The sequence below is a fragment of the Scleropages formosus genome, chromosome 6 (genome assembly GCF_900964775.1).
Source record: "Scleropages formosus chromosome 6, fSclFor1.1, whole genome shotgun sequence".
Taxonomy (NCBI): domain Eukaryota; kingdom Metazoa; phylum Chordata; class Actinopteri; order Osteoglossiformes; family Osteoglossidae; genus Scleropages; species Scleropages formosus.
The window spans coordinates 19,101,907-19,173,032 of record NC_041811.1 but is presented as its reverse complement, the minus strand read 5'-3'; the positions used below and the strand labels follow the sequence as shown (position 1 = coordinate 19,173,032).

Here is a 71,126-nt window from a genome sequence, read left to right as displayed (position 1 = left end):
CCGTTTGTTTCAGAAAGAAGGCAGGATAAATCCGCTGCAATATGCTATAACCTTATGGGATTGTCAGTAAACAGGGATGTCCCTTGGGGTATAAAATAAACATTGTTTCTTCAAGGACACAGCTCTATTCCACAGGGTTAATCTGAAGGAACCCTTTGCAGAAACCACAAAAAAAAGTGAAGGCCATCAAAAATTCATGCAGTATATCTCTCACACACACACACACACACACACACGCACACACACACACTGGCTGAAGCCGCTTGTCCCAAGCGGGGTCACGGCAAACCAAAGCCCAACCCGGCAACACAGGGCACAAGGCTGGATGGGGAGGGGACACACCCAGGACGGGACACCAGTCTATCACAAGGTATCCCAAGTGGGACTCAAACCCCAGACCCGGCAGAGAGCAGGACCCGGACAAATCCGCTGCGCCACCGCACCCCCCTCATGCTGTATATTTTTTTATATTACTGTAAGATCACACACATGAAATGAACAGATGTGTTTTGCTGCAATATCCAAACACAGACGTAGAGTGCAATGAGCAGAATGTACGTACAAGTGCACGGTGTAAAATCGGAAATAAAGTGCATGGATGGTACGGAGGACATGGATTAAGAGAGACACACGTAGTGTCCTTAGCGCAAGTGAAACTGTGTGGCATGAACGGAGTTAATACAAAGAGACAGAGCAGTGACTGGGGGGTACACAGGACCTGGACGGGATCCCAAAGAACTGGCATGGACAGGACAGGAGATCAGGGCTGGAACAGAAACACACTGGAACAGTAATGTGAGAAACAGGTCAGTGAGCAGGAATCGCTATAGAACCACAGGAAAACCCATTAAGGGTTGAACAAGAATCTGCAAACCAGTGATGTATCTTTACTCCCTTTTACAGGGCTGGGTACTGGTAATGGGGTTAACTGAAAACAGGTGCACTAGGTTAGTTACATCTATCACTGGAGGTGCCGCTAGTGAACACTGGGGATTTCACCCCCCAAGGTTATGACAACTACAACGACACAGAGCATAAGGCTGCAGCCAGTGTTGCCAAAACACTGCACTTAACTCCTCCAAAAGGAGAGATGAAATAAAGCAAGTATTGTCATATTTATATAAATATTTTTAACTTCTAAACTCAGACAAAAGATGGAAGCACACTATGCACTGGTAAAACTTTTAAAGTATAGCCTCCCGAGTGATGCACTAATAAAACTAACATGCCCCCCATGATGGGAACCCAAGTTCGGGTCCCTAACGTGTCACAGAGCTACATCTGGGGTAAGAGACTCCAGGGAACTAAAGTACAAATACAGTGAGAAGAACCTGGCATGGTCCCTGTGACCAAAAAAAGAAAAGAACACAAAAAAACTCTTGCTTGCTTCTAGCAGGTATTCGTAAACTGACAGTGGAAACAGGCACACCAAATGGCTCATGATGTTATCCATTTAAATGGGATGTCCTGTTGTCACGCGGAACCGAGGACGCCGGGATGGCTGAACCCAAGTGCAGGATCGTTCGTCTGGAATCAAGGGGTCAGGCAAATTCTCGTTGTCGGGGACAGGTGAAGGGTCAGTCGATTAGCAGTCAGAGTGAGAGCGAGGATCCATGGATGGGATCACGGGGCAAAGCGAAGGGTCGGTCGATCGGCGGTCAGAGTGAGAGCGAGGATCCAAGGATGGGGTCAGGGGATGAAGCGAAGGGTCGAAAACCGGAGAACGGATACTGGAAACAAGGGATGAGGAAGAGCAGGACATATCACAAGAGGACGGTTGTCTCAAATGAGATTCCGCAAGTGTACGGGAGCTGAGGAGGGTCTTCAGGTGCTTGATTGGTGTCAGGTGCTCTCGACTGAGGTGCGGGCATGGACGTGGCACCTGTATTCTACAGCAAACAAAAACTAAAAAGGTGGCTACCGGCAAGAAACATTAAAACAAAACGCATCTTTCCCCAAGCCATTTTCCACATAATGAACGAAATTCTAAACTTTTCATAGTAGGTAGAGTATAATAGCGTAAAACTGTAAAAACACTGTAATGGACATATTCATGTTCAGCACCAAGTACAGGGACTTGTGTCACTAAACAGGTCATGCAATAATACACAAGGAAAGATGTTCAACCCCTTGTGCCAAAATCTAGGGGGCTGGACACAAACCAACCACGCCACCAGTACTCCATCCCTTCCAAAACCTCACATGCCCCTCACCCCCCACTTTAAAAAAAATCTGCCCACATCATGGGCAAGCACCATCCTCCTCGCCGGGAGCCACCGCGAGCACTTCGTTGGGGTTGTCAAGTGGGCACCTTCCTTCGTTGATGTTTCACTGAATCGAGCCCACGACACCTCCAGAAGGCTCAACGGCGAGATCTGGTGTCCCAGACCCACCCCCCTCCATACCCGCAGTGCCATCCCGGCGACTCCACCCACCAAAGGACCTCCCACCCCGACCATACATTGACCACCAACAAACCAACGAACACACCACATCAACATATGGAGGTGACAACAAGACTCACCATCTGATGTTCACATAAGCGAGTACTCCCCGCTCAAGTGTGCTTCCCCCAAACATTCTGCTGCCTCCTCATCCACAACCACTGACTGGATCTTTCTGCTACCTCTGACAAGTTTTTAAATCGCTGCTCTTAACGACTGACCTCTAAAATCAAAATCCAACAGTAGCGACGTGGTTGATTTTACAACAAACCCTCTTGCACCAATCTCCACCGGTCTAATAACGCACTGTCAGTCTCGCTTCCTCACCTCACCGGCCAACTCGGTGTACTTCAGTTTCTCCCTCTCAAAGGCATCTTCTAATGCGTCTTCGAAGGGTATCGTTAACTCAATGAAGTACACTATCCGTGCGCCCTCGGAGTACAGTAGAATATCGGGTCTCAGTGCCGTGACCGCAATCCACCGCGGCATCTGCAGCTGTTTTCCCACGTCCGCTACCAACTTCCAGTCTCGCGCTTCACCCGACTTGAAACTCATACGAAACTCATCAGTACTCATTGTACTTTGCTCCACTGGGTTTTTAAGTATCAGCTTAATGATAAGCTTATCATTTTATAAACTGTAGTCTACAGTCTTTTCCCATCAAGCCAACAAGTTTTATTTAGTCTCTTAAGTTCTTTTCCCCTCAAAAGACACTGCCAATTTGTCAGGGAAAGTCCTGTAAGGTCACATAACTAACAAGAAAAGGGGTTAAATTTATTTACATGACCATGTCACTGCTTCAATCAAAGGACTGTGAAAACTGCTCTAGCGTCTTTCGCTTGTTGCTTTTCTTAAGCTGTTTATTGCTACACCACGCCACATTTATGACAAAATGTTTCCACAATTGTGGGTGGAGTAATGAAGACGCCTGTTCCAGACTTTCAGAGTCTTCTCTATATGAAAAAGCTTGTTCCAAAGAACACAAATGTGAAGTTTGGTTATTTTTCCTTTGCTGAAGCAATGAACACAGCTGAGTCCTTACACTCACCAGAACCGGTGTACAGTTCACATGGTGAAGAAACACTCCGTCTCGGGAAAATTCCTGGCAGAAGTAGAGCTACTGTCTAAGTGGAACTTATCTCTATCAGCTCTCAGAGAAAGTAAATGCCGCAATCTACTCATCTGATTCAAAATGTGTTGTATTTTGATCAATTTCATGAAATATTTTTTAAACACACATCGTCTGAAACCGCTTGTCCCAAGCGGGGTTGCGGCGAGCCGGAGCCTAACCCGGCAACACAAGGCGCAAGGCCGGAGAGGGAGGGGACACACCCAGGACGGGACGCCAGTCCATTGCAAGGCACCCCAAGCAGGACTCGAAGCCCAGACCCACCAGAGAGCAGCACCCAGTCAAGCCCGCTGCACCACCGTGCCCCCCCACACTGACCAAACACAGAAGCGTAAATTCGCATTTTCCTCTCTGTAGAGTAGTATATCGCGTGGACACATACTGTACATGAATGTGGATGTCACATCACGCCGAAATACCTGGGGAAAAGTCAAACTAATTTGGGCATTAAACCTTTCAGGGAGAGCGCTACAGCTACCAAAGTTTCGAACACAGTTGGCGTGGGTCGCTAACCCTTACACGCAATTCACCCGTCTGGTATGAAAAAATGATGGAAGCATTCCATCAGCCTACTGCTGCCATCTGTTTTTATTACAGCTGTTTTTTTTCACCAACTGTTTAGCTCCTCACTTTTTCCAACACAAATCCCAATATATTTATTTCGTCCTTATTTTTTTCTCTTTGCACAGTTAACCCTTTGAGTTAGCATTTCCTTCACCAGGGCTGGTACTGTGGACTCTCACATTTGAACGCCTTCTCTCACAGCCACCAGAGTGAGGATGTAAACCTAGTATTTATTGCCCAATATCTCTATGGTTCTATATATCCATTTGGACAATATGGGTGTTCATGTGCATAACTCTGATGACTCCTATGACATTACTACTGTACTTTGCTCCACTGGGTTTTTAAGTATCAGATGCTGACTGCTAAATCTTTCAGGAATATCACACAACTTTGTAATCTGCTTGTAACTGCATTTGAAAATACACTACAAAATGTAGTTTTTGGGAAAACAGAGTAAATGAGGCAGTCAGTCTTAAACTGTACAACTCCAGTAACTGCATATTGATAGAAATTACTCCCGAGTTTTTTTTTTTTTTGCATTGTAACAATAGGCAGTGAAGAGGTGGAATACACCCCAGTATTTTCCTTTACATGTATTTCAGAGTACTGTAGAATGTACAGCGCATGCCTCTGTAGCTCATGGTGTAAAGGTTACGCAGATCTGTGTCACCCCAGACCTAAGACGAAGAAAATACTATCTTTATTAAGCTCAAGCTGTTGTCCAAGACAGTATACAATGTTAAGAAACACCTTCACAGTAATGTACTCATTTAAAATCCAAGTCATCATGGACAACGACTCTCACTCTCTGCATTCCACTGTGACTAGACAGGGCACCTTTAACAACAGACTGCTCCTGCCCTTGGGTTCTACAATGAGTCCTCTCGCTGTTCAGGTGGCACTGAGCCATCACTAATACTTTTTAAATTATTACTGGCACACTTCTCATCATTTACATATTTGTTTGGCTTCTTTTATACTTGTCTAAATGAAATAAAAGAATTATCCCACCCACTGTCTTCTGTCAGTATGTATGTATAACTATTTAACAGCTCTTTATCTATACAGCTGGGTATTCTTACTGCATCAATTTGGGGTAAGTGCTTTGATCAACAATACTAGGCCAGCAGTGGGATTCGAACCTGAAACCCGGACCTCAAATTGCAGGGCAGCAGTCCTACCCTCTGTTACCCCTATAAATAAGTCCACCATTTATCAATTAAAATATATTTTCAAGATTAAAGGGTATGACTGTTAAAGGGTATGAAAAATAAATTCCCCAGCTTAGAAATACCAGTGTCCAGTTCTTCTGGTGACTGTGGGAAAAGGAGCAGAAATAAGTTTGATGGAACAACACGTCGGGTGTCCGGGCCCACAGCAACCTGCTCTATGGCAAAGGTCCCATTGACATTATTATTTACATATTTACATGATGCTTAGAGTGCCTGATTCATTCACACAACGGGGCATTTCTACTGGAGCAATTCGAGGTGTCAGGGAGTGGGACTCGAACCTGCAACCTTCACTACACTACCCACTTTAGCCTAATCTTTCACGGTAAGATAATCTTCAGCAGAGTTACTGAATACACGAACAAAAATAGCAATCTGTGTCAAAATCATATGAGCATATTAATAATATTTATCCTGTACTTAATTAGTGCTCTAACTTAAGTAAATGATATTTCCAGCAACACCCCAAAACGTCCCCTGCGTAGGAGATACATCATTTAAATTTTAATGGCTTAAGTCTTAAGTTAACCTCTTGGAGCGGAATTTTCTACTTGTGCTTAAAGCCTTTAATCAGAGAATTAAGTCAAACTGTAATGACGCGCGCGCGGAAGAAACGCGTAATGAATGGAGATTCATTCCGAAAAAGCGCTTCGCGTGAAAGGCGCGTCTCCAAACCCTTTTCGAGCGGACTACAGACCTCCTCCAGCGACGTGTGGGCAACTCGAGCTTAAAAGGCAAAAAAATTGGTGTGTCGAGGCGAAGTCGAGAAGAAAAGGGGACGAAGCGGAGGAGCCGCTACACGAGACGTACCAGCGACTACGGAAGAGTGGCGCGCGAGCGCTCCAGGAGCCAGTAGGAAGCCGCGCATCGTAACGGCAGCACGAGACCGCAGCACATATACTCACAAGCCTTCATAACTGTGACCAACGAATGTGTTACTCTCGACTCGCATTCACATACCAATTTAGGAAGGACAAACTCACCCGCGATTCCGCCCTAAGTGTGAATAAAACCAATCAAGTCGATTAATACCGCAGATGTGAGTACTTTTTTTTTTACAATTTTCAGCTGTAATCGAGCTGTGTGCACCACTGAAAACACACAGCATCACCAGGCAGTCCCAACTCTGGAAGGCGATCTTCTCATAGGTCTGTGCGTTTAAGTAGGCACTCTTCATTCATTGTTTTTTTATTTTTAAAATTAAAATACCTCTTTGTGGCAAGTTGCGGGTCTTCCTTTGTCCTTCGGCGTCATACTGTGAAATACAAAGGGTTATGCAATTTAGAAGTGAAGTGGTAATTCCCGGTCAAAGCTGTCTTCGAAGTCCAGAGGGAAGAAATATTTATAATTTCTGATGCATCTTCAACGACAGAAAGAAACTCCTTCTGAGAAATAATCGGCAGAGTGGTGCCAGTCTGAGTGTGAATTCGGCTCCATTCCTTCTAAATGACATATAATATTGTCTTCCAAAAGCCCAAAACCGTTGCGACTTCTAAAAGCAGTTGTATGAATTCTTCGAGAATGTAATGCAATAGTTTTCCTTCTACTGCTTTCAGACACGCTCTGTGTCACCATAACATAACATAACGTCTGAGTCTTCGGGATGTTTCACCCTGAAGAGGGAACAGCGGGCGATTGTGGTGGGAGGAGCCTCGGCGCCGCACTCCTGACTCTAATTACCAATGCGGTATTAATATCCAAAAGAGGCGTTATTCATTGGCCTCTCACCGTCCAATCGGACTTGAAGTTGTGGGAAGAGGGCGGGAATATAAAGTCTTCTAAGTACAGACGGCCCCCTCTCCGCGACGCTAACGTGGGACTAGAAGAATGTGTAATTCAGCGGTACTAATTCGTAATTGCACCGTAAAATAAATGTTTTTACTGGCATATCCTCACCTTTGCCACATTTTATTCACCGGTGATCAAGAGAGTTAACCTCTGGCATTATTCAATTCATTATTATCATTACATTTACATTCATTCATTTAGCAGACGCTCGCAGTGACGTATCTCAGACTCAGAGAGCAATACATCTTACATTCTTAATTAAATAGTAACAAAGTAAAACTAGTCTGCATTGCCTTGTCTCTGAAGATATAAGCTTAAGTTCATTAACTGTTTGTTGTATTTGAAAGAAACAAAAAATAACTTGAGTAAATCATATTTTACAACTGGAAAACTGAGATGCGTTTGGAAAATAACTTTGCCCCCTATAGGGGGCGCTGTGGCGCAGCGGGTTTGGCCTGGGCCTGCTCTGTGGTGGGTCTGGGGTTCGAGTCCTGCTTGGGGTGCCTTGCGATGGACTGGCGCCCCATCTTGGGTGTTTCCTCAGCCCTGCACCCTGTGTTGCCGGATTAGGCTCCGGTTTGCCACGACCCCGCTTGGGACAAGTGGTTTCTGTGTGTGCGGGTGTGCGTGTGTGTGCCACCTGTGATGGACTGACATCCTTTCCAGGGTATCCCTTCCTAGCCTAGTGCCCTGTGACTGTGGGATAGGCTCCAGTCCTCTGTGACCCTGACAAGAACAAGCAGTTAACATACTTCAGTCCGTCATTGACTTCTGAAGGTCGAATCTCACCTACTGCTGCAGTACCCCTGAGCAAGGTACTCACCCTAAACTGCTCCAGTAAAAAAAATTACCCAGCTGTGTAAATGATAAATCACCATAGGTTGCTTTGGAGGAAGGCATCAGCTAATTGAAAAAATCTGGCTGAACGAATAACAATGCTGCTCCAAATAAACAAATCATAAAATGAGTCCAACTTAGCTCCAGAGAAAAGGCCATAAAGTAAGTCTGTTCTCAGGGTTCAGCGAGTTGACCGTGTAACTTTGAAGTTCGTCAGAATGGTCCTGTAGATTTGGGATGGGGGCAGCTTGAGAAACAGGAACGCAAACCATAAAAAATTGGAACGAAAGCAGTTTTTTTAACCACAGTCGATCTCTTTGTAACCACAGAAACATTGTAATTTATTGTCGTGTTCTGCTGCAAATAGGTTTAAAATCAGTTGCTTGAAAACGGGGAAATATTTATAAAATTAATGACTACACACACACACACACACACACACACACACATTTTCAGAACCGCTTGTCCCATACGGGGTCACGGGGAACCGGAGCCTACCCGGTAACACAGGGCGTAAGGCCGAAAGGGGAGGGGGACACACCCAGGACAGGACGCCAGTCCGCCACAAGGCACCCCAAGCGGGACTCGAACCCCAGACCCACCGGAGAGCATGACTGTGGTCCAACCCACTGCGCCACTGCGCCACCGCGCCCCCTCAAAATTAATGACTAATGTAACAGAATTTCTATATGACAGTTACAAATAATGCATAATACTTTGGTATTTACATAAACTTCCAAGCTGCCCATTCTTTTAACATCTTTTCACAAAACACTAACGTCTTATTTTAAGGAAACATAAGAACAGGCCGAATGTGAACTAAACACAAGCGGTTCCCCTATGATACAAGTCAGCTATGTTCAAATGCTTTTAGAACTCAAAATCATAACAACATTCTAGAAAATCCAGCCATGTTTTGCCTCTGCCTGTCAAAATATCATAAATTATTTGAATGGGTTTATTTGGTCTACTGTGTATCTCACAGAAAAAAGAACCATACCAAGTGAGTTCCTTCGCTATGTGTTTGTTTATATATTCTGAAATATACGTAGAAAGGAACCGTGCTCTCAGGTGTTTTAAGTTATTTCGCTGGTGTGAGTTGGAGTTCTCTTTAATAAAATGTGAAGTAAAATATGATTAACGTAAGGGACTTGTCAAGTTTTCGAACAATCAGCATGTCCATTCTGAAAATCATTTCACAGCACATTATTGCACAAAAACGAATTTGTGTTAACCTGTTACAAAAATGATGAAAATTGTCCTAAACAAAACTAATCAAAAACGTATTTCCGTTCACGCAGGTACTCCTTCAAGCTCCATGTCCGCACAGGCACTGAGGACCGTTCTCCTTAAACGGTGTTCGTCTTACTGTTCACGTCTCAGAGCACACAGGCTGTGCAATTGTCCATAGGTGCGATCCCTGCTCCGTCTCTCCAGATGCTCCAATTTCTTCCCACGGTCCAAAGACGTGTGTTTCAGGCGAACGAATCATTCCAGATTTCCCATAGTGTGTGTATGTGTGTGTTACATCGCTCTGGGTTGTAAATGGGTGACTGAGTGTAGGGAGTTTACTTTCTTATTTCTAGCATTATAAGACACCTTGGATACTGGTGTTATCGAAGTACTACACAGCAATCATTGTAGGTCACTTTGGATAAAAGTATCTTCTAAACTTATAAATTATGTTTTGTGTATCGTATTACCTGCTGTGCCATTGCAAGTCAAAATTGTGGTTTTATCATGCAAATGCATGTTACTCTCATTACAACTGTGTATGAGGTCTGGAGTCTCAAATGCTATGAGACCCTCACTCTAAGAGCTTTTGCTGGATCCATCTTCAGCACTTTCTGCTCAAAGAGATGTTCTCCAGGCCCATCTGTGAAGCAGATGTGCTATATCATAAAACACATCAGAGAAAAATATGACACTCTGAGGAAAGAACGGCTGGACTGAGGAGCTGGACATTATAGCGTCACACTTTGCCTTTGAACTGTGTGGGGGGAACTTGGAGTGAACATCACGTTTCTGATTCAAGGGCTGGATGTTTCTAAGAATCAGTGACACTGATAACAGCAATAATAGCAATAATATGGCCCGTGTCTTTAAAACCACCACCTGAAAAAAAGACATACTGGTTTTACTGTGGTGCTGAACAGAGAATGCAACTTAAAATGTCAAGTTCAATTCCCAAACACAGGAGAAGGCAAAATATAATAATAGGCTGAAAACACACACACACACACACACACACACACACACACACACATTTTCAGAACCGCTTGTCCCATACAGGGTCACGGGGAACCAGAGCCTACCGGGCAACACAGGGCGTAAGGCCGGAGGGGGAAGGGGACACACCCAGGACGGGACACCAGTCCGCCGCAAGGCACCCCAAGCGGGACTCGAACCCCAGACCCACCGAAGAGCAGGACTGTGGTTCAACCCACTGCGCCACCGCACCCCCTAGAGAGAAAATAAAATAATTAAAATTGTTATTCAGGAAAGCTACAATTAAGTTACTTCCTAGTAGGTAGGTGTCAGTTCATTTAAAGCAGGTAGGGTGCTTACAAAGGAGTTGCCATGGTTACTACTACACAATTTTATCTTCATCACAGGATCGACTTCTTTTCTGTTTTCTTTTCTAGAGTTTTCTTATGACTTGATTTCATGAGATGCATGTGTTAGACATCACCCAAGGGCAAGTTATTGTAGTGTCTACAAACAGACGAAAACTGAATATTGCTAGTGCAGGTCTCTTGAGAGTTTCTGCTCTATTATGTATTTACTCTGAATTCCTCCAGCAAAATATCCGGTTGTATGAAAGGGTAAAACCCTAAATCTCTTCAGATAAAAGCATCAGCTAAGCAACAAAGCAATAACAGATGTCAGCTTTCAAACTCTTGCCTAGAGTGCCACTAATGAAACAGTCTGCCTCACTTTACATTTATTTACAATTACTTTTATTCGCTTAGCAGATGCTTTCCTTCAAAGTGACATACATCTCAGAAAAGAATAGATGCATTACACCAAAATATGGAGAGATCTATTTGCAGACACCCAATTCTTGAAGTATGCTCAATTTGTCTCTTACATCACATAAACCAGCATCCATTATGCAAGTAGCTGCATATTTTTTGCATAATGTAGATTAAGTTGATGGAGTACATAGATTTCCAAAGGATGTGTTTTGAGCCCCTTTTGACAGTTTAGAGAAATTCAGTAGTTCTGAATGAGAAAGGGAGGCCAATCCCACCACATTGGAACTAGACCAAAAACCTTTGTGCTTTTGATTTTTGGACTACTTGTGTGTGCAACCACCAAGCAGCAAGAGGTGGAGGAGTGTAGCAGTCTGCCTGGACCGTGGCAAGAAATCAGGTCTTTCAGGTATTGCTGAGCAGAACACCTGATGGTCTTGTAGGTCATTACCACTCTTCAACATTATACAAGCAGCTACAGGAAGTCAGTAGAGACAAGAATGAGAGGACACATGCAAATGTATCATCAACATACAGTTGAGCTGGGGGAGAGTCTTGTGAAAATCTGGTATTACATTCTTGCAGAGCTCCTGTAAACTGGTAGAACCAAGACTTTGGTAAGGATTCATGCTGGTCTTGGTACTGACTCCTGTCTATAATGCATTGTTTCCTGTGTTTTTCCCCATTTCCAGCAAGCCTGCAGAGGTAACTGAATTTTCAGCTAAGACAGTCAAGCCCACCCAAAGCCGTTGAGAATGTATACATTCAAATACACACTGATGTACTATAAATATGAATGTATAAAAGCTGAGTCATCTTTTCAGTTTGTAGCTGCTATGTATGCAAATATTTTCAGCTAGCCATAGCCTAATAAATCTATGAACTACAGATTGTCTAAACACTTTGTAACAGAAAAGTTCCAGGCCAAAAGTTTGACATACTCCATACTCTGGTGTTGTGGATTAATGTCATGCAGAGACAGCAATAAGTCAAGAAATCAACAGTGAAAATAATGAAATGAAAGAGAAACCAGGCCTATTTCAGGCACTTTCAAGATCTTAGTTTATTGTATGGTAAAAAGCAAGTATACAGAATAGGGTTCCCTTTAATTTCAAGTCTAGTTATACATTATTTAGTATTTGTTTTATTCCAAAAGTTTATCAACATAAAAGAAAAATGTCAGACAACTGTAAACCCCTGTCATGAATGAAATATGCCCTAAATCAGTGTCTATATAACCCTGATGTAGCTACAACAAAGCAGGCAGTAAGAGATAATAGGTACATAAACAGAAAAGATGCAACAGAAGTTAAAGAATACAAAATTAAATGAAAAAATGCAGCATAAAATCAAGAGCTGGATATGAAGTTCATAAAAGCAGTTGTTGAAATTGCATCAGTGTTATAAACTTGAAAAAAGAAGAGACAGGAAGATGGTCAAAGGCAAATTTAAAATAACCTCTCTCGTACAAAACACTGGGTAGACACAACAGGGGATAAGAGCCAACTGTAGAGTTATTGTGGAACTGGCAGACAAGGCCAGCCACAGCACCCTGAAGGTCACATGAAACCCAAGTGAAGCCAGATACTTTTCGGGTCAGCGTCACTGGCCACAGGGACAAGTGTTTGAATACAAGGTAAACTATTTACAATATACTTCGGAATGTCTCCCCCTCCATGATTGCGCAATTTAAACAGATGTGTAGGCAACAAGCAGCTGGTTGGCTAAATCTCTTTTCTGAATTTTTTATTACTGATTAATTATGATATTTATGAAAACAATCATAGAATGTGTCAACATTATAGCAAACACTAGCAGAAACCTTCCTTACAGAGGCCATAAATGTAATTCACATATTTTTGTGAATAAGTGATGTTCCTAGGAAGAAATTTAATTTGTCATGACAAATGTGGCAGTTTGAGAATTGAAAGGTTCTCAGTTGCACGTCACACAACGCACAACAGAAAGACTGCTGTCAACAGCCTTCTCATCAGCACAATGTGACAATATCACATGCTCAAAATCTCAATTGATAGGATAATGTCCAAAGAAGAAACACTTGACACCTTTAGATGTTCATCTTAAGAGGTCAAAATCTCCCATATTTTAAAGAGCAAGTATGAAAAGGAGTTAAAAAAACACTAGTGTGTGCTTTCAGTTTCACTGGTGAGACTAGAAATGAGACTGATATATATTTAAAAAAAAAAAAATAAAATGGGGGGGAAAAAAAAAAAAAAAAAAAAAAAAACAGGGCCTCACAGTGCTCATGGAGGGGTGTGAAGTGGGAAGGTGTATCTACAAGCCAAGAGAATGTGACAGAATGATGTCTGCAGAAGGGTAACACTGTGCCACTACCACTATCAGCAGCAGCACTCCCAACATACCGGTCCAAAATGCCATTCACTCATTTGGTAAAGGCTGCCACTACGGCCCAGAGGAGATCGTTTGTGTTGGACTTCATGCTCTCGCCTTCGGGGTCCAAGTCCAGCAGTTGCCGTACTCTTTTCATGGCCAGGTCATATTGGTCGTCCAGAAGAGGGGCAAAGGCATTCTCCAGCACATCAGACGAGTGGGCAAGGAAGATGAGGGCCAGCAGCCGTTTGTCCATGCGGTGGGGGTCATTAACCCACTTGTCTAGCACAGCTTCCTGCACCTTCTTGATGAGTCGCTGCTTGATATTGTTGTTGGTTAGCGGGTGCGTGGTCATGTCAAAGAGTAGGAAGTTCTGTTTCTCTGTGGTGAGAACACCCTTCTCCACAAGGTTTTTGGCCAAGCGCTCACGCACATTGCGCAGCTGGTAGTGTAATTTCAGAGGATTCCATGTCTCACCTGCAGACAAAGTTGACTACAGTTAGCTGAGAATACAGACTACCTCAAAAGGCAGAAAAACATCTGACAAGGTTATAACTTTAGATACACGTGGAATCACCCTGAGGCTGATTAGTTATTGATTCTTCTTCCTGGCAACTGTCTCCTTGGCAATAACAATATTAAATTTATCTGAACACCATTATATGCAATATTCTCTTTTCTTTCAACAAATCACCCATTAACTTCACTCAACAGTTGCAGGATGGCAAATTTTTTCTTTGAGGGGAAGCAAAGAAATTTTAAGAAGTTTCAGTTGTAAATCTTCAGAAGAAGAGATACGAGCTAACAAAACAAAAAATATTAAAAACTGAAGACAAGCAATGACCACAGTACCACAACTGTGGGCTTAAAACTGCTTTAATGCAAGCCAATTCATAGAACATGATTTTAAAAGGCCTAAAAATGGGCAATAGAGATTGAAAAAAGAAAGATTATCATCTTATTTTACATTTATTGAATTCTTTCTATATACATATACCGTAGCAGCGCTTGGTGGTATGAAGTCTAGCTCTACTAACCACTTAGCAACTCAATCCAGCTCTGTACTGTCTCAGGTGGCTGGGTCTCACGGATGTGCTTCAGAGCCTCGTCCAACAAGACATCTCCTGTTGGAGCATCTGACTTGCAGATGACCTGTGGAAACAGTTTAAGCAGGATGAAAAGTTTGGAATGTTTCAGGGTTCAAATCTACTACATGAACATTTATAAACCAGATCAAAAATGAGAAAGTGCTCCTCCATAAGTATGATAGGCAAGTTATTTATATAAATGTATAAATTTACACTCCATACAAAGCAAGATAACTTACTGAATATCAAGAGTGTTGCAGGACATCTCAGAACAAAAAAGTTTAAGTTTTTCCTTGCACAGAGCTCCAAATAAATGAACAGTATCAACATCAACAACTTTGCCAATTCACTTCATGATACACTCACCGGCCACTTTATTAGGTACACATGTTCAACTTCGTTGACGCAAATCTCTAATCAGCCAATCACATGGCAGCATCTCAATGCATTTAGGCATGTAGACATGGTCAAGACGATCTGCTGAAGTTCAAACTGAGCATCAGAATGGGGAAGAAAGGTGATTTAAGTGACTTTGAATGTGGCATGGTTGTTGGTGCCAGACGGGCTGGTCTGAGTATTTCAGAAACTGCTGATCTGCTGGGATTTTCATGCATAACCATTTCTAGGGGTTACAGAGAATGGTCAGAAAGAAAATATCCAGTGAGCGGCAATTCTGTGGACAAAAATGCCTTATTTATGCCAGAGGAAAAAGCTCAAACCAGTCTGGCCAGATACTGTTGCTTTTCTAACTCAACCACTCATTACAACCGAGGTATGCAGAAGAGCATCTCTGAATGCACAACACGTCGAACCTAGAAGTAGATGGGCTACAGCAGCAGAAGACCACACTAGGTGCCATTCCTGTCAGCTAAGAACAGGAAACTGAGGCTACAATTTGCATGGGCTCACCAAAATTGGACAATAGAAGACTCGAAAAACGTTTCCTGGTCTGATGAGTCTCGATTTCTGCTTCAGATGGTAGGGTCAGAATTTGGCATAAACAACATGAAAGCATGGATCCATCCTGCCTTGTATCAAGAGTTCAGGCTGGTGGTGTAATGGTGTGGGGGATATTTTCTTGGCACACTTTGGGCCCTTTAGTACCTATTAAGCATCGTTTAAACACCACAGCCTACCTGACTATTGTTAGTGACCATGTCCATCCCTTTATGACCACAGTGTACTCATCTTCTGATGGCTACTTCCAGCAGGATAATGCACCATGTCACAAAGCTCAAATCATCTCAAACTGGTTTCCTGAACATGACAATGAGTTCACTATACTCAAATGGGCTCCACAGTCACCAGATCTCAATCCAATAGAGCACCTCCAGGATGTGCAGCCGACAAATCTGCAGCAACTGCGTGATGCTATCATATCAGTATGGACCAAAATCTCTGAGGAATGTTTCCAGCACCTTGCTGAATCTATGCCACAAAGAATTAAGGCAGTTCTGAAGGCAAAAGCGAGTCCAACCCAGTACTAGCAAAAAATGTACCTAATAAAGTGGCCAGTGAGTGTATATTGTACTTCAAAACATTACAAAACTCAGTTAAAACAGTTAATAGTAAACATTTAATACTGTTGTTCACAAAACAAATACTCATCCCCAATTATCTGACTCCCTCCAAGATCTGGTTTTTCATGTTTCCAATCAGAGATTAATAATGGCACTTTTCATTGATTAGTCAGAATTTTCATTTCTCCAGGCTGTCATATTCAATGCAGGCCCACGATATTTGGTCCAGCATGACAGATCAAAACCGCACTGGAAAATAGTACCAAGCAGTTGTGCGTGACAGACTCAGACACATTGCACTGTAGGAACCACATACTCTCCATGCTCTCACTTGTCTTCTGGCACTGTAATCTTGCCAAACACATCATTCAAAAATGTATTGCAAACATTACATTTATTCTTACTTTTTTTGCAAAGCAACTTACAATATTAAGCTACTTAAATATTCACCCATATATACAGCTCAGTAATTTTTTCCCCCAGTAATTTCACTGGACCAATTTAGGATACTTTACTCAAGCTATGACAGCTGGAGGTGGGATTTAAATCTGCAACCTTTCAGTCCAAAGGCAGCAGCTCTAACCAGTATGCTACCAGCTGCCACATGCAATCACATAATATGCACGTGATTTAAAAGAACTAACAAAGACAAAAGAATGGGTGTCTTTTGGACAAACTCGAGATAGGGATGGAATAAGCTGAAAGTGTCCTCATTAAAAAAAAGTTCATTATCTGGTTTGCCAATATTTGGTCCTGGCAAATCAGTATCAGAAAACAAAGTACAAGTATATCCAAGCGAATAGGCCTGACCCTGACAAACTACTGAGATGAAAGTGCACCACCTTGTGACGAAAAGGTAGCTCAACTGCATTCTGAAAAAACTAAATAAAAGCCTATGTATCCTTTTTCCATCCAAACCACTAAAATTTCTTTATATCATCACTTGAGCAAGTTTAGCTCTGCCTCATAATTAACACTCGTTCATGTCAAAGGTACTCCCGTTCAAAAAGCGTGAACTTGTTGCACATCGTCCATTTAGAATTCAATGAAAACTAAAATACCTTTTGAACAAAGATAACACTAATGAATTTTGTTTCAATATGAAAGGCAACTGCTTAACATTTTAAAAAGCTTAACTATCTGAAAAATAATCTAAAATTTTAACCATATCTTTCTTGAGAAAGACTGGCTCTACAGATGCCAGTCACCAGAGCAGTACCTACCTTCCTGGCCAGTAGACTTTTCCGCCTCATTCCGCAGGCCTCCAGCTGCAGTCGACCCCGCAAAGCCAGCTCGATGAGCATGCAGCCTCGGAGCCCTGATGAGATGCAGTCATTCCAGAATGACGTATAACCCTGCCCAAACACATTAACAAAGCAGTCAGGGGCAGGCTGGATTACACCAATGGGAATGTCCCTGTATTACCTGCAGCAGCCAAAACTTCAATACATATAATTTTCTACCCTTAATTTACTAATCATTTTATCTAAGTGACCTACAAGGCAAAACTCACCTAAATGAGATACAGCAGAAATCTGCAAAAATCTATTCTCTTAAAAGAGGAATGCTAAAAGTATTTAATAGAAAAAAAAAAAAAAAAAAAAGTCATGATGACATGTACAAGGTATACGACATATGTGGATCAAGTATACATAGGAAGCGTATAGCTTTGTAGTGTTAAAGCAAATCCAAAATATTGTCTACAGGACATACAGAACATTTAGGCCTATTCCTTCTAACAAAAAACTTGAGACCCTGTTTTTGCTATTTTATCAGAATGAGCTTTATTGCCAAGTATGTTCACACATACAAGGAATTTATCTTGGTGACAAACTTCCACAGCACAGACAGAATGACAGTGACAAGATACAGATGAGAAGATAGAATATGTGAATAAAGGATAAAACATAAGTACACAATATACAAAAATAGTCAGTAGACATATGTATATACAGGTATGTTCTATACAAATGCAAGGGAATTATAGATAGAGATAGATAGAGTTGTGTATTGCACTAGTTTACTCTCTAGGGAGGATTTAGCTGTTCATGAGATAGATGGCCTGAGGAAAGAAACTTTTCTTGTGTCTGGCTGTTCTGGTTATTAACCTCAAGCTACATTAGAACTACCTCTGCACTAGTTTTGACTTGGGTAAATGTAAATTCGGTGTTGTACTGTCCTCTACACAGCGTTAGTGGTTTGACAGTCAGCTAAACTCCTAGCCTTCACACAACTCTGAAGACAAGCATTTCTTTTGCCCACAGGTTTAATGGTTTTAGACAAGGGTGAAACCAGAGACAAAAGAAATGAACACACAATATATCAATAACCTATATCCGAGTGAATATACAACCATAAAACATTGCAATTATTCTGCTGTACAAAAGTAAATATGCATTACTCAGATTAACCCTCACCGATTCGCTCTGATTTATGAAACATTCTCAGAGAATTTCTATACAGCATTGCCAGACAAAACCCCATCAGTTATTAACATAACTACCCGAATAACATCTTGCAACAAAATAAAGACTAACATTAATGAAGTGAAACTGAATTGAAACATATAGGCAATGCTGTTGCAGGCTGAGGATGGAAAAGATTCAGAGAGAAGAGTTCACCATGTACACTGACGATAAGAGAACTACTTCCTGCTTCCTTTCAGAGAGAAAGGATAAAAGTCTCAGTATTACGTAAAATATAAGAACCCGCCAGCAGATGACACCAACTCACATTTCGACTATTAAGAACTAAAAACAACTTACGGTCAACACTTGCTCAAACTTCAAGCCCAAAAAGAACAAATCGATTAACTAATAACTCACTGTAACAGCACAGGTGTATAATCAATCTTTCAGCCAATGGTATGACTACAAATGTTCCTGTGCAAGCTGGGATAATCTTCAGTGTTTTCATCTTCCATTTTGATGGAATGAATTTAGCCTACATGGAACAACTGGCGCACATGAAGACATGCAAAGTGTTAAAATAATGGTGACAAATCATTACCCTGGTGATAACATTTTTTTCCCCAGCCTTTGTCAAGGAACCAATAGCACTCAAAAGCAAGTAATAGTAACAATTTTGCGTAAAATGTGAAAAATGAAATTAAAGCCTTCAAAATAGCCTTACTGCATAAACCCAAAAATGGACAGAAGGGCAGATTTTTCAAATTCAGCATAGGTCTACTGCAAATTTAAGTGCTTCATTAAACATGATTTCACTTTCCAAAACCATTCAAGAAACTTTTATATAAAATCTAGTTACTTGAATTTTCTTCCAAAAAAACCCTAATGCACCATCTCCCTTTTTACACTCCATACTTCTCTCATCTGGTGTTTTGCAACTGTCTCTGCTAGACCACTGAAAAGTAAGGAAAACACAAAATTGAGGTAAAAACAGTCAAAATTAACTTTGTATATTGGAGGCATTGATATGTTTCACTAAGCAGTGAGTTAACAGCAAAAGGGAAGAGAAAAACTGAAGAAGAATGAGCCTGGATCAAATTAAAATTCTGAGCCTTCAAAATAAATTAGATTTGGTTGACCAAAAACACCCAGACAAACAAACATTTAAATATTATTCTGTAACCAATCTGTCAATAACTAATGTATACATGGATGAAAGCAATACCTTTTGTGGAAGAATCTAATTAAATCACTTTGATAGTTATAACATGTATATAAAAAAGATCACCAACTGCTCCAGCATGTACAGTGAATTATTTTGCTTGAGTCACTGTTACTGCTTATCAGAAAATTTAGAACCATAACTAAGCAAGCCAATTACAACTTTACCATTTATAGATTTTTTTTTGGTTCAGTTCCAGTTTGGAATTTATGTCCTTCGCCAATATGCTATCTGCTGCCAACAATTTCTGAATAAGTAACACCGAAGAGTAAAAATATTAACGATTTGTGTTGACTGAATGTGCAGCATCATAATGAAAACGGTGCGATAAGTCAGAATATGCATTTAAAATGAAAGGTTTTACTTTAAGCCAAGTCTTAATGGGATGAGTTAAGCTAGCTCCATGTACTGCTGGAGAGCTATGGCCTGGACTCCTCAACAAGGCAGACTCTGTGAGAAAGGGAGGGACTGACACAAACTTCTTTCAAGTGAAGCTGTCCAGTAAACATTCAACATAACCTCCCTCTCTGGCAATTAATTGTGCTCTGCCCATCAAGTCATAGGAGTTCACTTCAAGCCATGACACCATTAACACCCTGAACTACAGAAGTAAAGTGATGACAGCCACCAATTTTAAAGTGGTAAGCTTGCATTGCTAAGTCACTAAGTGGAAAAGTGCAGCCTAAATAATACATTGGAAGTCACTTTGGAGAAAAGCATAGGTTACATGAACAAATGGGGCCAGCTGATAGCATAGTGATTACACTTGGTGCCTTTGGATTTGAAAGTTGCTGGTTCAAATTTCACCTCCTGCTGTAATACCCTTGAGCAAGGTATTCATCCTAACTTGCTCCGGCAAAAGTTACCCAGCTGTCCAAATGGATAAATAGCTTAACACTGTAAGTCACTTTGGAGAAAAGCAGCAGCTAAATAAATAAAAAGTAATGTTCACCAAGCTGTTATAAAAGCCGAGCTTAAGCAACATAAGACGTACTAAAAACACTCAAAACAAACCATGCAGTCTTAATACCACTACACTGATCTGCATATACCGCAACCCTGAACTATTATTATTTACAGGTTTCCAAAACTTGATGTGTACCCCTAGTGGGTTTTTCCATCCATTTTGAAATTTCACTGTTTTACTGCTGAAACATCTGGTTCACTTCATACCAGTTTAAAGTTCAACACACTGTACCATTAGGCTTGTTATGGCTTGGCTTAAAGACGTTTCACAAAGTGCCCCATTAAAAGTATACACCAAATCAGACAAAACATTAAAACCACTGACAAGTGAACAACACTGATCATCTCATTACAATGGCACCAAGCGAACAGTCAGTTCTTGAATTTGATGTGTTAGCAGGAGGAAAAATGGATAAGTGTAAGGATGTGATTGACTTTGACAAGGGCCAAATTGTGATGAATAGATGACTGGGCCAGAGCATCTCCAAAACAGCAGGTCTTGTGGGGTGTTCCCAATATGCAGTGGTTAGTACCTACCAAAAGCGGTCCAAGGAAGGACAACTGGTGAACCGGCAACAGGGTCATGGGTGCCCAAGGCACACTGATGCATGTGAGGAATGAAGGCTGGCCTGTCTGACCTGATCCCACAGAAGAGCTACTGTAGCACAGATTGCTGAAAACCTTAATGCTGACCATGATAGAAAGGTGTCAGAACACACAGTGCATCACGGCTTGCTGCGTATGAGGCTGCATATCCGCAGACCAGTCGGAGCTGGCCCCTATCCACTGCCGAAAGTGCCTGGAATGGGCATGTGAGTGTCAGAACTGAAGCATGGATCAATGGAAGAAGGTGGCCTGATTTGATGAATCAGGTTTTCTTTTAGATCACGTGGACTGCCGGGTGTGCGTGCGTCATTTACCTGGGGAAGAGATGGCAGCAGCATGCACTATGGGAAGAAGGCAAGCTGGCAGAGGAAATGTGATGCTCTGGCTAATGTTCTACTGGGAAACCCTGGGTCCTGGCATTCATGTAAATGTTACTTTGACACCCCTACCTAAAGATTGTTGCAGACCACATACACCCCTTCATGGCAACTGTATTCCCTGATGGCAGTGGTCCTACCACACTGCAAAAGTTGTTCAGGAATGGTTTGAGGAACATAAAGAGTTCAAGGTGTTCACTTGGCCTAAAATTCCCTAGATCTCAATGCGATCGAGCATCTCTGGGATGTGTCGGGAAAACAAGTCCGATCCACGGAGGCCCCGCCTCGCAACTTACAGAATTTAAAGGATCTGCTGCTAACGTCTTGGTGCCTGATACCACAGGACACTTTCAGAGGTCTTGTGGAGTCCATGCCTTGATGGGTCAGAGCTGTTTTGGTGGCACGAGGGGGACCTATACAATATTAGGCAAGTGGTTTTAATGTTTTGGCTGATCTGTATGTTCTAATAAGAGAGCTATATAAAAATGTGCACTTCAGAAGTCTATACCAAAACTGATGTGCCATAGTTATGGGCAGGTTATGGAGAGCTATATGAACTTCATACTACTTCAAAACAAATGCCGTTTAGCCATTTAAAAAGTGTCAAACGGGAAGCCCATTTTTAATCTATAGCCAAAAACAGAAGTTAAGACATTTCATAATAAATGACTGCAGAATTACTAAAGCTAAACAACTGCTTACACTTTGTATGACGAATTCACTGTCCAATAGACAAATATTCACTGGTGTAATCTGCCTCTGTCCTCCAGGGACGTTGGCTTGCATTTCCATATTATATAACAGACAGGCTATATAGGGGCCAACTCAAATTGGGCCAACAAATGTAAAAGTGCTCAAGACCAAAAAGGCCCTGGGTTTCAGGTCTACTTGTTACAGGTTAGAGGGAACACACAATAAACAGTCTCCGTTGTGAAATTTTTCTGTACTTGTCCAAGAAATTTTATGGATGCTTCAAAGGTATCCCCAAACAAACTCATGCTTTTCAACAAGTAATTGAAATCCAACTGACTGCATACACATTCTTGCAACTATAATATGTAGAATTAGTCATCTAAAATGTTCTTCATAATTTTTCTGCAGTTTTTCACTGAATCTTTACCAAAACCCTTTTGGTCCCTGTCACTTGAGACTCTGGAGCATTATGTATTGCTTTGACTGTATCTGAGCATCAGAGATGCAAATACATCATACGCCTATACAGAAAAGTTGAAAATGTATACATTGGCTGTCCTTGGGGTTATTTTACAGATTTTATTTCTTCAGCATTTTGAACTTCCTCAGGAATTTCTTTGCAACGGGCCACGGTGATCCTATCGCTATGTTTATGGTTAAAAACTACATAGCATAATGTGTTATTTTGGCCTTTGTGATGCAAATCTAGTGTTCAGATCACTGGCAATTGCAGTTACTTTACTGAAACTGTCATGGTAAGAAACACACAAATTTTACATTAACATTTTCTTTTGTTTAGGAGACACTTTTCTGCAGAGCAACTTGAACACTATTAGACTATGTATTAGTATTCCAATTGTAAAAACTTTATATTTATTTGTAAAACTAAATTTCAGCAAAAGAATCTGGCCACTACAAGGGTGATGTGAAGTAAAGGGAGGCAAAATGAATCCAGAATCGGCCATCGAGAACATAAGGGATATTAATTCATAAAATAAAAAGAACTGGCCAGCAAAATTCTCACCTTACATCCCACGTCTGAGAGCAAAAAAAAAAAAAAAAAAACTGCTGTAGTTCGGGCAAATTTCTATTTTAATTTGAATGCATTCAGATGCACAGCACTAAATCGCTGAACGTCGCAACAATAAACTGCGTGAACAGAGGCAGTGTTTCCCACGGCTAAGATTAAAGGAAACACAAACGGTATGTATGTACAGCACTAATTGTGTAATTCCGGTCTTAATTCTAAGTCACGCGGATAGTTAGCGAGTCAAAAATCACTGTAACCAAAGTTACTAACTCTGGCTGAAAAACAAAGTTTTTACTTATTCCTTCGCGGGAGCCTCACGTGAACGACGTCGAGTCGAGTCAGGGAGTAGATTTTTTAAAAGCCATATGATAAAGTAATTCATACAAATCAGGTGAAATACGTCAAAAATAAAAATTCACTTTTGCATTTTAAGATTAAGAAGGCTTCTTGAACAAAAACATGGTTGCTGAGAATGGCATGATCTAGTAACTGTTACGTGAGGACAGCGCGGGACGGACGGTGGCACGATTACTTACAATAAATACTAATATGCGATTTTTTTTTTTTTTTCCCCCCCCCGGACGAACCGGTCTGCTTTGTTATCTGGTCTACGAAATAAAACTTGGAGAAAGACAAGCCGTTGTCACCGCCTGCACAGTCAGTTCACACGGTGTTGCGTGCGTCTCAAACACAAGAGAGATAAAAACGGAAGCGATAACATTAACAAACCTCGCGGTCCTTCAGTCCGAGAAGCAGCACCTCTTCCATGAGCGTGAGGCGCGTTTCTTTCGAGTCCCCTTTGTCGTCGTCGTCCTGCTCGTCGCGGCGCCGGGACTCGTAGTCCTCGTCCCCGGAGCCCTTGTCCTTGTCGGCGGAGGCGCTGCGCGAGGCCTCGGTCCGCCTCTGCACCAGGCCCGAGCTCCTCTGGGTCAGCGAAGTCATCGTCAGCGGACGAGCCCCAGCGACGTCGACTACCTCGCTCGCTTCCTTCTTGTTCGGCTGCTGATAAACACTGTTTAAGGCGTCCGGTACATAAATGAATCCCACTCCGCTGTTTCTGGCCTCCTTCTTTCTTCGTTTCCGTTCGTAAGCCGCTCGAGACGACGACGAAGAGGGAGCCAGAACAGCTAGATTCTTCCTTTTCGCCGTTCCTCCGCTCCCTTCCCAGTCAATATGGCGGGATGGCGATGACGACAGCAGCGTATGTGGCAGCTCGAGCTTCGCACAGGTGAACGCGCGGAGCGCGCGCCCTCTAACAAGCGCGGCAAATACCGGAGAGGTCAACAAATGTTTAGTTTGAGGCACCAGGTTTAAAATATATATATGCACATTAATACAAAAATCAGTTAAAAAAAAAAAAAACACAAAAACGGGTTCTGTAGTGCTAGAAAACATTACTTTTCTACAGTATATAGTACAAAACAATATATACCTACTGACAATTTACTAGTAAATGTGATGGTCAATGAAAAAAAAAGACGTTTATGTTGCTTAGCGGTTGTTTTCGTCCTCATACATTTTACAGTTTCACCTCTTTACACAGATGGATAGTTAATTATTGAAATGCAATTATCAGGGTTAAGTAAACCTGCACCTGCAAGGGTAAAGTTTTCAAGGGTACAACAGTCCTGCTTCTGTAACTGAAATCTGCAGCCTAAGTGCAGGTACTGAGTCAGGTACTCCAGTATGGTGTTGTCAGCACATTATTATAATGTTCGTTGGCTCCTCAACTGGAAATGGAAATCTTTTCATAATTCCAAAGTCAGGTTTACCAGCATGTCACAGTCAATGAAAGTCATAGAACAGAGATGGCCTTCCATTTATTAATGGAATAGGAACATAAATAATATATTATTATATTCCTAATCCATGAATATGATAAATAACACAAATACAACTTAATACTTTCATTTAGCTAACAGTTATCAATTACCACTTGCAGTGAAGGATGGCAGTGGTCTCCCTTCACTATAAAGGGTGAAATTCCAGCATATGTTGAAGTGTCATGCCATATTATATATAGACATGATAGTTTTACAGAAAATGTATTTTAAAATATAGCTTTATATTCCCACCTTATCTATACTTAATCTATTCACATATTTATACTGGATGATGCCTCTCTAATGATCCCCTATGCAGAGACAAATGTTGATGCAGATCTAGGACTAAAACTTGAAAACCCATAGACAAGCAAGATATGGTAAATGGTTTCTTAAAATGGCAACATTCCCCATTATTTTTCCTTTATGAGGTTATTATAAAATGTACACTATTTGCAATATTTTGATCATTATTTGTGTATTTCACAATTTTTATAACAAAGCTTTATGAAATGTTAATCTACCTACAATTACTTAACCATTTATACAGGTGGGTAATTTTTTTAGTGCAGCAATTTAGGGTAAGTACCTTGCTCAAGGAAACTACAGGCAGAGGTGAGATTCAATCCTGCGACTTTTGTGTCCAAACGCAGCAGTTATAATCACTACATTACCAACTATTCTGTACATATCCCAACGTATTTTGCTTTTGTCTGCATTATAAGTACTCAGTATAGCTGTCTCTTACAGCATCTGATAAACGTTCTTGAATGTATTGCATAATTTTAATAACATTTAGTACAAGTACTTGCACTTTATAACTTCTTGAGTTGTTAGGAGGCAGAACCATTGTGCTGGATGGAGCTGAACTTGATGGATGGCTCCCTTGTGTCTGCACCTGTGCTAATTCTCCTTGTATGTAGACCACCTGCATCTAGTTAAGTGGACAATTTGGAAGAATCAAGAACAGTATGAGGTAGCTTCTCTGAGTACTGAGAGAGGATTGAAGGGCATGGTAGAGAGAAGCAGCACCCGTTATGGTGATTTGTCTGACCGTCTCTTTCACATTTGCTTGAATGATTCTGAAATGTATTTGTTTAAAGGGGGTCCATACTCACTTTATTTTCTGTTCTGCACTTAAAGCTTAGATTTCTTTAAAATACCTTTGGCTACTTCTACCCCTCAGATGGTTATGTCTGCATTTTCTGCCATTATGTGGCTATGTTACCTAAAAGATTGTACCTTTTTTGTTTTGTGGCACTGGGTTTACCAGTTTGAGTATTTTGGTGTTTTTGGATTTTTCTTGTTTTGGGGGGGAATTGAGAACATGAGATCTTACAAGAGAGAGTATGAAGGTACTGTAGATGATACCAGAATTTTCTGACTTTGATCATGTGCCCTGAAGACCAGATCATCCCAGTTGTATTCAGTTGAGTGTACAGCCCCCCCCCCCCCCCCCCCCCCCCAAAAGCACTGGGGGGGGGGGGGGCAAGATGTGTTGGCTGCAGATCCCAAGGTTCATGTAATAGTTGAAAGCTGCAATGCTACACATACAGGATACTCAAGTTTCAAAAACTATTGGGATCAGGAGTCTGTTCACAACTCCATTTGTTTGAAAAACCAGATAATATTTCACTCACTAAGCTTATGATAGAGATGTCACTCAGTTTATTCACAGGCTAGGTTTTCTAAATCTTTGTTTTTAATAAAAAAAAAAACTAAGATTCATTATCAATTTCTCCTAGGCAGGGTCACTGTGTTTTACAGCCTGTCCCAGAAACATAATGCATAATTGATAAGGTACCTGTATGTTGTAAGACTTTTAATTTGAGCCATTAAACTGAATGGCAACCAAAAACATACTATCTCCACTATAATCCATTATTAAATGCTGATTGTTGATTGACTGCAAAAGAAACTGGCCACTTTCAGTTTGCTTGACTGTATAGATATTTAAAGGTGCTATAGGTTCTGTAATCTTTAGTATAGCTATAGTAAGCTAAGAATAACTGAGTTGCACTCAAATTAAAACATTTAAAATGATGGGAGGGAGGACCCTAACCTCTCAAACTCTCCAGTGCTGATAGCAGCAGAAAACCTTGAGAAATGATGTTCTCAAATGTTCACCCAGCTGATAAGAGGAATAGCAGTGTCTGCTGTCATTTACAGGTTGGGGGTCTAGATATTGGAAATAGTGGTGGTAGCTCATACACCACCCCCTCCAACAGGGGATCCTCACCTAAATTCACCATCTCAAAATTATGATTGCCCAGTGAATTTCACCTACTTTAAATTGACTAGAGGTTCATCACCAACTGCATGGGAATAAGAAACCATCCAATACTGATTACCCCTGCATCCAACCAGGTTGCTCACAGCTGTGTGATCTGGAGGGAGGCAGAACCAATACAGTGGTTGAACTGGGAAATCTGTCTGTTTGCTCTGTGCCAGTTTTCTCTGAATTGAACAGCTGCTTCTTGTTAAGTTGACTGTTAAAGGTCAAAAGCAATATGGGCAGCTGGTGTGAAGACTGAAAAGCACAGGTATAGAGAAATGTTCCCTACTGAAGTGGTTATAAGCTTTTAGATCACTTAAGGTTTTGGTGTTTGTGCCCCCTGTTTATGTTTCTGCTTAAAGGAGTCATATCCCTAATTTCCTTTCCATTAATTAAACTAATTTTGTCTGAAATGTGTTACCTTGTCCACATTTAATGGGACAGTGTTTTGAAATTATAAAACTATGACCAAACTACATTTAGATAAAATGTGTGCAAGAAAATTAGTTGTAGGTAATGTAAAAAAAAAAAAAAAAAAAAAAAAATCATGACATTTGTTAAAACCATTAATTTAATGACACTGAAATTGTCATAAAACATTGCAGTATAAAAATTTCTTTTAAAAAAAGTGTGAAATGAAGTTCCTCAAATTAAAGTTATCAGCACTACATTTAGCCTATACTTCTCACACGAGTTTCAGCCTTTATATTTAAAAAGGCAGCTTTATAGTAACTTGCAAAATGTATAACACTTCACATTGGGGGGAAGTATCTGTAATTAAGGCTCTGCCTCCAGTGACAACATTATGTCTTACGGAATAAAAAAAAATATATAGAATGTAGAGTCAGTTGGGGAGTTGTAAGATAAATGGGCACATTTTAAGGCAAAGGTTCTTGTTGCTCAATTGCACTTTAGCTAATTAAATCAGCTACAGAGTAAATCTTGCAAACATTAAGGCTTTCCACATCTGATACATAGGAACAGTAAAGTCAAAAAAGGGAAAAAAAAAAAATCAATAAATCAACTTGCACATCCTTTGGATAACAATATGTACAATCCTTAAAATATAAGCTTTAACAGCGCGCGCACACGTCGGCTGAAGTCACTTGTCCCGAGCGGGGTGGCGGCGAGCCGGAGCCCAACCCAGCAACACAAGGCATAAGGCTGGAGGGAGAGGGGACACACCCCGGATGGGACGCCAGTCCATTACAAGGCACTCCAAGCAGGACTCGAAGCCCAGACCCGCTGTGCCACCGCACCCCCCAGCTTTAACAGCTCTGCACCTAAATGTTAAGACCAGCTTTGCATCCTCCTAAAATATTTGTGACATTTGAGCTCATGCCAGTAAAATATCTGCTGAAAGGGAAAGTTAATTGCTGTTATCAACTCGGTAGCACCTGTAATACAAGCACATAAATTTGTAATATTTGACCGAGAACTAGCTAATTGGTAATTCACAGAACTGTACTATATGTTACATATTAAAAATAGGTTTTAGCTATATTTAAATTGTAGACCATTTGTAATCGATTTTAACTTAACATTCCTTTGTGTTTAAGGCATTCCCTTCCCACCATCACACAGTTTAAGGGATAAATTCTGAAACCCCATAAACCATACCAGTACTTAGAGTAGTGACAGTGCTACCTGTAATCTCTTTGAAAAGTATGCCTAAATGGTCTCCAAAAGAAATGGCTTTTATTAAAGTTAAGACATGTAATGAGCAGTGGTATCTTCCAAAAACAGAAGTGTCCCCTGCGCAAAACAAGTGCACTTTAAGATATTTCACTTGATCCCTCCTTCTCAAATTTGTCCTTTGTGTTGTTACATTTTAAAAAAAAAAAAAAAAAAAAAAAACTAACTTATTTTATTTTGAATATTTCCACTTAAGACATTTAAGATTTCCCCACTGTGACAGGGACTGATCCACAAACTGGGGAATTTAAAGTGCTCCAGCTGTGATATAAATACTGATGTGACCATTACCCTAATAATTGCCTCAGCCCACACAGCTAAATGCTACACCACTGGACCTGTAATGCAAAAAAGTTGGAAAGGCAATACAATTTAATAAGTTAATGGAATGCACAATCTGGGGAAAGAGCCCCAGGCTGTATACATAGTACTATAAGAGACATAAAAACACCGAAATGTAAGGTCCAGGAAAGCACATCACTGGTAGTCTGTGTCCTCGTCATCCCTGCTGGCCAACTGGCCCAAGTCCATCTGACTGTCACCAATGCTAATGGGGATGGCAGGCCTGAAAGACCACACACGAGCGGCTGCAAACGGGAAGGAGGATGACAGGCGAACAGAGGATCGAGCAAACACCAGTGGGCTCTCGAGGCTGGGATCTGCCTGGGATACCTGGCGGTCCACCTCCGTGCGGAGCTCCTGCACCTCTCGCACCAGGGCGGCCACTTTGTTCAGCATTGCCACATCTCCACCACCCAAAATTTGAACCTCGGGGATCCAGCGCAGGTAGCGCTGTGTCCACAGGCGGACAGCGGGCCAATCCAGGCACGGCAGGAGCAGGCCGTGGTAATCTAGTGGTTTACGCTGCCAGACGGAATAGAACTCCCGCACGCAGGCTTGGACCGAGTCCGGAAGCTGCATCCAGCGACTGATTCTCTTTACCCGCAGCATCTTCTTCAGGTTGTCCGTCTCTTCCTTAAAGAAACCCCTCCTTGACGGTGTGCTGGGCAGGGACAGCTGCCTTGTGTACTGGATAGAGGAGCAAAAAAAAAAAAAAGTATTTCATGCTAAAACTAAACAATGTGTAGAGACATACTTAAAACAGCACACACAATTATTTCCTTATTTTACACAGTGCCAAAACCCCCACAAATCCTTCCACACAGAATTATTTTCGAGCCTGTTGTACCTTTGGCCGTTGAGCTTTCCGCAGTGCTTTCTCTTGCTTGGACTTTGCTTTGTACAGCGGGTTAATGAAGAAACCCTGAGCTTTGCAGTCAAACTGCAGGGACCATTGCCACACCGGGGGAATGTTCAGTGTACCTGTGTCTAGCTCTGCCTGCCGTGGGAATATGGATTGGATTGGGACATGCAAAGAGAAACAGTCATACAGCACAATGAAGATGCATTTGTAAATGGTGTCAGGACTTAAACGCTTATTTAGCAGATGCTTTTCTCCAAAGTGACACACAACTCTGGCGTTACGATGAAACCGGTATCGCTAGCTCACATTTAGTTTAAAATATTTCATAAATCAATTACACTGCATGAGTAGGCAATACAAGAACATGCGACTTTTACTTAAAATGACCAATTTTTTGTTTTGTTTTTGGGGATGCGGTGGTACAGCGAGTTTGGCCGGAGTCTGCTCTCTGGTGGGTCTGAGGTTCGAGTCCTACTTGGGGCACCTTGCGGAGGACTGCTGTCCCGTCCAGGGTGCGTCTCCTCCCCCCTCAGCCTTGCGGCTTGTGTTGCCGGGTTAGGCTCCGGTTTGCCGCGACCCCGATCGGGACAAGCGGTTTCAGACTGCGTGTGTTTTGTTTTTGCTGCCCATAGATGTTTTATTCTCAGACTGCAACTCTAGAAACTCAGTCTGGGTAACACTGCTAGCTGACACCTACCTCAAATTAATTACAAGATTTCTTATGAGACAATCTCCTAAAGACGCATTTCATATCAGATGTGAGGCTCAGCCTCATAGCCCTGCCTTCCGATAAGTTGCTCAGAGAAACGTCAATACTAACGACAAATTTCCACTACGATTCCAAATTTTCCATCATCTCCCTACTGCCAGATCCCCGTGTCCAAATAAGTACAACCGGACTAAAGAGTGAAGCAACTGCATCTACAAGCTGCAGCAGCTATGGTTGCGCATACCTTCATGATGGTGGCTCTTTGGTGGGGTGTGCTGAAAAGGAAGGTGCTGAAGACTGCCACGTTGATGCTATCAGAGAGGACAGTCAGGTAAGTTTCAGAGAACTGGAACGCAGGGCTATGTTGTTGGAGGAGCTGCCACACGCATTCCAGGAAGAGCAGGAACACAGGAGATTGCAGCTGGAGCAACAGGGAGTAATAGAAGAGCACAGAGACATATTCAGCAAGTAACATGGCCTCAGATTCCACATTTACAAAGCATTATATAGCAATACATTCCCCGCCGTCTTTTCATTTATGTCAAGGTCTGTTGTTAAGTACGTGGAACATCTGCTCGCTGGTAACTGTACGGAAATCTTGGCTCACTACATGCTGCAAAGTTACGGTACCATCATCTAGTTTAAAAATTTTTAAAACTCAATTTTATCTTGTTTTATGTCAATCTCAGAAAATTACACGTGCTTGTAAAGCGTATTCCCAGTTAAATTATAAGCAAATACACGTTATAAAAAGTCCAACATCTAACAAACGGGACTGCAAATGGCGTAGCGATTAGAGCCGCCACCTTGCACTCAAATCACCCAGGTTCGAATTGCACCTCCTTCTGTATTACCCTTGAGCAAGGCACCTACCCTCAATTTATGCGTGAAAATACATTCATGGCCCAAGATGCACCCATTTGAGTTATCGGAATTTAACCCGAAAACACATATCTTTGGACTGCAGTGGGAAACCCACGCAAACTCGGGCAGAACACGCAGACTCCACACAGACTGACCAGGGATCGAATCCATTTCGAACTGCACACTCCAGGCACTTGGTGACACCGTGTAGACTGACTTGGAAAGTATAAATTCATGTGCATTTTCGTAGAACTGTTTAGCTTTTTGTATGTCAGTGTTAAATGTACAGCACACAACTGCGTAAGAACTGAACGAATACAGACAGCTACACATTATTATAAAAGTAGTTAACAATATACAAGGGCACAGGAATTGCGATATTGTGCTAGGATAACTAGTTTTAATTATTGAAGTAACTGGGTCCAGTTTAGTAGAATATCATGATATTTTTGCATAAATGGGTATCAACCTTGGTTCTCAAGAATACGTAATTATCACTGAAACTAATGTTAATTATGTCCGGTTATGAGGGTTCACCTTACAAATGGTTTTTCAGGAACACATTACCTCCGAAAGGTGGGGAATTGTAAATAGCTTAACGATGCAAGTTGTTTTGGAGAAAAGTGCGAGTTAATAAATTCAAAAACGACATGCAGGTGGACGTACCTCCTTGTCTCTCTGGTGTAAGAGATTAGAGCGCTCCAAGAAGTTGTGACCTCCCGCAACCCACTCTTTCTGCACCAGACTCTGGAAGCCCACGAGGGTTCTGTAGTAGGGGTCCAGCATCAGCTGAACGAGGCTGGAAATCACACAGCAGAGATCCGAGCCTCCCTCCTCTGGAACGTGGTCACCGAGCCCGGAGGGAGCAGTTACCACACTGCAGCCGTCATAACCAAAACTACCAGTCGTATACAATTTTTAAACTAAAGTAAGGCTGTAAAATGCATTGCGTGTAAGACTAAGCTTGATTACATACTGGACATACATGTATACATACAGGTTCATGTGTTTTCACTCACCTATAAGCAGAATATTTGTATTCTCTCTTTCCAAAGATTCAACTACCTCAACAGCTTTATGAAGACACTGTCTGCAAGAAATAAACCAAAAGCAATACCATTTTAACATCCAAAACAGGACGGTATTATCCTGTGCGTACTTAATTGTGTTACAATGAAATTTAATTGACGTACTGGGGAAACGGTTAGCTGCACACCCGACATGGCGTGCGATTAAAGAAGAATAACTTATGGAAATAGATTTATAGTTGGGGCAGAGTTACCTGATAGAATTTAGTCTTTCGGACTATGCATGGTGTCGTCACTGCATATTACAGGTCTAATTTGTGTTTCCGCGTGTCCTGAAGCAGACGGGTCCAGTGATACTTTTGGTTCATATTTTAATGTTTTATAATATGCCCTACTGCAACTTGAATTACCTGGTCTCCATACCCATGATAAAGCTGTAGCATTTTCAACACAGCCTGATGCATTTTTAAGTTTAATAAGTGTCCCTGCTAAATTTTCTTTTTCAACATTTTGTCTCACTTGGAACCGCATCTGGCGGGAGATCTCCTGCTCCATTAATGAAGCACCGCTCCTATGTAATACACCTTCAAGTACTACTCTAGCCATCCCAGCATCATGTTACCATTCAATCCTAGGAATTTATTTGCACTTATTTATTTCCCTCCACGGCCATTTCCAATACACACCGTGTAGTAATATGTACCCACACCGTTTCATCCAAGGTAACTTACAATGGTAGATGTACTATATACAATGAGTCACTCAACTATGGAAAAGAGAAACACACTACGGGTGATTTTTAGAGTCATCAATTCACTTGAAAGCTTATCTTCGGACTGCGAGAGGAAACCATTGCAGGTTCCACGCAGACTGAGCAGGGGTAGCTCAGTTGCGATTGAATAAATTATTAATTTATGCTAATTTAGAACCTAAAGTATGAAATGGTAAGTGTCTCTTTGAATAAAGGCATTGGTCAGGCAAAACTAAGTTTGGCAACCTACTTCCACAAGAACTAAAAATCATGCCAAAAAAGAATTAATTGCTGAAGCTGACCTGATAATACTGAGCCACCTGGAGGTTTCAAGTGTAGAGAACCATTTGACATCAGACATCCAAAACTCAGCAATACTGTCTAAAAAAAAATTAAGACAAGTATTAAAAATGAAAGAGTATAATTTAAGAATTTTGATATTTATCAAATCACAGTTTTCCCAGGTGGTACGTAACCACATTATATATGATTGCATTCTACATAATGTTCAGCCATACACTGGTTACATAAAATTAACTCAAATGACTGCTGGCAATTATAAAATACACAAACAGTAAAATATAGTTAAGTCAAAGATAACAAAAATAGGGCCATTTGTGCAACAAATCAACAATTACTTGGGTAAATGATATATCAAGGAAATGTACACCAAGTAACACCGAAGGACATCCGATAAACACGTGGTCTGTCAACTCACCAATTAGGAAATTTTGTTTGAACTTGTTGTAGGACTGCTGGATATCCTGAATGTTTGGAAGTGCATCAGAGAGGTCCACCGTTTTCACAGAGTACAAGTGGTTCTGAGCCACAGCATTCAGCATACTGCAAAGGAGACCATTTAGCAAAAGGGCTTATTTTCACTCGTGACAAAGCAAAATGAACGGATTTTTATAGTTATTCATGTAACTTACATGAATAACTATAAAAATTAAAGACAAACTAAAATTACTGTCCATTCATTGTTATGACTGATTAATATTGAACAGATTTTATTTATTTATTTATTTATTTATTTTTTTTTAATTTTGAAAGTTGTAACTGACATTTTCATAGAAAAAATACAAACATGCCCATATATTGACATGGACATCTTCACATTCTCTGCCACTCAATAATAGAGGAAGCTCTGTAATGAATTTATTTCAGGAAATTTGTCCTTAGAAAATATTCAGACTTTCAAACACATGCCAATTCACAACAGTTATGCAATATCAACATAACATGACTTTATGGAATAAGTCTCTGAATTTGCATGGACTTTCACTTTATTTTAAAGACGACTGTTCAATTTTATTGAAATACATAAAAGTGATTTGTGTTTTCACTGCTAAAAATAGTGTGTGTGGACAATAAAGAGGGACAACCAAACACCCCTAAAAAAAAAAAAAAAAAAAAAAAAAAAAAAAAAAAATTTAAATGGTAATTAAAAACCCTTTTCACCTCTCCACGTAAGCCTTCTGCACCTTGGAAGTACTTTCTTCTTGAGCAATGGGTAAAGCTGCCGTTTTAAACAGAGCACAGCCACTATGGTGCGACCAACACCAAATCTAAAAGAAAAACAAAATTTTCACCACAAAATTCCACAAAGCGCCCTTACACAAACTTCATTTCTTCTCTTGGCATCCGTACAACGAACATATTTGGAAACAGAAATCACAATAAAACTTCAGAATGTGTAAATAATAAAATCGGGTAACGTGTTTATTGAGAGTGCTCCAGGACATAAAACATTAATATCTTAAGACAAATTTATGATACCATACAGAGGGCTTAATACTTACAGGTACCCCTCTTCCCTGATACTTTTGCAAGTCCTCATTTTCAACACTGGTTGGAGTAAAGAAAAACTGCGGTAACCTTTGGAGTAAAAGACAAGTCGTGAAAACTCACAGCATCAGTCAAGAGTTATTGTACTTTATTTCTTTAAAATATGTACCTTAAAAAAAAAAAAAAAAAAAAAAATTGTACAAAGGTGATCAGGATTAGACCATCCTGAGTTTTATGCACCTATTCCTGCGATGAACATCAGTGCATAAAGTGGAAAGAAACAAACTAGGTTTACTTAAGAATCACATTTCTGCAAGTCTCTCTCCTTCTCCTAATGTAATGTACAAAATTGTATTTTCTCTGAGATGTGCGTCACTTTGGAGAAAGGCATTCGCTAAATGAATAAATGTAAATGTATGTAATGTAAAATCATAACATAAAATTACTTAAAGTTTGCTGATTTACTGAGTATGAAAACTTGCATACATTTCCCGACTGGCTGATGTTCAATGACATATCTCAAAGTTGTCTGTTCGAATCCCAGAAGGGTACCCTGATACTGAATTAAAAGCAAAAGACAGCTGCATAAAACAGCAAAATTGCTACTTGATAAAACCAGCTGATAGACTACATGAACAATAAATGGAAATATGGAAATCTTTATTGTAACCTTACTGCAACCTTTCCAGAACACACAATTTATGAAAGAGCATTACAGTACATAAAACAAAGCATGTTGTATATTTTTGGTAGAGTGTACCTTTGAGCAATCTGGAAATCCTTATTGTCTTCCACCAATTTACAGCTGCCTTTGGTCCGCCTCATTTCTGCAGCCCAGTCTTCAGCGGTCTCAAACATCAGAGTTTTCTGTTTCCTTTGGACTTCTACAATGACATGAATAACCAATATTACTTTCCATTATTGTTATTTTCTTGATCTACTGAACATACATTTACCGTTAGCATTTGTCTTTTTGTGAGGGGGTGCGGTGGTGTAGCGGGTTTGACCAGGTCTGACCGGGTCCTCCTCTCTGGTGGGCCTGGGGTTCGAGTCCCCCTTGGAGTGCCTCCCCCTCCAGCCTTATGCCCTGTGTTGCCGGGTTAGGCTCCGGTTCACCGCAACCCCACTTGGGACAAGTGGTTTCAGTCAGTGTGTGTGTGATTTGTCTCGTTTTAAAAAGGTTGCTTTACTAAGAATTTATACACATTTATTGCAAATACCTTTACAGTTCTTCATCACTATCATTAATTGCTTATCCAAGTCAGGGTCACGGTAGTCCGGAGCCTAGTAGTACGATTGTAAAGTTACATGGACAGAAAAATCAATTTACATGACATGTGCAAGAGTTATACGGTTCTAGCATGAGTTATCTTTTTAATAACGGGTAGCATGGTGGCACAGCGGGAAGCACTGCTGTCTCACAGCACCTGGGTGGTGCGAGACGACATGGGTTCGATCCCCACTCAGTCTGTGTGTAGTTTGCATGTCTTCCCCATCTCTGCATGGGTTTCCTCTGGGTGCTCTGGTTTCCTCCCAGAGTCCAAGGACATGCTGTTCAGATTCCCCCATAGTATGTCAGTGACACAGGGAGAGTGTGTTCTACTGATATATGGATGAGTGACCCAGTGTAAGCAGTGTAAGTCACCACGGTGAATAAGGTGTTTGGGCTCATAACACTACATAGAGTTCACTGGAAGTCGCTTTGGAGAAAAGTGTCTGCTACATAAATAAATGTAACAAATTATCAAAAAGCCTCAGTCTGTTAGTCAATTGTACAGAATTACAATTGCTATTCAGCAAGCTCCACAGTAAAACACAGCCCAATGCGGTAACCCATCTGTACTGGTAATAATGTAACAGGAGTCACTGAGTGGCTGTATGTTAAATAACACAGCTAATCAATTCCAGAAGGCGTGTAACTAGGAACTATGCAAAGGATTCAACTGAGAATCTTTATTTCTTTTGCACAATACATGTTAATCTAATTATATAACATTAATATTTTCTTTTGCTGTAAAATATACTACCTTTAACAAATAACAATGTATGGGTGGCACAGACAATAGCAGGTCACTCTCTAGTGTATCTTTATATGAGGATATCAGTCTCCCAGGGTCTTGTACCTGGCACTGGCGCAGCCTTCTCACCATAGGAAAAGGCAAAAATACACTTCAGTGACTTTGGGTCGAGAATATGGTGAATGATGCCCTGGAAAATCTGCAAAGACAGAGATACTTAGACAAATATTGAGGGTTTTACCAGTCAAGAAAACAAAGACGTAAATGTCTTCTGCAATAAAAATTTGCTACGGCCTTTCTAGACACCACACCTTTTTCCGAACCTCCTCCTTCACACAGAGCAGCGAAAAATGAAACACCCGTAGGTCTTTGCAGTGAATAATGATCTTGGAGGGGTATTTGTTCTTCACCTGGCTGCTGGTTATCAGCTTCTTTTTTTCATCATAGTCTAATTGGGGAATAAGACATTTTCAGTTTACATGGAACTGCAACGCATTTCTGTTTAAAGCTATGAAAACGGGAGCTTTCATATGAAATAAAACCAGCTTGGAGCAGTCAGCTCCGAAAAACGTCAAACGAAATTAGGCGACTTAATCCTTACCTCCATAGATCTGATCGACACAGGCGAGAGGAATATCATTTTCGCCATATAGCTTATTTTTGAACAGCTGAACCTGAAAAGCATACCCCAAAAGAAATCATCAAAAAGTCCATTTGTGCTGATCATGACATCAATCTGCTGAGATAACGGAGAGAAGGAAAGTAAACATGGACTAAATTCCAAATAAAAATTCAAATTAACGCAGAATGATTATTCATTATTTAGAACTACATGAAAATTTGTTTTAATCTGCTTTGGTCAGCCTAGTCCAGCCACAAAAATGTTAGAAATATCCTTCCTTCTCACGATTTTATGTCCAACTTTTGACTTCATACATTTGGCAAAGGGCAACAGCGCACACTAACTGAACACACACACACAAAAAAAAAAAAAGATACCCAACACATTTGTTGTCCCTTGTTGTCTGAATTCAAACAAATTCTGTATTGTAAGACTATATATACACAGTTACAAAACCATTACCATGCCCCTCTTAAAACACATTTTACCAGTCAATATTAGTATTTAACAGTTTGTTACCAGCGATATATATGTAAAAATGTTTTTCTTCTGAAATCACTGCAGATTCTCATGTGATGGACAGTTAGAATAATCACGGGAGGAAAGAAAAAAGAAAAGAAAAAAGAAAAAACGCTGAACACAGCAGAGTTCCTCCAGCAGTGCCTAGACAAAAGTGCATGATAAAAGGCGGTGAAAGAACAGCAAGTGACCGCTTCCTCATTTCAGACTATTTTCAGAAGTGCAGCAGCTCGCTGAGGGCCTCTGCGCGCAACTGTTACTTCGTACAGAGCGCCCCTCACCGTGTCCTCGGAGTGGACCGCGTCACTGACAAATGAGACGCGGAAGTTGGTGAGGAAAAGCGTCCCGAAGACACTGCACTCCGACTCATCGTCCTGGGTGCACCTGAGGATGCGTTTGGCGCTGCAGAACACAACCTCACCTGGAGAAGAAGAAAGGGTGTGAGAAACGCAGCTTCCTATTTGGTCGAGGTTCCACAAGGGTGACAAATGAAAAGATTAACTCCCAATAAAACCCTTCATAAAATACTTTCTATGTGAGGAAACCACAATGAATCAGCAGTACATTTCAAAACCCTGTCGTCCCTAACTTTATTATAACTGAGTAGGTGCCAATCAGCACTATTTTAACCCATATTCACTTTTAAAAAGCTTAGCAAAAACTGCAAAAGGAGAGAATTTCTTCTTTACAAGCTGCTGGTATAAAGCTGTTCTCAAGACTGTATAGACCTAGACATAAAATTTAAAAAAAAGAAAATACAGAAGAGATCTCATTCATAGTACCTGGCAAAAATTCTGGACTTTTTTCTTGCAGACTGCCTTCTGGTTCTGGTTCAATTTCCTAAAATTAGGAAAAAATTACTTTTTTAAAAAAAAAAAAAAAAAACATCTTTAAAATGAAGTTCAACTGAACATTTTTATTAGAGGGAAAAAAAAAGTTTCCATAACTTAGCATGTATTCCAACATTCTGTTACAAATATATTTTAAATCCATTAAAATAAATTAATAGTGGAATACTCGATCAACAACACAGTCAACAGCTACTAATCTTATGGCAAGGTTATGACAGTATGGTGGCTATCCCGGAAATACAGGGTACACCTTACGTGGGACACCAGTCCATCACAGAGTAGCCACAGAGACTTAAGACACTACAGACTTGTATCCAAATATTTTAAATAACCTCAGCTGTAAGTAAATCTAGGGACATCTCTGTTAAACTTTTATTGTGTACATAAATTTGAAAGTGGCCCGAAGCTGATGAACACGAACGTGGAACTGGGCAACGGCACTAAATGAAAGGTAGTGGAGATGAGCCGCACCCCCCAATTCTGAAAGTTTTAATTTTAATGTAATCTGACGTTATTTAAAATAACATCTTGGCATCGGTTGGAGGTTGGAATCATGGCTGGTTGTACAATTTCACCACTGGCTTTCACAATGGCAATGGAAGCTATTACAAGAGCTTCCAAAATGGGTTGTTGGCGGTGAGAGGCTCCGGGACGGGACGCGCCTACCCCCTATTAGAGCATTCATGGATGATATGATGACAGTTACGGCTACGGCTCCTTGTACTCATTTGTTGAGTAAGCTCAACGATAACTTGAAGCGGGCTAAGTTGAAGGTCAAGCCGAGTAAATCGAGGAGTCTCTCGATCACTGGTGGCAAGGTGGTGCAAAAATTTTGTATTAACGAGGAGGCAATTCCATCCATTCTAGAAAAGCCCGTTAAGAGCCTGAGCAGGCGGTATAATTCTATGTTAAGTAATAAGGAGCAGGTTGTAGCACTAAGGGAGGTGGTTGTGGAAGGTATCAAGAGCATTGATGCATCCCTCCTCCCTAGGAAAAGTCATAGCGTGTACAGTTCGGGCTGTTGCCACGTATTAAGTGGCCACTTACGGTAGATGAGTTTTCTGTCTGGGAGGTTGAGAAGCTCAAATGGGTTATTAGTATGGCAGTAAGAAGGTGGCTGGGAGTGCCATGCTGTTTAAGTAGTGTAGCATTATATGGTAAGGGCGTGCTGGAGCTGCCAGTAACAAGTTTTGGTTGAGAAGTATAAGTGTGCAGGCAGAAGTGGGTTTGGAGCTGACTCTAGTGGGTTTGTGAAAAAAGTGGTGCTGTCGGTGAGGACGGGTAGTGGGTTGCACCCCAGAGATGCGGTCCAGAGCGCGAAAGGGGTGCTGCGGCCGACGGAGATGGTTGGGCACGTGCGGAGAGGGAAGGCGGCGTTTGGCTCTGGCCGCGTGCGGTGGTTGCGGAGCGCTGCCCCGGAAGCAGGCAAACGGTGGCTGGTTGTTGAGCAGGTCCGGGAGCGGGAAGAGGAGCCGAGGCGTGCGAAGGCAGTCGCGTTAGTCAAGCAGGGTCAGTGGGTGAACTGGGAAGGCGTGGAGAAGAGGACGCTACGCTGGCAAGATGTATGGACTGTGGAAATGAGTCGCATTAAGTTCATTGTTGGAGCGACTGATGACGTGCTGGCAGGTAGCGATGGTTGTTGTAAGAGGTGAGGCGATGCTGAGACACATTTTGTCAGGGTGTAAGATTAGCTTGGCGCAGGGGTGCTATACTTGGTGCCATAATCGAGATCTTAGATGTCTAGCAGGTATTTTTGAAAGCAAGCAGCAAGTGGTGAATTCTTTGCCTGTTTGCAGTATAGACAGATCAAGTGGATTTGTGTGGGCAGGAGAGAGTAACGCTATGCAAGAGCAGACATGCCTTGGTAGGTGGGGTAACGCATGGGACTGGGAGCTGCTGGCTGATGTGGGCAAACACCTCCAGGTACTGCAGGTCATTGCGGTTACTTGATTTACTTCATCGCGTCCAGACATGACGTTGCACTCGGAGCGTGAGCGGATTGCGTACTTTGTAGAGTTAACGGTGCCGTTCGAGGATGCCGATGGGGAGGCGTATGAGCGGAAATTGTTGAAATATGCAGATCTGATGACACAGGCAAGAGATTGGGGGTGTCAGGAGACCAGTAGAGGTTAGGGTTAGGGGTTCGTTGCTAAATCAGCTGTGTCGTTGGGGAATTTGATGTTAGAGGTCACATGTTAAGGGTGGCAGTGAAGGAGCTGTCAGACTGCTGAGAAGGCAAGTCAGTGGCTATGGATGAGAAGAAAGCAGGGTAGTTGAGGTTGCAGGTAGGAAGGTGGTGATAAAATCAGTGCAGGGGGTGAGTAACAGGAGGTGAGTAACAGGAGGCAGCTGGTGGTAATTAAGGAGGTGTGGCCTTGTTAATTAGGTTAGTTTAAGCCTGTGGCATGGTGCACTTTTAGGTTTTTTTTCTTTTCTTTCTTGCTTGTAGGTATGGATGCAATCCATAATAGTTTGAGTTTGTGAAGGTGGTGTATTTGCAGGTATGCATGGAACTGTGATTTAACTGGGGTAGTTGAATGTGTTGTGTAGTGTTGCAATATTTGTTGAGGGTGAAAGGCATCTAATATGTGTGGAGAGGAATGGGTCTAGGATGCCAGAGTGCACTGTTGAACCTTCCAAAAGTGGCACGGGCCTAATTCAGTGAAACGCTGACAAAGAGAGGTGCCTACTTGACAATATCAACGATATACAAATGTTGGTACTGTGGTTGTGTTGGTTAGGGAGGGAAGTTAAGCTTCTTGATCCTGAGTCATGGAGATGTTTGCTGGATGTTCTCTGTGGCTTCATGGTGAGGTTGGTTGGACTGGGTCCTTGTTACACCCCATGCAAATATTACGATAGCTGTATACATTTTGTCCTATGGGTCTAAAATGAATAGTAAGTGTTACACTGTAGTAATAGATTTGTAGTGTATTGTTGAGTGTTCCAGAATATAAAAGGCAGTATTTCCTTAAATAATTCTAACTTATCTTAAGCAGTCCTTAATGGCCAATGAAATGAAAAGTAACTTCACAAAATATTGCGCAAGCATAAGTGAATGTGGAAAAACCTACAATTTAATCTGCTTTGCTCTCACAAAATCTATGCTGAAAATTAACCTTAATCATAACCCACAAAAAAACAATTCAAGCCTCTTTGCAAAGCAAAAATATACCATAAGCACAAAGTAGTTGCTTGAAACTTAAAACATCTCAGGGTGAAGTTTGTCTGCATCGCCAGGTTTATCAGGCATGTTTCACAACCAGCTGTACACTCTGCCACTTTATCTTGATAATTTACTGGTTTTAATAGAGGAAGTGAAGTCTTTGCAGAGCAAAGTACTCTGCATGCAGCTCAGAATAAATATTAAGCCATACTATTAATTGCTCTGTACAATGTCCTGTTAAATTCAATATCAACGTCATGAGTGGCGTCATGGAGGCAATTATAGTAAACTGTAGCACCAGAAAAATGTATCTTCAGTCATGCCAATAATGTTAATACCTAAAGATTTTTTTTTTGAAGTACAAAAGATGACAATATAGCTAACAAACACCATGTAATGCGTGAATGGTGGTGAAGCTTCATATTGCATATATTCCTATAATTTGCAAGAACTGTAAGGCCACAAAATGTCTTGTTCATATTCAGTGTCATGCTGAGTGCAAATAATTATAAAGTTATACATGTTGCATTTTTATTGCAGTCAAGGCAATGTTGCAATTACTTCAATGCCATAAATATGTCACAGCTTGCCTGCTAATGCTCTAAATAGCAAATGTGAAGTTGAAGGTTTCGCTATTACAGGACAGGGCTCAGTTTTGGATTGAACACGACTGCTGGACTTCTCTTATTACAATTTATGTAGCTGATACTTTTTGTTCAAGGTCACTTGCAAAGTAAACAATGATTTACCAATTTATGCCACGGAGCATTCTGACAGTATCAGTTCAGGGTAAAAACTTGATCACAAACTACTACAAATGTTAGATACCAAGTGGGATTTTTTCAGATTACAAAGTTACAGTACTTTAACCATTATGCCACCTGGCGGCCAGTGTGAAAAGTCAGCGGTAAATGAAAGACTATTTGCACACACAGTAGCTAGAGATCAAAGGGCTACAACGTGTCTATTGCAGGAATAGCCGGCAATGCCTGCAGCGGCTCAAAAAAACACGAAAGAAAAGGAAAATCAAATGAGATTGAGGACAAAATAAACTTCTTCTGCTCTTCCGGCAGCCAGCTGCGCGGCGATAGCGTGCAAAAGCTGTTCGTTTTAAATACGGAACACGTCCTTCAACCGACACACACACAGCTGTGCGAACAGGCAATTATGTAAAACGACTGGTTAGGCTGCAGTAGTGTTTTCGTTTACAAATGTTTGCAGTTAAAATTTGAAAAAGCGGTAAAACGACACCGTGGAAAAACTGGTCACCTGAGCAGGTGTAGAGCGCGCGCGCGCCCGCCCACACACACAGCAGCCAGGCTGCACTCGACATTTCATTACATCTCCATGGTTTAATTACACAGCTTCAATACAACGGCCTTAACTCCCCAAGGATTTGTGGGGAAATTATTATTTTTTTTAAAATGTGAGTCTGTTTGCTTTACACACAGAACTACTATTCTACTGACATTCGAACCCGCGGTCACCTGCAGATCAGGCTGTCAAATACGAACTTGGACATGTCAACACTGACGGACTGGCTATCTTTTGAACTGACGAAGTGAAAAGATAGCATATATTATACAAAGAATGACTATTTAAAAAAAAAAAAAAGTGATATACACACCACCCCCCCCCCCCGAAAAGAAGCGCGAGTCACTCGCACACATTATGATTAGTATTATTAGTGACCAATTCAAAGTACACGATACCTCCGGCGTCACATAGGAAACAAACGAGGGCTTCGCACTCTTCCCTCCGCCGCTCCCCAAAGAAAACATCGCTCCTCCAGGGGACGGTGACCCTGCGCTCAGCCGCAGGTCCGCACCGAACTTGTGAACCTGCGCTGAAGGACGGCCAGCGACTCTTCCGCGAACTGCACGCTCGCTCTTCACCCACCTCCCCTGACCGCCACATTCACGGCCACGTCCAGCGCAGGCGGGACATTTCATTGGGTCAACGACTTGTCAATCATTCCTTGATCGTCCACGCCCTTATCCTTAACTTCCCCTTTTTCAGGTAGATAAGACGAATAAACAGGAAGCGGCCTTAGTTATGTACTTATCTGTGAACGTGAGAGCGGCAAATTGGTTCGAAAACTGTTTTTATATTATGCATGCCATAAAAAATGACTCTATAAATGAATATAAGGCAGCTTACAGTGTTATGGTTACAGGTGTTGCCTTTCAGCCCCAACTCCAACCGTAGTACCTAAACTTGTAAGGTACTTACCTAATTGCTCCAGTAAAATTAACCAGCTGTATAGAAAATAGTTGTAGGTAACTTAACAGTGTAAGTCTCTTTGGAGAGGAGTTGTCACCAAAATTGTCAAACCATTATTTGTTATATAGGTTCATATATTGATTTTACACTTCATTTTGTTATGGCAAATTCTTTAATATATATTATTATTATATGTGCTTGTATAGTGCTGATTTGTAAGAAAAGCTCATTGAATTGACAATACTTAAAGTTTAAAAAGTAGTTGCCGGTTAAATTGTTACTAACAAATACTGCAAAATAATCAGTTTCCACATTGGAAATACAGCTTAAGTTACATTGTGAACTGAAGGGAAAAAGAGTATGAATGCTGCCTCCACAGAGATGCACTGTGCTTGCTTAAATTGACAAAGGTTCTGTATAATTATCATTTAACTTGCGGTATACTACAAAACTTTTCTATGAAGAAATTCATCATAATGCCTTGTTCATGTAATTGTCTTTCAGTCTAAGGTCAGTTCTTAAATTCATTCCAAGAGCAGTGTGTCTGGGTTGACAAACGGGTAGTAACTGCAAAAAAAGAAAAATTGGTAAAGGGTTCAGCCAACCCCACTTTCACCTAATTTAATGATTCTTTACAATTTGAACAGCCTGAAATCCTGTAAATGTGCAAATTACCTAGTTGAGCTGGACATGCATGCTCTATCATGAAAACCATTTGGTTTTGGAGAACTGAGGTAAGGCTGTTTCACTGTACTCATCTCACAGGCAGTTCAATAAAAGTACACCAACTGATGGGTCACTTGGACTCAGCCTTACAGTACTGCAGTTGAGAAATTCTGCCGTGTGACATGCACTCAGATAAGGTGAATTTTTTTTGAAGCAATGCCATATATATAGCAGGTTGTTTCACTCAAACCTGAAATAAAAACAAAACCCTACTATGGAAGATGCCAGTCCCATGAATCAAGTTTGGTCTTTTTGCATAAGCAGCAAATAATTATAGCCATTTCACTACTAGGCCATAGTAATATAACCTAAGAGGTTGTTTTTATTAGTGCATCAAAGCAGTAGTTTCTCCATTATCTTAAAGTATTGGTAAAGCAGGAACATTCACCACATTTAAAAAAATAAATGCATATCCACCATTGTTAACCACAAATATTCTAAAGCAACATATACAATGCATAAATGCTGATGTGCAAATAATTATACAGTTCACTCCAGGTGCATGCACCAAAAAAGTTTTTGTTAGTTTTTAATTGTATGGTAATTCATTAGTACACTTTCACACTGACAGACAGGCAAAGGAGAATGGATCACCAAAAAAAAAAAAATTGCAATTACACATTAAGGTGGCATGCAACTGCCACAAGCTCACAATTACTTCAGATTTAGATACGAGAGAGCATTTAAAATAAGGCCAAAAGCTATGCATGTCTTGTGAATTAACCCGTTAATAAAATACAAATTTTAAAAGCAGCAAATGAAGAGGGCAAGGACATGCAGGATATTTTTTAAATCACAAATGATTTAAAGGATACATAAATTACTGAATAAACATTAACACAAACTTCAGAAATCAGTGACCATTCAGGAATTTAATACAACATGACAAAAATTTGCAGAAGCATGACAATCTGGCATGAGCTTGAACTATCAAACACTTGAGTCCAGCTTTAGCACAAGACATTAGCCATAGTTTGCATTGTGTTATTAAAATAAATCCATATTACAGCACTTCGAAAACAATCTATGAGCCTAAACTATGTGCTTTGTTTTGGCTAGACTAAACTTTCAACCCTGGAAATTTGTTTAAAAGCAAGATATGCTTGTAAGCACCTAAGTTGTACTTGTCCTGAGCAGATGCTCAGAATAAATTCACAATACTATTTTGTTTTTACATGTAGGAATGCCCCTCGGAAAAAATAAAATAAAAAAAAAATCTGTGTTGCAGAGCATGGGATACTACCATCATGAGTATTTATACTTCAGAATCCACTTTAGCTTAGATGAACACAGGATAGACCCAACTGTCAGAACATTCTGCAGCCAAGCAATACAATACAGCACAGCTACATGTATGAGTTTGGCATTACCCAGTTTAATAAAAGTCCAACAGGACCACTTTTGATGATTACAGGACCAGCTACACTAAGGAAATCACAAAACTGAAATATATAAAAAGTAAAAACAAAAAAAGGGTATGTATACACTGCTTTATATTAGTGTGTTTAATTGAGTTGGTGGTGTGGGAATGGCTAGTAGCTGTCGTAGTCCTTTTTGTCCTTCTTTCCCTCCCCTTCAAAGCTGTCCACGCCATCACTGTTGTCTCGTCGTCTCTTGCGGTTGTTACGGATGTTGAAGCGCTGGTTCATCTGTGGAAGGGGGTCCATGCCCAAGACCTTATGGATCTGGCGGAATGCCAGCAGCCTCAGTGCAAACTTTGGGGGGGGGGGGGGGGGAATTAAAAAATTTAGAAATCTGAACAAAGGAATTTAAATCTGAAGAACAGTTACTAAATTTTAAACTTTAGGCAGCAGGCTCAATGAACTTAAAAAGCACTCCAAGAGACTCATAAGGGGGAAACTATTCCTTGCAAAAAGTCAGGGAAGTAAACCAGGGGCACATTTGTACAATGTTGCAGTGGGTTTGTCAGTTACTAAGAGTCTGATTGTTGGGAACCTGAGGTTAAAGGAAGGACAAAAATTGGCCAATGTTCCATTGAGCAGGTGAGATTACCTACAGTACTGCAAGATGAATCAAGCAAAGGTATTACACTGCTGAAAGTATGGAAAGGGAGTCTCTAAACACACATTTATGGCAATGTGCCTGATTTTACCCCTTCCCAAACTAGAATGAGTGTTTTACTTAACTGGTTAACTTGCTACAACTAAACAGAGACAAAGGAATAAAAAAGTAAAATATTTGGGGAGCAACTAAATGGTCATTGGTGCAACTGAAAGCTCTGCCATCTTTCTGTGGCAGGCCATAATACCTGTGCACTGGATGTAATGTCTTCCCTTTGCTGCTCTGTCATTGTGCTCAGGGTGTCTGTGGGGTTCTTCTCACATGGGTCCATCAACCCTGGACCACCTGTATAGAGAGACCCTACAAACATTAAAACATTCTTCACCAAGCTAATTTTATCAACAAGGTACTCAATACTGCAGCCCTACCTGACAGCAGGATTCCGGAAGAAATACATTCAAAGACTCTCCTCAGTGCATCTCCAGGGCTCAAGGGCCCAGAAGCACTACTTATGGCCTTCTCAACAAGGAGTTCCATAGCCTTCAGAGAAGAGGAGATCAGGTCAGCTAATTTTCAAAACACTAGCTGATCAGCTTGCCAACAGCAAGAAAATGCAGCCCAAAGAGAATTTCAAGCCAAGACTAAAATACAGTAGTAGCATATCAGGGCATTCATTCTGAAAACAGAAAAACCACTGTTTTTCAATAAAATTATGGTGCAAAAACAGTTTACACTGAAAAAAATTTATTAGGCCACTCAATGACACTGATTAATAAATGTCATTAAAATCTATGTTCCTGCATACAAAGCAAGCCTAAAGATACTCAAATCAATAAAATCCATGTTTGTAGGGCTTCTGACATGACCTAAAATTTTATACATTAAGTATTGAATCCCAGTCTATTTTGACACATGGAAAATTCTCTCTCTTCCAAACACCAATGCTGTTTAAAAATAAAAAAAAAAAATAAAATCAATCTAAATCTTTAAAGGCAGAGGGTTAGTTAAGTTTAGTTTCAACACACAATATGCATGGAGAACCTCATCTTGTACAATACATAAGCTCTATGCATTGCAAACTGAGCTCAATGTAAGGTTTATCAAACTGTTAACCAAAGGCTAGATTAGTGTTCTAGGCTCAAACGTCATGATGATAATAAACTAGGACCAGGATAAACTGTTACTGCAGCACCTACTCACCCAGCTAGGAAAAGCAGACCAGGTAGGAACACGTTGACACAGATCGCGCAGAATGCGAATAATAATCACACAGGATTGAAGTCCGTTTGCTCTAGCCTTGAGTGCAATGAGGTCAAGTTTAGTCAAGAGAGGTGACAACAAGATGGCAAGCTCATTTTCAGGAATGGGCTTTCAAAGAGGTGCAACACTACTGTTCACAATGGAAGCTTGTAATTGGTTTAGTTTACATAGTCTCACGGTCAGCTGCCATTCACAGCAGTATTTTACCTCACAGTTAGTAAGAGTTCAAAGTTTGCAAGATGTATGAAGAGGATGTCCTCATCACCTTATAAACCTTGACCTCAAATTTTTTAAATAGCTCACAAACAAGTACTTGGAATTACATAAGCTCGGAAATAAAGCACAGGGAGCGAAGGCAAGGAAATCTGCTTTACTTTACTGTGATGCCACACAAGTAAACTAATCAGATGTTCCTTCTCCCACAGTCCCTCTTTAAAAATAGATCACAAAAAGTACAAAAGCTCAACATGAAAGCTCATAGATGACATGTATGTCAAGTTACTCTGCAGCCTTATGGAGTGAGGTTTTAAACTAATACTGTAGGTTATGAGATTAAAAAAAGGATTGTAGATACTTAATACAAGGATGCCTTGCCGCATTGATATAAGCAGCACAATATGCAGAAGGCAACTGAAAACAAAAATCTTGTTACTGATCACTTTTTTCTAGAAAATGAAAATTACTGTAGGCATCCTTGATTTAAAAAACAACAATTTATTTAAAATAAAACATTTATACAAATAAAATCAAAAGGAATAAAAATGTCTCATAAGGCTACAATAAGAAAGTAAAATGATGTTCCGAACCTGGAACCACTTAGCGTGGCGTAGAGCAGCCAGAGCGTCAAGGCATTTTTGCCTGTCCAAGACGTCCGCTGGGTCTTTCACCAAACCCGAGGTTACATCTAAAAATGGATCGAATTGTCAAAGGGTGGTGAGGAATGGGTGTTTGACCAGGTCGGCAAGCTGTGTTCTCAGGGAGGAGGAAAGAAAAAGAAAAAAGAAAAGAAAAAAAAAAAAAAAAAAAAAAAAAAAAAAAAAAAAAACCACAATGCCACACATACCAATGTTTCCTTAGTAATCTATTGGGCAATATCAAAGAATTCTTTAGCATTATGAAAAAAGCTCCAACCATATATAATTAAGCAAATCCTAAAACACCAAATTCTGATGGTACTGTCAATAAAACAGACCTTAATTTAACAGGGCCTATAAAGTAGATTTCAAATGTAAAATTAGGCAAGGAGACAAGGCTCAGGTCTACTCTTACAGGGTGTTAAAAACTACACTTTTAGTCTACATAATGCTTTACATACTGAAAATTCATCTGGACGAAAAAATGTTTTAACCAAATAACAGGGAACTGTTATTTGGGAAACAATATGGCTTAAATGCATGAATGGATGTATAATAGCCAACAGACAAAACAGTACTTACACTACAATACTTAAACTATGGTTAAAAATCAAGGCTTTTAGTACAATCAAACCAAGCTTGGTTAAGCTTTAAAAAGATTGTTCTAATGCGAAAATGTAAAGTAAAGTTGTTTCACATAGTCTGATTAAGTTCCAGAAGTCATAATCATGAATGTGGTAATTTAAAAAACAGACAAGATGGCAAAACTGTTTGACCCCTTAGCACTGCATGGCAGGTGTGGCAAAGTGTTTGGGGAAAACCTTGGTCAAAAATCCTTCCGAAGCTGTGAAAGCAGCCTCTGATGGGAGACAAGTTGTTGAAGATGACGTTAAGAAGGCTTTGGACTGGATTCGAGAAGGCTACGGAAACAGCGGTTCTTGCTGGAAAGAAGAGGACAAGCTCCCAGCAATGGTTAGGACATCACTGCATGCATACCTTTTGTCATAAGGTCCCTAAAACTCCCCCACAGTCATTCAGCAGGGATGTCTGTAAACCCAGGTTCAACCCAAGATTCCGTTCACAAAGCCTTCCTCCTTCAAGCTTACGGATACTCCCCCAAGGATACCCAACCGGTAAGATGACACTGAAGCTGTGAAATTGCCCACAGTTCAGACTTTGTGTATAATAAATCAGGTTACTTTTTTGCTTCAATCTGCTTGTTCATTTTGCCTTCTTCCATCTATACAAAATTACCAAACTGTCCACTCTTCAATCCATAAGTCCTTCTGTCAACCCAATACCTAATATTTTAGGCAACTTAGTAGACTCAAGCAGGATTAATGGAAGACAAAGTTAAAATGAGCAATATCTGGGAGTTTTGAGTTTTTTTTTTTTTTTTTTTTTTTTAAATTTAAGGTCCTACATTTGTCACTTAACACTGATCAGAGATTTGGAAGGATTAGTCTGACTTCACATGAACAAAAACTTTGTGCGGGTTTACAGAACTTAATTACAGGCTTCCCTCACAAAATGGAGACAATTTGTTCCTGAAAATCTGTTCACAAGAATAATTTCCATAAAAATAAAGGTTTGAATCCCCCCCCCCCACCACCAAATATGCAAAATTCCATTATCTTTTAAACTGAGAAAATCTAACAAAGCCAAGTTCAGAATATCAGAAGTACTCCAAACACCTTTAAATTCAGTCTTAAGACCCATGTACTCAAAAATCACTTAACACATTTGCATGCTCCCCTTTTCTATTTTTTAATTTTCTTTCTGTTCTTATGTGTCGCACAGCTCCTGGGTCGAGGGTTCAAATCCAGCTGTCTTTTTTGCCACTACATTGTTGCATGTTATGTTGCTGTAGCCTTGGGCAGTTTCAACCATGATTAATGAAGTTTGTCCATCTGTGCAGAGTTTGCATAATTTCCCCACGTTCTCATGAGTTTCATCTAAGGACTCAATTTCCTACCAGGGCCCGAAGACATGAGTTTCAGGTGAATTGACTTTAAATTGCCTCCTAAACTGTGTATGTGTGAGTAAATGACTGTATTGCTGCCCTGCAATAGACTGGCACACACAGCTGACATCTGAGATTTACATGAGTAGCCACACCCTACGTGGGGGAGAGACTGCTTGCCTTCTGTGGTGGTCAATGCTTCTAACACTCGTATTTCGGACTGAAATTTGTTCTTACATTTTACATTTCTAAAAAGGCATTTTGAACGTGATTTGAAAGTCTTATGTGACTTTTAGGGTACAAGTCCGAAGTCTCACAAAAGCAGCCTTCATTATAAAAGGGAAGCCTGTGTCAATGCATTCATTGAAAAAAAGAGTAAATTCATAAAACAAAAAAAAGTTTTCTAAATTACAAATTTAAATTGTATATTAGCAAATAAATATCACAAGGTTTTGGCTGAATTAACTATACACTAAAAAATTAGTACACGAGTCAACAATAATAAGACCTTTAGCTGTAAAATGCTATTTGTCTATCAAGCTCCATTAAAAAAAAACAAATATGTAGGCTCTCATCTGGTGAAGGTAACCAAGTGATATGATTGATTGATGTAACAGACTAAGGAAAACTATGGATTGAAAAGCTGACAAATCTTGATTATAGATGGAAGAATGAAGTCTATCCAAGCTAAGTTTAATACTATGCAGAGAAATGTTTTTTTTTTTTTTTCTTGTCAAGGGCAATGCTAAATCTACACTTTAAATTCCAACTTAAATTACAGATATGATCATTTACAATGTGCCAACTCATGGTTCCCTTAAGACCAAATGATAGATTAACTGTACACAATACAGGCAATATGGGTGCCATTAAAGTCCACTTGATGTGTACATATACTCCAAATGATAATACACTGATAGCAGTGACTTATGACTGTATAACCAAATTAAATTCAATTCAGACAAGCCTACAAAATATTTCATTTCATGATATGAGCTTTAATGTGACATCCATATTACATCCAATGTGCAGATAAAGTTAATGTCTTAACGGAAGGCACAAAAATGGCAACAATGCAATTAATCATATCTAAAAACACCTATAAAAGTAATGTCCACAAGAGCCCTTAACTACATTAAAATACCAATTTTCACAAAAAAATCTGATGTACTACTTTGATGTTTATTTAACCTTGAAAGTTTGGAGCAATGTATTTAATGCTCCACTATTAGTTTCACATAGGGCTTTTCATGACTTTTTCTACTGATGCCCACTGTGCATTTCTGCACCAACTGGAAGAGCTATTAAATACATTGTTTGAGGCTCAGACTGGGAGAGCACAAATATTCACTCAGGGGAGCACGTTCATCTCTGCACAAGGGACCACAAAACGGTCTCTCACCAGACAAAGATTTGTTTCCTGTGGGGAAAATAAATCATGACGTAAGGTGTATTTCAGCTGTTCCCTACAGGGTTAGAGTCCTCTCATGCCAACAAGTAGCATTGTAGACTTTTATGCAGCAGTAATAACCAAAGCCCTGAAGAGGTGCTGGATTATTATTTTTTGCAGAAAACAGGGACCCGCTAAGTTGCCCTTCAGCTGAGCATGAGTAAAATTAAAAACTGGTCACAGGAAACAAAGGTGAATCTTACCTGGGGACCTAACTAGAATTACACAATGCAAACACTGATCATGCTGGTTTGATTGTTTTTGTAAAGCTTTAAGAGCATTGGCAAGTGTTACAGAAAATAAAACTCCCAGAGCATCACTGCTGGCACATAAGGAACAGTAAACATGGACACCTTACCACTGTGCCAAAATGCTACACAGGTGAAAGTAGGAATGGGGCATTTGTGAATATCATTTCCATTTGCGTGGCAGATATCAACCAAAAGCTCTTGGTTAATTTGCTCTCTACAGCAATTAGTCATTATACAACACTGACCAAAAAAAGTCAGTTGAGATGACTTTCCCCATGCCAGAGTCTGATCACGCAACTTTCCTTAGACAATTTGCCTTCAAAATTGATAACACATTGATTAAAGAATCTCATGCAGAGACCATAAATCATACGTCACATATTAAACTTTTTGAACATATTGATATACATTTCAGAACTTAAGATAACCTTTACATTCAAGAAGTTTCAAAGCATTTACCAATTAAATGGTAAGTGCATCAAGGAAAATGCTGAAAACATAACTACTGGTATTTAATCATATTTTCACAGGGGGAAATTAGACATGACTACTAAGTTATTACTGTCTGCTGTGCCAGCAAATGAGCTCATCAGGATATTAAAATAAACATTAAGTTAATATCACAGGGAGGCCCAAAAACAAAAGAGCGACATTATTTCCAACCTCCATCCCTTGTGTTCTCCTCACGCATGATGGGTGATGTCAGCGTGATGGTCACTTCCATCTTGGGCTCAGCACAGGACGTGAGGATGATGGCAGCATCCTGGACAGAAGCCTTCACGTCGTATTTCTCTGGTGTTACCAGCTTTAGAAAAAAAGGTTTCAAAATATGGACAATGGCGGCCACATTTAATCAAGCATAGAACAGTACATAAGTTGACCATCAACACAAGTTCTGAGGGACAGTGCAGCCAGGAAGGTATCCAAGATGTTAATGGAGTCAGGCAGGTGTCCCTGAACAAAGCATTTACCATGAGCTGCTTGGGGAGATGCTCTGCAATGGAGTTTAAGAGACTCTTGGTCGGCTTTTCGGAGCAGAGAAGAACCAAGCTGACGCTCTTGTCTCCACGAAGCAACAAGCCTTTGGCCAAAACCCCTACTCTCATCACACCCTTCAGAGCCCTGAGAGAGGAAAAAAGAAGCTGCTGCTTGACCCAGACATTTTACCTTAGTAGTCTCGAGTTCGGGTGTGGAGGAGGGAGGGGAGGAGAAAAAAAATTTACCCTTGAGGATGACTTCAGAGACAGGTTAATATGGTCAAACCAAAACTGCATTATTTTGAACTATACGCTCACTTAGGCAATGTTGAACTGATTTCAGAGGGTGGTAGACAATTTCAGTTATCTAAAAGGTCATGCTTGAGCATGGTTATCAAAGTAAATTTGGAGTACTGCATTTCATTTCCTTTTCTATATTCTCCAAGTAGTTTTCAGCATGATCCATAAATCAATTCCTTCTGGATCACTTTTCCATTAATTTTGAAGTGTCCATTATTTTGGTAACTCAAAGTCTTTCCAGAAGAGTTGTTCAGCTGACAAAGGTTAATAAGCTGTGACGTTAGAAAACACTGACATACTGTTGTTGCTGCAACAACAGGTAATGGACAAGAAAACAAAGGGTTGAGGTGTTCATAAACCACTATTCTCACTAAAGAACTATTCAGTGCACTGAGAGTATATCCACAGAATACTAAAAGATGTGTTCTGTCATGAAAGTTTTAATATCCACTCCAGCAAAACAATTACACGCAGTTTTTTTTTTTTTATTTTTAAATTGCCATTAAAAAGGTAACTGCATCTGTGAGAAATGTTGACATTCAAACAGCAGCAGCATCACAAGGAGGCACTAAAAACATATCAACAGTGAGAAGAGGTGGTTTGACTAACAAGAATGTTATCCATGTGGTGACTCACCTGTCTCTCTGGACATCGTTTTTGTCCTTGTCGTCATCCTTGCTTTTCTCCTGGTCTGTGATTATGTCAGACACAAGCTTGAGCGCCCGCTCTGTGATGGACACAATCTTCTGAATTGACTGGAGCTCATCCTCCACTGGGTAGATGGTGGCATGCTTGGTCATAACATAGCGATCATCCGAGGAGTCTGGCCGTCGGGGGGGCTGCAACACAAACTTTGCATGAACAAACCAGAAAGGCAGAAAACTGGCTGAAATGCAGTGTAAAAGTGATAGAACAGCAAACCTTGAAAAAAAGCTTATATAGTCATGTTTTATTATTTACAACATAGCTTAAGCTTTCACATATTCACTGTTTATAAGACAGGAAATGAATCTTTACCAATTTAAGACATCACTTAAGTGTATGGGGGAACAGGTAGTGTAGTAGATACGGCTGCTACCTTGGATTCTAGGATCCATGTTGGAATCCCTGCTCCTGTTGCAATATCCTTGAACCAGTAAATGCCAATAAAACCAATTCTGCTTTATAAATCAATGTAACTTAACATTATGTAGCTTGAGAAAACTGTCAATATTAATGACAATAACAGCAGCAAGATGAGTATTGTGACTTGAAACAAGGACTAAATGCTGCCAGCAGTTAAAAAAAAAAAAAAAACAGGCCAACTTTCCACTGGAAAAGTGGAGAACTTACAACTGGCCCCTGTGGTTGCGGGATTGGTAGTCCAGGTCTGACTCCCAGCAAGCCAGGGGGCCCTGGAGGGCCTTGGGGGTAGCTCCCATCTGGAATTCTGCGACGCTCCTCCCAGTGGTGCTGCTCCTCCTCCATGCGCCTCCAGTACATGTCCTCTTCATACCTCCTGGACAATCAGATATTTGGCAAGCCTCAACTTCTCTATTTACAATAAACCTTTATTTTGTAAGAATGAACTGTAGTTAGACCCACACATTTTTACAAATATAACAGCACATCATTTGTTTTTTGCCTTTTCCAACAAAGCACCATGTCTGGATGAGATGGTATCTGCCACTGTAATCCTGTACTTTCATCACAACCATGCAAGTCCCTCTGGATTAGAGTAACAGTTTAAAGAGTGCTAAATTCCATAATACTTAATCCCTATTCGCTATATTCTGTAGTAAGGCAAACACTGCATTCCATAAAATGAAACCCAACTCCAAACCACTTCAGTCTTCTACTTTCCATTTCATTTTTTTTTTTTTTTTTTTTTTTTAAACATCTGAGACAATGTATACCCACCTGAAGAAACAAGCTATTTGACAAAATATATAAAAATTTCCATAGGAATCAGACTGCAGTGCATTTTTTTTTTTTTTTTATTTACCAGATGCTTTTCTCTTAAGCAACTTCCAATGAACTCTATGTAGTGTTATCAGCCTACACACCTTATTCACCAAGGTGACTTACACGGCTAGATACGCTACTTACACTGGGTCACTCATCCATATATCAGTGGAACACACTCACACACTATGGGTGAAACAAAACAGCATATCTTTGGACTGTGGAAGGAAACTCACTCAGAGTACCTAGAGGAAACCCACACAGACAGGGGGAGAACATGAAAACTCCACACAGACAGAGCAAGGATCAAACCTACATCCTCTCGCACCACCCAGGTGCTGTGAGAGAGCAGCACTACTCGTTGTGCCACTGTTCTGCCCACACAGTGCAACACATCACAAAAGAAACAATGCTCTACCAATACACACTGCTCATTCTCTACTCTAAAATAAGCACAACTCTTTCTGATCATAAAAACTAGTATTTTCAAAACTATATCACTACATCCACTTTTTATAAATGCTAAATCATGCACAACAGTAGTCCAAAACAAACTATGACCTATGGTAGACAAAGCAGACACTTTAAAGAGAAGAATAAATGCAGAACAAATTAAAAAAAAAAAAAAAAAAAAAAAAAAAAAATTTGCATTTAGCTCATAAGTTTGTCACCACCAGTGTTTTAGAAAAAAATGGAAAGCTCTAAATATTGTTACTGGACAAAAAATTCCAAAAAAAGTTAAAATCTGGGTAATGACTGAAGACATTGACATCTAATTTTAACAGGTGACCCAAAAAAAAAGCTACTGCGGACACAGTCTAAGAAATCATGACTATCTGCGCTGTAATTTAATATATAGAAAGAAACTCAATATGGGCTTCCTGATCAAGAATCTGATTACCTGTTAAACCTACTCTCCTCCTCACCTCATTTCCATCCTCCAGCGCTCTTCCTCCTCCCGCCGTCTCCAGTACTCTTCCTTCTGCATCTGCTTCCTCATCTTCTCCTCTTGGATCTTCCGTGCCCGAATGCTGGGTTTCACTTCTACTTGGAGATCTGGGTTCACTTTTTTCTGGTAATTTAAATGTATTTTTCTGCTGTTAACTATATTTCCATAATATCAGCACATGAAATTACGTGAAAATACTTGTCAAAAGAATAAATGTCTAAACAGAGTGGCAGACTTCTAAATATTAAAAACCAAGTGAGATATCACAAGAATACTTAATGCTGAAACAGTTAAAAGTAGATGTGTGATTAGATGTTATTTATACTGTCATAATAAGCATTTTGCTGTGATCAAAAAACAAAGACGACCCCTAGGGTTTCCCCAGTTATAAATAACTACCACCTTATCTCTTGTACATGAAGTTGAGAGGATTAAAACTACCACCACATTCAATATCAGAGAGTTTAATCAGGTTGACATTACCTTTTATACTAGTTTACTGGTTTATACAGTGGTATGAGACAAATTGACTGGTCAGAAATCATGTCTGCATTCAAATCTCTGTCTAACAGTATAAGGCACTTTTTCTTTTGTTCATGGAAATCTGTCACATTGGAGAAAATTATCTGCTAAATTAATAAATGTAAAAATTTGTTTAAAATGGGTTCCCACTGCAATATGGACTTTAGTTTTTATCAATGTACACATAACTTGTAGAAGGTGGCAGAAAAGTTTAACAGTACATTTCATCAATGATTAGAAATGTCCAACTGGTGTCCACTAACCTTATACTGCAAACGATGCCTCCTTCCCTTCAGATGCATCTCTTTTGCATTTGGATCATTGAAACTGCATTCACAGAGTTTGCAATGGAAGCGGATAACTTTCCCCTCGTCATTGCGCACCTGGAATACAAAGGTGCACGTTCCCGGGCCTAAGTTTGATGTACTAGAATAATACTGATGAACCACTATTAAAGAGTGACAAAATCATCATTCACACCTGGTACAATCTGCAGAATTAATAAAGAATTATTTGTACTACTGGTCACTAAAAAACTGGTAATTGTCACAATAGTAACTGAAGTGGTACCTCTTCCACATAGTCATGACCTACAGGCTGGACATCACTCTGCAGTGCAACTAAGGTGGACTGTGCAGACAGGGTTTCTGCCATGCTCTCTGGCTTGGCCTCCTGTGTTGGAGCTGATGCTGCTGCAGACGGAGTAGTCTTCACTGTCTCATTCTTGCTGTCATCTAGCTTGGGGACTGTGATTTGCACCTTGTTGCCCCCTAAATTGTAAGCAGAGTCATAATCAATAAGACAATTGTAGATGGTCTAGGGAAACTTTGCAGTTAGCCAAGACATCTTTGTTAGTAAGCCCTTGGCCAGTGCAGGGCTGTAGCTGCAGTAGCCTATCCCTGACACATAAGGCAAGAAACATGGTACAGCTTAGGACACTAGTCCATCAGAGCATTTACAATATGACATTTTTCCTTTCTAGATCATAATCGGGCTAACCAAATCTAACATTGTACTTCACAGTGCATTATCAATTTCTATGGATTTCATTTACTAGAAGAAATCAAAAGCATCAGCTATAACCCATATTTGTTATATATACACACAAGGGACACTGAATTAGTCTTGTAAATGCATTTGAAGATTTATTAGTATTGCTGTCCCTTCTAACAAACCATGTTCTTAACAGGCTCTTACCAACAAAGTTAATTTTGGGTGTGTTGACCTTTTTGACAGTAGGGGTGTTGGCAGGTGTGGACACAGGGGCAGGTGTCTTTGCCAGCCCAGACAGCATCCCAGTACTGCCAACTATGTTGATAGGTTTCAAGTATGAGGAATTTGGAGCTGTTAGACTTATACTGTTGCCACTGCTAGAAGCAGCGCTGCTGTTAGTCACAGTGTTGATGCCAGAATTTGGAGGTTTGCTGGGCGCTGCTGTTGTGGCCAGTGATGTCTGGGTCACCACGCTGGGCTCAGTGGAAGGAATGGGTTTTCCAAGCTTCGTGTGCAGCTTCACCACCTAACAACGGGGCACATAGTAAAAGCTAATTCCCTGAACCCCCACATCCCCCAAAGCAGCTATGTTGGTAAAGGCAATCATCTGAGTCCTGTAAACACAATGATCTGAGTTTTGCCCCACAGTGGCTGAGAGAAGTCTGAGGCTACTGTTTACAACAGTGCCAAGAATAGGAGGCTCATATTATGATGGGATTCCCTTCGTATTCAAAATGACAACCTAACACAAACACCAGCTGACACTGCAAAAATGCAGCACTTCTCAAAATAAAATAAAAATCCATACTTCCACACAGCTCCCCTCTGCCCATGATGCTTTCTAAACTGTTGCCCAAATGCAGAGATTAATGACAAAATTAGGATAATCAAATAAATAAAAGGTGGATTGAGTTTGTTGGCACAGTTTAGCTCATAATTTGCATAACATCCTTGATAAGACTGTCACCTTCTGGTGTTTGGCCCCACGAATGTGCGCAGCATATGCATCTGCACCAGTGCAGGAGACATCGCAAAGTTCGCAACGCAGCTGGTTCTGAGTCCCTCGGGCTGGGCCACCACTTCCACTACCACTGATGCTGTTCTGTGACACTTTCAAAGCAGCCTCCTTTTTTTTGTGTTTCTGACCTTCCAAATGCTCTTTGTAGGTCTGCAGAGAAGAAATAAGGGCATCTGATAAGGACAAAGACATCTGCAATGGATGAAATGTCCATAAATAAATGGAAGGCTCTGATTTCATTGTACTGCTAATGCCACAATTGACATTTTTGTGTTTAGCATTTTCATCGAAAGCAGCTTACAATTCTACTCGTTTGTTTAGCAAGAACATACAAATGAATCACCTCACACCAAGCAAACTTTATTCTAGAGACCCCTTTCTAGGGATTTCAAACTAGCAAGATTTAAGTTGATTACTAATTTTAACCATTATTTAATGTGACTACCCTGTAAATCATTGATGGACAGCAATTTACAGACACACTAAGTAATCTGCTTGAAAGACCTCACTGACTCCCATCATTGCCATGGAAATCGCAGTGCACAAACAAGCAGATACAAACCTGAGGTCCAGCACAACTGATTTTACACACATCACAGTAATGGATCTGTGGGGGTTTGGGAGGCTGTTTGGGCTTCAACTGCTTGTTCTGGAAGGGAGGCTTCTTGGTGAAAGTGCTGCCAGTCCAAGCAGCTGTGGCTGCCACAGCTGCAACTGCCTGCTTCTGTTGTTGCTGTTGCTGCTGGTAATAGGAAGAGGCAGCAGAATAGACCGCCGCCTCATATCCAGAGTACGATGTACCTGCAAATATGTACAGGAGCTCATCAATTTTTCAAGGAAAACATCCACTATTTGGGAGGGGGGGGAGAAAAAGAAAGAACAGTAGAAGCCTAAAAACAAAAAGCTGTACACTGAGTGTGTAACACAATGGCCAGATTAGAATTTTACAAATTCTGGGGTCAGCTGATTTTAAACTCAAACATGAAAACAAGAATACTTCTAGTGCCTTCTGCTGCACTACACAGTTAAAAATCACTAGTCTGATACTTTACATCTGCAATGGGAGAATACAGCACTTCAATTATAATTACAAATGTTAACTGAACTAGGACAGATGTCTCAACATTGACACTTAAGACCTGTTCTGCTACGTGTCTTTACCTTGAACTTCAGAGGCACTTACCAGAATATGTGACAGCAGTAGTGCTGTAAGTGGGGCTCTGGGAGTAGGATGGTACCACGCTGGCTGCTGCCGCTGCCACTGGCTGCACTGTAGAGGACACTGGGTAGATAGAGAAGGTGGAGGTAGCAGGGCTGGGTGCAGCCGGCTTTATGGCAGTCACCTGTCGGGTCTGTTGCGTCTGTGTGTACTGTGTAGCCCCCTGGCTGTATCCGGTTTTGGGTGCTACAAAACAGGAGTGCAAAGGAAATCTCATATATATTTAATACAGACTGTGGTAAATATTTGTCTCAGGAAAATTATGAAATTAATTCACTGCACTTTACACGTATCAGTTATACAAGTAAGAGGACAAAAAAAAAAAATTCTACATGAGCACTTCTACCAAAGTAGGATTATTTTATACAACATAGCTTAATCTCCGAAATGGTTATATTTGTTTTCACACAGATTAGATAGAATGGGTTCGGTGCACCTGTCTGATAGTAGGATTCTGCCACAGCAGGTTGTGGCTGTGCAGCAGCTGCAACTACAGCTGCAGTAGCCGTCGGCTGCTGGTAGTACTGTTTACCGTCATAAGTTACAGCTGGTGCTGTGGAGCGCACATATGAATAGGAGTCCTACAAATGACAGAGAGGACAGCCATGGAGCAGGAATTAGCATTGCAGTTACATATGATAGGAAAAAAAAAAGGAAAAAACATGTGATTTAACAAAGTTGCCATCAACCAGGATCACAGCAGAAAACAGCTAATGAAATAAGAATTACCTCTCAGATATTAAGTCAGGTCTATATCCAGAGGTAATCACAAGTCTGTTAGTGCATGATGTGATTAGGCATCACAAAAGGAGAAACAAATCAAGCTAGGTCAATTACCGTGATAAGTAAAGTAAAGCTATGCCCCTATAAATAAATATGGGAAATTCTAGTCAGACGAAAGATATAAATTGTGGTTTTTATTTACTCGATTTATATACCTCCTTTGAGGTCATTCCAAACAGCACTGAAATAAATGTCAGTTTTGTAAACAGGGTCACTGTCAGCAAACAGTGTCGGTTTACTAAACAGTACCACTGAAATTTCCAACTTAAGAGTGACTTCCTGCATTATTCACTCCAGTGCAAAACACCCAAGTCATCTAAATATTTCTAATACTTCAGGAAAAGACCTCACAAATGCATTTTCATTTCTAATAGAGGAGAGGGAAAACTAAGGTGAAGTATGGAATACAAAAAACTGCACACAATGAAAAGAGGTATCTGCCAGTCAACCTCTTTCAATGGTAACAGTATACCTGGTAGTTCTGGGATGTGACGGGAGGAGGTGGGGGAGGTGCCTCTTGCTGCCTTTGTGCATAGCCATAGTCTGTTGCCGCATGGGCAGGCTGGTACCCTGCATAGGCAGCCGCTGTGGCTGCCGCCGCCACGGCCACTGGAGCAGGACGGGCCACGCCTACTGTGGCGGCCGTGGGGGCATAGGCTGCAGCCACAGTGTGAGCGGCCACCGGTGCCTGGTGTACAGTGTAGCTGGCTACTGTGGTGGGGTGGGTGTAGGCTAACCCCGCAGCTGGCTGCTGACTGCGTATAGGATGGGGGGGAGAAAACATGGATATGGTAAACAAAGACGTCTGTTTGACACTGCTAGAGATCAAAAAGAGATGTTAATATATGCAAGACCATTTTTGAAAGCCAACAATGAACATTACATTTATAGCAAATGTAAATTAAAACTATGTGACAGACATGTAAGGGTTTCATTTCAGCTGCCCACAATGAACATCTTCACATCTGTACCGACATATATTCAAACATTTTTTTGTGGAAGTACATTTAAGAAATAAGCAGTATTCTCAAAAGACTAGAAGTACATCTATGACTAAAATACTAAGTTGTACTTAAAGCTTGTTAAGCTTTTTCCTTTACTGTCCCTAAGGATAAACTCCCAGTGAAAAATGCCAGTTTTGTACAAGAAAAGCAAATCACAATGTGTTTGTAAGTGGTGTTTCAAAGAATCATTAACATACGTGGGAAGGACCAATTTTCTTTCCAGCAGTCCTTTCCAATTTGACTTTTAGAAAGGATAGTTGACAGCACAGTATAAGTGACAAGCCTCACCCAATAGGTACTCAGGCCTAGCAGGCCATTAGTTTTGGATTATGTGCATAATGCGACACTACAGAGATATTCTGAGATTGAAAAAACAGTTAAGCTGTCACATTTCCCTGATAATTGAAACAGTTCTCCAATTGAATTGAGTTTCTGTACTGACACACCATGCCAAGCTCCTGTCAAAGAACGTAAAGGATCTCAGAGCAGATTGTCTTCTACCCAGTGACAGGCAGCTCTAACAAGCTGCTTAATTGACAGAAACACACCTGTGGTTCAAAAAAAGTATATCAAATAGCAAACTGGAAGATATGACAGGACAGCAAACATTTCATTTCAAATGATCCCCCATTGCATTGAGATTACAAAAAAAATACCGTAAGACAAATCTCAATTACAATTAAAATTAGCACATATGATATTGGCAATCATGTATCCAAAAACACAAGGAAAACTCAATCAAGGCTAGGAGGACTGAAACTGGATCCCCCATAAACACAGCAGCAGGCGGTATTGTGGTTATACACATTCCCCTGCAATCTGAACATGACCTTGGGCTCCCATTCCTGCTGTAGCACCCTTGAGAAGAAGGATAATTACCAATTGAAAAGTAAAAGCACCTAGCTGTTTCAAAGGGTAACATGAGGATAAGCAGCTCTGGAAAAAAGGTGTCAGCTAAATGACATCTAGTAACAATATGAATAATAACAACGTGTAGAGACCTAGTGGTCCCTTCTTAAAAAGGATTAAAGCACACAGGTGACGTTCTCTCTGCTCGACCAGTTCAACAACTGCCTCGAAAACCAGTGTAACTAAGGAGCATATGATTAGTCTCAATAGTCTGTGGATGCAGGTTTTAAAAAAAAAAAAAAAAAAAAAAAAAAGAAAAGCACTGCGCAACAGTAATCTCTGCCGCAGACATCGCGACGGTTCGAGCGTTGTGTTAACGGGTTTAAAAAGGAATAAACCGTTTAAATTTAATTTGGGTAGAGAGGGAAAAAAATCTGAAGCGACTGGTTTTTTGGTTTCGTCGCAGCGCAGCGGTTTAAGCGGTCAGAAGGACGTCACTGCGTAACGGCACAACTCGTTGAGATGCCCCCCTCCCCCTCCGTACTGTATCCCCCAACACCCCCCCCTCCCGCGACCACCCCCGAACAACAACTAGCCGCAGTGAGCTGCCCTCCGCTCAGCCTCAGCGTCCGCACCAACTGACCAAGCAGCCCCTAAGACGCCCCATGCTCACTCACACCTACCTGTACTGGGCGGCGGCACCACCGTGGGTAAAACCAAAGTAGTTGCCGGTGGCCATTTTGGCATCTTCACCTAGCCGGCTGGGCACTGCGGAGAGACAGAGACATGTCATGAGGCTCGAGCGAAAACGCCGCAGTAAACACACCCGACCCCGCCACCCTCGGATTGAACCCATGAGCTGTCATTCGCGCTGTTTCACCCCTCAGTCAAGCACAATAACTTTTGTTTTATTTCAATTTTCCTCACCATAGGTGAAGGAGACTACTGGGCATATGGGAATCATTGGGTTCCTGTTCTCTGACGAACTCTGACTCCTCACCCTTCCTATTTATATTAGAAGGTCACACCAGGAAATGGCTGCCAATGCACATGCGCACATGCGAAAGCGAAAATGGGATTTGTAGTTTTTTTTCAAGGACGCAAAGTTATTGAAACGAGAGCGGAGCGTGCATTAACACCTAGGACTTCGCATCGCTGGCATATTAATTCTTTGATATCACCGATGTTATTTAACTGCAAATAGATAATACGGTTATTCTCAGATTTATAAGCATTCCCAAGAGTAGGGTTTTAAAAAATCTCATTGGACATAGCAAACGGCAAACCCTAATATATGTAATATATGATAATCATGTGTACATTACAGTTAGTTACATTTACATTTATTCATTTAGCAGACGCTTTTCTCCAAAGTGACGTGTGACGTACATCTCATAGAAAATAGAATTCGTGCATTACATTAGCAGGAAAGAAGACAGATGGATACAGATGTGTGATTCTTAAGTACAGTTAGTTTGTTTCACGTGCCACAGGCCTATACGAAATACTGGAGTTCTCATTAAATAGTGTATTTGGTGGCTTAGTATGTTCACTTTAACATTTTGCTTTAAGTTTCAAAGTTTTATCTTACTTTTTATGTCTCTTTGACAGCTATTAAGGTACACAGTAATAAACTCAATTTTAATTCTGAGTGTATCTTCAAAAGGGGTGCGGTGGCATAGCGGGTTTGGCCTGGTCCTGCTCTCTGGTGGGTCTGGGGTTCAAGTCCCACTTGGGTTGCCTTGTGACAGACGGGCGACCTGTCCTACGTGTGTCCCTTATGCCCTGCATTACCGGGTTAGGCTCCGGCCTACCGCAACTCAGCTCGGGATGAGCGGCTCCAGCCAGTGTGTGTGTGTGTGTGTGCATCTTCAAATTTAATCTATGTATTGTGTGAAAATTTCATAAAGCAATTAATGTTATTGGTCAGACATGTATCGGAATGAATTTCTCTCTTGTCCCTGTGATCTCGTGTAAGTAACGGTGGAAAAACAAATGTAAAGCAAGTAGTAGGTTTTTCACAACTTCACATGTAATTTACAGATCAGACTTTAACCTTGCAACTCAGCGATATACAGAGTTATCTGCATACATTCTGATCCTTCTCAATGGTGAAACATTTCCAAGACTTAATCTGTCGATATAACGATACATTTTGTGCAGATACAAGAGAACAAGTTTGTGGTGGCTTATTTTGTTACTAGGAAGCAGCAATGCATACCTGACTATTTTTAAAAATGGCATACAATTTCCATTTTAGGAGTCTCGTCCTATGGTGTTGTTACTAGATTAACACGTCTGTAGGTTACTGCTTCCATTCCCTCCTCTATTTTTAGCTTGTACAATATGGGCACTGCTTGATACAAAAAAAAAAAAAAAACACAGAGAGAATGAATTCATTGCAATTTGTTAAAAATGTTTAAGAAAATCATTCAAATTTAGCATCATTATTCTTGCAGTACATACATTTTTATTAACAGATTGTCTGTTGTTTACTTTTGTTAGTGTGCTGTTGGTATCTAATGGTTACCTAATAACTGAGATATAAATTATTCTTGGTACTTTTTATTATGACGTTAGTGTATATAATCCAATCAGTACAGCAGTTACATTTATGCTGGAATATGCACAAATTTACATGTATTCTATTAAATATTTCATGCTATTTTGCATTTAGAAAGACGAATACAGGAGAAAACATTTGTTTCTACAATGATCTCCTTGTGCTTTCTTATGCTCTCTGAAATCTAAACTCTGTAGCCTTCCTTCTGAAAAATATAGCCTATTCTATATATTTCTGTCTGGTCAAATTCAATTCACTGGGCAGCATCCCAACAGTATGTTTGTTTATGGGCTGTGATCAGTGAGATGAAGGCATAAGAATGAATGGGTCACTTATCGATAAGAGGCTTAAGTATATTGCTCATTTCTAAAAACAGGCAATTCTTTGTTTGGCAAAGAGGTTTTGTCTTAGTGTACCAGATTGTGGGATATGATTAACAGTATATTAAAAGTCTCACTTTTCATTTGGATTTCAGGCCTTGTGTTCTCTTCATCACCATCTAATTCAGTCAGTGTTTGTTCTCTTCTGACCTCCTCAGTGCCAGCAATGCATTCTTTTCTCTAGTACTTTTAAAATAAAAAGTGATTAAGACGGAGCAATAACTAACGTTAGTTGTCATAACACAATGAGTCAGTTTCCTTTCATTAGTTACTCTATATGCTTCTAGAGTTGTTGCACTTTTGTTTGTCTGTTTCTGTGTAATTGCGTTACCTCAGGTATTTGGGCACTTTGCCTCTGTTTTAATTAATGAAATAAACAAACTGAAATTTTCAAGGTTAGCAGGTAAATTACGTGCTCTGTGTGTGTGTGCGTGCGTGCGTGTGCGCGCCCACGCGCGTCACCGTTACGACCCAGCGGTCATATCAGCAGGGCTCAAGTCAGCGAACGCTGTCGCGCAGTTGATGCGCAATCGCGGAAGGCACAACACGGCTACAAAAACCTGCGCGTCTGCGCAGACGGTGTCTTACTTTGATACTTTGGCACGGCGATTCAGTCGGCTTCTCGCGACCGTGTAGCGAAACTACCTGTAACTAGGCGTTTAAGTCCGGTGGCCTGGACACGTCGTGTAAGTACCTTTTGTTCTGTTAAAACAAAGATATAAAGGCACTGTTCATACTACTGCCTGGAAATGTGTTTATTCGTGCTGTTCCAGCCAGGCCTTCCTTGCGTTACTTACATACATGGCATGGGAGAATGCAATGCGAGAGCGTTGCTTGCCGCAATCTTACCGTTTACCCTGCTGCTTATCGTATCGGGGGAATAAATTGCTTATTTTGGAAAAGGTACGATACAAACATGGTTTGCTAAAAATGTAGTTAAGATTATTCAAAGTTTCTGGTGGAATTAGCTGCTGTGCGTTAAGTTTGTTAGTAGTCGTGCCTCCTCCTGGAACAAGTGTTATTTTGAGCTCTGAAAATACCCTTGGCTTAGAACTTGTGGAAGTTGTTCCAGCCTTTTAACTTGCTTGACTGTCTTCTCTTGGGCAGTTGACCTTATTGCAGACCTGGCCCTGACTGTAAAATGAAAACCTGTTATTTGTGTTGGTTGTTGTAATCATGTACATGATGATAATCCATTTCAATTGCTTTTGTGCTTTTCAGAATGCCAAAATCCAAGGAAGTTCTGTCAGATACGTCTGGCAGTGACTCGGAGGAGGAGGAACAAGGAAAGGTGTGTATCTGGATTTTGAACAATGTTTGTGAGACCTTCCAGATGGTCTTATCACTTGGTGCCACTAGGTGGTGTAGTAGTTAAGGCTGTCACTTTGTAATCTGTGTTCCTGGTTGGGATCTCACTCCTACTGTAGTTTCATTGATTTAAATCCTTTATCCTGAAATGGTACAGTAAGAGTGCTCTGCTGTATAAATGAGCCATTGTTAAGTTGCTTAATGGTCACCTTAGACAAAGGCATCAGCTAAGTAAAAGCTTAATACTTAATACATCAGTCTTGAGGTTTGGTGTGCAAGGGTTGAAATGAGCGCTCCATTTCATAATGCCATTCATATCTGACCCAATACAAACTGACTAAAGGGGTAAAACACTCAGCCAGGGTGTCTTGCACGGTGATTCATATGCACTCTGGACAGACTTGTTCCTTAGACAGCTTTCAGCAGGGTGGTGCATGCTTTTTCCAGTTAGCTTTGCTGCCTCTAAATCACAGCTGAAGTGACATACATGTGACTCTTGCCACAGTAGGATCATTATGACATAAATGTGACTTAAGTGCTTGTCATGTCTTCAACTTGTATGATCCATAATTGAGCAGAGTCTTGCTGAGAGTGTAATGTCTTCAATAATATGGATTCAGTGAACGTGCATCAAATTGTCCAATCCTTGAGTTTAAGATGGTCTTATTTGTGCTTGGGTAGTATTGGTGGGTATTAAATTTTATTCCTAAAATTCTTGGAAAAGGGAAAAACTAATGCTAGTGCTCTTTCAGGCAAAAAGGAAGAAGCCTGCTCCATCAGAGAAGCCTGCTAAGAAACAGAAGAGTGGGGAGAGTTCAAGGGCAGGTGGTTCTTCAAAAACTAGCAGTGACAGAGATGACAACTTGTTCCAGGTTAAGACCAATGTTGTGACATGTTTATGCTTCATGAGAGTATGCAGGAATTTAACCTCTTTCAGTTAATTGTTGTACAGATTTATCGTTTTTATTTAAACAATAGGGTATTTTACAGAAGACCATGGTCTGGAACATCTAAGGATTGTCCTCTATTTAACTGTCAGATTTACAAACAAGAACTACTGCTTGTCTGATTTGAACAGAGTAATAGTTGTGGAAAGAAGTGTTAGAAGTGGTTGAATGTGTATTGCTGAAGTAATTAATGGAGATAATATAGAAAAGGTTATGGTTTTCATGGATGGTGCAGATAGTCTTTTTGTGTGTTTCAGATTGGGAAGATGAGATACGTTAGTGTTCGTGATTTCAAAGGCAAGGTACTGATTGACATTCGTGAGTACTGGATTGACCAGCAGGGTGAGATGAAGCCAGGCAAGAAAGGTAAATGTCCTACACAATATTCTTGTAAAGATATTTTAAGAAATCTGTGACCCTAATAATCTAACAATTTCCATAGGCATCTCATTGAATCCAGAGCAGTGGAACCAGCTGAAGGAGCAAATCCCTGAGATTGATGATGCTGTGAGAAGATTATAAAAAGTTCAGAAGTGGAGTGGTTTTTTCTTTTCTTTTTTCTTTTTTTAAATAGCTATATAAATCAGACTTTTACACTGGCATAAAGTGTTTTCTAAAGGACTTTTTAGGCAAGGTGTATGCTTTTGTATATTTACATTTCTGTTCAATTTTTATGATTTCAACTTGCAGTGTTTAACAAGTAATATGTGTTCTTGGCTTGCTCAGGAATTTGAGGGGATGTGAGATCGGGGTAAAGTTTGTATTCAATAAGTTATAACAAAACTCCACTTAATCTTCACTAAAGTTGTACATATTTTTTGATGTATGAATTTTGTTTTATGGTGCTGGCTGTCAATAGTTACACTAGAATTTAAGCCTTGCCATACCTTAAACTATTTCTTTGTGACCTTATTTTACAGCTTGTTTTGACTGCTTTACATTCCTGATCGCTACCCTTCTGCAAGAGCAGTCACTGTGTGATCCAAAAATCTGATTGTGCAGGAAATGAATGAGCTCTTCCATTATTCCAGCTTTATATACTGAAAAATTTACCTCTATTATAGTTGTTTAATCTGGAAAATGTCATCTGTGTCTATTCTTGTACACTTTGTAAATGCATGTTCTGATATTAAATGAGCCAAATCTGGGTCAGGACAGAATTTATTCTATTTTAGTACTATAGTGAGCTTGAGAGAACCTTCACCATTGTCCTGGATGAGTAGTGCAAGTGTGCCTGTAACCACAGTGTGGCAGCATTTGCTCACCTGTGACTAGAGTAGCACCACCTACTTCTGAACCTGTCACACTAGAAGTACACATAAGAGCCTATTTATAATTGAGACTGCACTGCAGCAGTCCTTAGTTTCTGTAGTGGATATGTGCTCTTCTCCAAAGATTTTGTGTCCTCCTTTAAATGAGGAATTGTATTTCCTTGAGTGTAGAGATAGTTACCAGTATATTTATGACTTATTTCAGGAAAGGCCTTTTTCAATGGCCTGTCATCCTGTCCAGACTCTATCTTCCCTCATTCACTATGTTCTTGCTATAGGCTCTGCTCAACTGTGGCCTAATGTTAAACAAGTGATTACTGGTCATCAATGATCTATAACAAATGATAATCCAGGGCTGGTGGTTTTGGGGAAAAAGCTGTACTCTGTCAGATAAGAAGCTTTTAGTGCTCAAATATGGTTTTTGAAAGACTTGTTACCACTTCAGCAAAAAAAAAAAAAAAAACCCTTTTCCTACCTGAAACCAGCTCGTGCGTGGAAGCATAAATGCAAGTCAGTAGTTTCATGGACGCACTAATTTTTACCAAGGTAATATTAAACTGGAAAGGTTTGAGCGTTCATTCAGATATGTGAATTGCTCTGGAAAAATTCTCCACTGGCTTGAGCTCCTAATGAGGACAGTCCACATCTGGTTCCATTTCAGTACTGCGAAAGACTTCATTGAGCTCATGCTGAGGGTTCCTGGGGTGCAGGTGTAAAAGTTGCTGGAGTATCAGTGTGAATTTGTGGTATTTGCTACCAGGGTCAGTTTATTTTCAGAAATTTAAAATTGCAAGCGGAACATT

The 71,126-nt window shown here is 40.6% G+C and overlaps 4 protein-coding genes across 5 annotated transcripts; 1 reads left to right on the top strand and 3 right to left on the bottom strand.

The window, feature by feature from the left end:
- Positions 1 to 12,021: 12,021 nt before the first annotated feature.
- On the bottom strand, positions 12,022 to 24,423 carry LOC108924955 (Golgi phosphoprotein 3). The gene is made up of 4 exons (XM_018736634.2): positions 23,964 to 24,423; positions 17,156 to 17,287; positions 14,362 to 14,476; positions 12,022 to 13,801 (listed from the first exon to the last, which is right to left on the bottom strand). Exons 1-4 carry the CDS (start codon positions 24,174 to 24,176, stop codon positions 13,377 to 13,379), a joined length of 885 nt encoding a protein of 294 aa, XP_018592150.1. The 5' UTR covers positions 24,177 to 24,423; the 3' UTR covers positions 12,022 to 13,376.
- Positions 24,424 to 29,195: 4,772 nt separating this feature from the next.
- On the bottom strand, positions 29,196 to 44,422 carry LOC108925040 (myotubularin-related protein 12-like). Its single transcript, XM_018736747.2, has 16 exons — positions 44,260 to 44,422; positions 39,313 to 39,370; positions 38,812 to 38,951; positions 37,991 to 38,063; positions 37,701 to 37,837; positions 37,495 to 37,588; positions 36,132 to 36,255; positions 35,386 to 35,461; positions 35,045 to 35,151; positions 34,302 to 34,426; positions 33,886 to 33,964; positions 32,824 to 32,894; positions 32,471 to 32,640; positions 31,185 to 31,361; positions 30,217 to 30,366; positions 29,196 to 30,056 (listed from the first exon to the last, which is right to left on the bottom strand). Exons 1-16 carry the CDS (start codon positions 44,326 to 44,328, stop codon positions 29,505 to 29,507), a joined length of 2,202 nt encoding a protein of 733 aa, XP_018592263.1. The 5' UTR covers positions 44,329 to 44,422; the 3' UTR covers positions 29,196 to 29,504.
- Positions 44,423 to 45,853: 1,431 nt separating this feature from the next.
- On the bottom strand, positions 45,854 to 64,848 carry LOC108924997 (zinc finger RNA-binding protein-like). 2 transcript variants are annotated; one of them, XM_029252898.1, is made up of 20 exons: positions 64,782 to 64,848; positions 64,538 to 64,622; positions 62,474 to 62,756; positions 61,655 to 61,799; positions 61,183 to 61,404; positions 60,562 to 60,800; positions 59,949 to 60,149; positions 59,186 to 59,507; positions 58,559 to 58,758; positions 58,252 to 58,371; positions 57,444 to 57,589; positions 55,906 to 56,071; positions 55,210 to 55,412; positions 54,268 to 54,418; positions 53,960 to 54,101; positions 49,585 to 49,682; positions 48,719 to 48,814; positions 47,947 to 48,058; positions 47,766 to 47,863; positions 45,854 to 47,211 (listed from the first exon to the last, which is right to left on the bottom strand). In XM_029252898.1, the coding sequence occupies exons 1-20, from the start codon at positions 64,816 to 64,818 to the stop codon at positions 47,029 to 47,031; spliced, it is 3,249 nt and encodes a 1,082-aa protein (XP_029108731.1). In that variant the 5' UTR covers positions 64,819 to 64,848; the 3' UTR covers positions 45,854 to 47,028. The 2 variants fall into 2 exon arrangements, with proteins under 2 accessions (XP_029108731.1, XP_029108732.1); XM_029252899.1 differs by lacking the exons at positions 45,854 to 47,211; positions 47,766 to 47,863; positions 47,947 to 48,058; positions 49,585 to 49,682.
- Positions 64,849 to 67,322: 2,474 nt separating this feature from the next.
- LOC108925028 (activated RNA polymerase II transcriptional coactivator p15-like) lies at positions 67,323 to 70,199 on the top strand. The gene is made up of 5 exons (XM_018736730.1): positions 67,323 to 67,483; positions 68,019 to 68,088; positions 68,858 to 68,977; positions 69,310 to 69,418; positions 69,495 to 70,199. The coding sequence occupies exons 2-5, from the start codon at positions 68,020 to 68,022 to the stop codon at positions 69,572 to 69,574; spliced, it is 378 nt and encodes a 125-aa protein (XP_018592246.1). The 5' UTR covers positions 67,323 to 67,483; position 68,019; the 3' UTR covers positions 69,575 to 70,199.
- Positions 70,200 to 71,126: the final 927 nt, after the last annotated feature.

What these genes read in the sequence shown, in the direction of transcription:
- LOC108925028 (XM_018736730.1), top strand. Translation starts at nt 68,020, where the DNA reads ATGCCAAAATCCAAGGAAGTTCTGTCAGATACGTCTGGCAGTGACTCG. An exon ending in AGGAGGAGGAACAAGGAAAG is followed by an intron (nt 68,089 to 68,857) that starts GTGTGTATCTGG and finishes GTGCTCTTTCAG; the next exon opens with GCAAAAAGGAAGAAGCCTGC. An exon ending in GATGAAGCCAGGCAAGAAAG is followed by an intron (nt 69,419 to 69,494) that starts GTAAATGTCCTA and finishes CAATTTCCATAG; the next exon opens with GCATCTCATTGAATCCAGAG.
- LOC108924997 (XM_029252898.1), bottom strand. Translation starts at nt 64,818, where the DNA reads ATGATTCCCATATGCCCAGTAGTCTCCTTCACCTATG. An exon ending in AGAATCCTACTATCAGACAG is followed by an intron (nt 61,405 to 61,654) that starts GTGCACCGAACC and finishes CCTGTTTTGTAG; the next exon opens with CACCCAAAACCGGATACAGC. An exon ending in TCAGTTGTGCTGGACCTCAG is followed by an intron (nt 60,150 to 60,561) that starts GTTTGTATCTGC and finishes TCTTCTCTGCAG; the next exon opens with ACCTACAAAGAGCATTTGGA.
- LOC108924955 (XM_018736634.2), bottom strand. Translation starts at nt 24,176, where the DNA reads ATGACTTCGCTGACCCAGAGGAGCTCGGGCCTGGTGCAGAGGCGGACC. An exon ending in TCGGACTGAAGGACCGCGAG is followed by an intron (nt 17,288 to 23,963) that starts GTTTGTTAATGT and finishes GTGTTTGGGCAG; the next exon opens with GGTTATACGTCATTCTGGAA. An exon ending in AAAGTCTACTGGCCAGGAAG is followed by an intron (nt 14,477 to 17,155) that starts GTAGGTACTGCT and finishes CTGTTTCCACAG; the next exon opens with GTCATCTGCAAGTCAGATGC.
- LOC108925040 (XM_018736747.2), bottom strand. Translation starts at nt 44,328, where the DNA reads ATGTTTTCTTTGGGGAGCGGCGGAGGGAAGAGTGCGAAGCCCTCGTTT. An exon ending in AAAGAGCCACCATCATGAAG is followed by an intron (nt 30,367 to 31,184) that starts GTATGCGCAACC and finishes TTCCCACGGCAG; the next exon opens with GCAGAGCTAGACACAGGTAC. An exon ending in GGAAAGCTCAACGGCCAAAG is followed by an intron (nt 30,057 to 30,216) that starts GTACAACAGGCT and finishes TCCTCTATCCAG; the next exon opens with TACACAAGGCAGCTGTCCCT.